Source organism: Ixodes scapularis, unplaced genomic scaffold, assembly GCF_016920785.2.
Source record: "Ixodes scapularis isolate PalLabHiFi unplaced genomic scaffold, ASM1692078v2 PGA_scaffold9__187_contigs__length_104089568, whole genome shotgun sequence".
Classification (NCBI taxonomy): domain Eukaryota; kingdom Metazoa; phylum Arthropoda; class Arachnida; order Ixodida; family Ixodidae; genus Ixodes; species Ixodes scapularis.
In genome coordinates this window covers 88,170,609-88,242,697 of record NW_024609884.1, presented here as the reverse complement: position 1 = coordinate 88,242,697, position 72,089 = coordinate 88,170,609, and the positions used below count along the sequence as shown (strand labels likewise).

Here is a 72,089-nt window from a genome sequence, read left to right as displayed (position 1 = left end):
CCAGGACCAAAGACGTCACATTTTGCGCGCTTTCGGTACCGCGGGTCGCCCTCGTCGGTGGAGGAGGTTTCCGAGTCGTCCGGTTAAAATATGACGCACTGATATTTAGTTACTCTCTCCGTGCCCGCTGGCGTGGAAACCGTGGAAACCGCAAAAAAAGGTAGACGCTTAAATATGATTGCAGGGCCCCTTTAAAGGGGTCATGAAACGCTTTTCCAACTTTTTCTTGTTTCGCTTTCCTCCTCAACTCATAAATCGCGCATTCCACCAAACAGTTCAAGAATACGAAAAGAAGGGAGGCCCCTCTCGCTCGGAACCTGGTTTGTGCACCCGGAGAGCCATTGTCCCCCTAGAAGATTAGCCCGTCGCTCAAAGTTCAGACAAAAGTTTATTTCCCTACACCGTTCACCCCTAAGCTGACAGTGCTGTGGAAGCTACGTGCTCCTTGGGCTAGCCATACTTTTGCCACGTGAGCGTGGCAAATGAGGCTGCAGTGAATGAGGTCAGGTGATGAAACGGAGGCGGCTGATTGGTCCGGCAAGCGCCACAATGTCAGCTTAGGGGTGAAGGGACTAAATGAGGTCCGGTTTTGTGTGACGTCAGTTTGGACCCGTTGACGCGCTTTTGGGACCGCGGATGTATCGCAGTGAAAAGGCAGAGAGGTTACGAAGGGGAGGAGGTACAAAATAGTCCGCTGTGTTTTCAAAATTTCGCACTGAAAGTCAGGCTTTTGACTTTCTACCTTTTTTCTTTTGGCCCACTGAACGATGTGCTATTAGTAAAATCCTAATCTAAACTGATTTATCCCAACTCAAAAATCGTTTCATGGGCCCTTTAAGCCGACGAAGTGCCGGTTTGCCTATGACGAACTGAAGTTTCTCGACAACGTCATTAGCAACGAAGGTATTCGCCCCGACCCCGAGCAGACAACAACCATAGCTTATTTCGCAATGCCGTCCAAAAAAAAGGCCATCAGAAGGTTTCTGGGTCTGTGCCTACTACAGGCGATTTGTCCAGAACTTTTCCCAGTTCGCAGGGCCGCTCACTCACATCACTAAAGATGCCGTCGCCTTCGAGTAGAGCGAAAAACAACAGCATGCGTTCGACTAACTAAAGCGACGTCTGCAGTCAACTCCAGTACTGGGCCACCTCACCCAGGGTTCCGAAACAGATATTCACAATGACGCAAGCAACACCGGGCTTGGGGCACTGCTTGTACAGGTGCAGGACGACGCCGAGAGAGTAATTGCGTGTGCAAGTCGGGCCCTCTCCAAAGCAGAAAGCGACTATTCGACAGTGGAAAAGGAATGCCTAATGTGGTCGTCTACGCACTCACCAAGTTCGGACCTTACCTGTATCGACGCCCGTTCCGAGTTATCAGCGACCACCACTCACTTTGTTGGCTTGCCAACCTCAAGGACCCCGTGGGATGACTTGTTCGGTGGAGCCTGCGGCTGCAAGAGTTCGACGTCACGATCACCTACAAGTCAGGCCGCAAGCATAACGACGCCGACTGCCTGTCACGGGTTCCTCTGGAGTCGGCCCTGGCAGACTTGGATGACGACGAGGACATTTTTGTCGCGGTACTGAACGCCACGAATATGGCAGCACGACAGCGACGTGACCCGGAACTTCAAGGAGGCGCGGTTCCCCGGATCTTCATACGCCTTTTACTTTCTTTTAGCCTTCGTCCCCCCCGTCCCCCCCCCCCCCCCCCCCCCCCCCCCACTCGGTGTTCTCTACAATAACTTTGGGACTGGCTAGTGCACGTGGCTGCTGGTTGTGCCGGAAGATCTACGCGAAGAAATCTTCGAGGCCTGCGCACAACGATGCCACAGCTGGACACCTCGGCTACAGTCGGACGCTCGCCCGCATTCGCGAGAAGTACTAGTGGCCGAGGCTCCTAAAGTTTGTCTGCCATTACACCCGGATCTGTCGAGAGTGCAAACGTCGATAGACACCGCCCATACATCCTGCGGGACTCCTCCAGCCGACTGCACCGCTGGTGGCTTCCTTCCATCAGATTGGTAAGGATTTTCTCGGTCCCTTCTCTACTTCAGCGTTGGGAAACCGGTGGATTATCGTGGCGATAGACTATCTGACACGATACGCCGAGACGAAGGCCCTTCTTTCGGGATTGCTGTTGAAGTTTCCAAGTTCTTCATCGAATCTATTGTCCTCGGCACGGCTCTCCAGAAGTCTTGATAACCGACCGTGGTTCCGCCTTTCTGGCTCAGCTAACTTAAGAGATCCTTCGTTTAAGCCAGACAAGCCATCGCAGGACGACAGAATACCCTCATCAGACAAATGTCTTGATTGAAAGACCCAGCAAGACGATCGCTGACATGATTTCTATGTACGTAGACTTGGAGCACAGAACCTGGGATGAAGTACTGCCGTATGTTACGTTTGCGTACAACACGGAGGTTCAAGAAACCACGGGAACGACGCCGTTCCCACTGGTACACCGACGCCATGCCACCTCACATGCCAACCGACGACGGCAACGACGACGCTCAGCTGGTTTCTAAGCGCGCAGAGGAGGCTCGTCAACTGGCGAGAATCAGGATCCAAGACCAATCGACGCACGCCGGTATAAGCTTCATCGTAGTAACGTCTACTTTCAGCCCGGTAACCGGGTATGGGTGTGGATACCGATACGGCACCGCGGTTTCGGCGAGAAACTTCTGAAACTCTACTTTGGACCCTACAAGGTTCTTCGCCGCCTTGGGGATTTAAACTACGAAGCGCTGCCCGACGGAACACGTCCTTCATTACGCTGCCCGCCACGACTTGAGGCCATTCACGTCGTTCGCCTCAAACCGTACCACAGCAGAAAGGACTCTAAACGCCGTCTTCATTGTTTAGGTGTTGTAATTCTTGTTTGTTTCTTGCTTTTGTGTGTGTGTGTGTGTGTTTTTCGTTTTTGCATCGAGACGATGCGTTTTTCTAATGCCGCGCGCGTCGCCGAGTCAGCGCGTCCGTGGCCGGATGGCTATTGTTCTTGGCTCCCACGCAAAGGGCAGGGGTTCGATGCCTGGGAGTGGATGCAGTTTTTTGTTATTTCTGTTAATGTCGCGTTCTGATAAATTTAATAACCCTGTTGCTTCTTCGTGGTCCAAATATCCTACGCGCCGAACCTTCTAGGCCGGTTGTTCCACAATCAAACGCGTGTGCTATCGGGTTCTAATAAAATGCGAACGGCGGAGCGGGTGGCGGTCGGTACATGCTGCGCCTCCTGTGGGCCCTTCGAAACTGATAAAACTGCGGGTTGGAGAGTAGGGCGCTGCAAGGGTGCACGTCCTACTCCGATGTGTTTGACCCTCGCCCAGCACAACCCAGGCTTCGACGCTGCGCCTATGGCGAGTTGAAAGTACCATCACTGCCACTTTCGTTGGCTCGGCATGAGCCACGCGAGCAAGCTCGACGCTCGCAGCAGGAATAGACTGCTTGCGCGCGCGTCCGTGGAGCATTATTGCAGCGTCATGCTTCCTTCTAACTCGTGCAGTTTTACAGCAAAGCTGTAGATGACTCACACGTCGGATTTTTGGAATTTGTTCGTGTCGCCGTCCTCACGGAAAAAAGAACATTTAGCGACTGAAGCGAAACGTGCATATCGCGCATACAATACACAGCATTCCTTTCAATAAAGTACGAGCACAAAACAAGCATCCAAACCCTATAATTGATGAAAAGGCGCTCCTGATAACAATGCGAAGCACGTAGCGCTCATCGCATACGTTTCCCGGCAAAGATTACTGTTGCGCAACGGCAGCTTGCGACGCGGAGTGTGGCGTCACTAACCTTTCATATAAAGAAAAAAGTTTTTGTGCAGTGCATTTAATTTGCTTTCGTGATTTGGTATAGACCCTTTTGCTGTTTACAAACAAAAAGTGCCACTTGCATTTTAAGCGACTTCCGGTCACACCGTCATTGCACGCCTGTTGGGCTTTCTTATGTCACCAGTGCTAGAAAGCATTTATGTTACACGAACTACAAAGTTGGAGATTTAACACGGGCCTTCGGCTGTACTATTTTACATCTTGGAGGAGGCAAGTCCAAAAATACTCGAAACACTTTAACAGAACTCGCACTCCTTCGATCTTTTGGCGTTCACCGGGAGAATTAATGGTTAAACATTTCATCGACATTTCAAGCAGCGGTTGCCTTTGTTCATTCTTATTATAAACCGGAAGTTCAATTGCACGTCAAAGACTAGAGCACTACCTCGTGGCGTTTGCCATAAAATGGGTCTATAGTGCAGTGGGCAAATCTTTGCAGGTGATACCACAGCTTCGCTGTTCAACCATCTTCGGAGAGTAAAATAAAGCCCTCACTTGTTCTTTTTCTTTTTTTTTTTTTCTAAATACGCGTTGTTATTTTCTTGTGAACAGTATAGCAGAAAGTGTGCGAAATTAGAGACAGAATATCAAAAGTGGACCCAGGACGGCTGCTCACGCTTAAGTGAAGTCCATTACCTGGCAAACTTTTATGTGCCATCTCCCAGCGCTCGCCCTGTGTCTCCTCTAGTTCTTGTGTCTCGGGTGTGGCGCTGGGATTGCAAAAATGCAAGTCCGCCAGCTCTCGCATTGACCAAACGTTCTACCGAAATGCAGTAACTTTATCATTGACAATTTCCAGGGTGCCAGCATCCCGTTCAGCGTGCCCATTAAATTATCACCCATGTGTCAGAACTGTTCGTGCACAAGAGACCTGCGAAGCTTGATTGACGTCAGTTATCAGAACCACGCAGACGTCCTCGTGAAGGACCTAGAGCGCATGACTCCTCTAAAATAGTCGAAGAGCGTGGATGGAAAATGAGATGTTTATTGCCAGGGAGCATTTGTGCAAACATAGATGATGAACAACAAGGGAACACGGATGCTCCAACCGGCAAAGGCTGACGCTTTTCGGTCCTCCGGCACATGTATTGTTCTCCGGCACATTTATTGAACGGCCACCGGTGTAAATACTTGAATAATTTTCAAAACTTCTGAGGCGTTTTATGTAGTTTCCCAGCAAAGGCGCGCTTCACCAAAAAGTGTGCCTTTGCTTGCGAGTGTAAAGTAGTCTTTCCCGTAGCAAACGTCTTGCTGTTGGAAATATGCCTTTACGGGGCTGAAGTTGCAAGGGTATTTAATTCTCTCGTTTGGAACCTGGAACAATTAATATACGTATATGTAAACTGCTTGAATATTTCGATTACATGAATTTTCCAGAATACATACCTTCGGGAGCTTACTGAAATACTGAGGGGTGGTTTTATAAACTCACTTAACGTGAAAAATAAAGCGAGATTTCCCTGCCAGTCTATAGGAGGAAGAAAGCACTTATTTCGTGGGAACCTGTGAAACAGCGTCAAAGTGCGGATATTTTTCCTGAAGTTATCAATCACAAATATCTAAAAAAAATCCAGGAAAACTTTGCGTGATAATATTTTGATCAGTACATTCAATTGTTTTTCAGCGATATCCCCCAAATGCCAAGAGAGGGCGCAAGTAGATCGTGTCCCGGAATCTTGGGGTTGATATCACATTTTGGGATGAGTGTCACCTATCACTGTCTATGTATCCAGAAAGACCAATAGTTCACTCGATGAGGGTGGTCTGTGTTGTGCTCCCATTGCAGTGGCGAACTTCATCGCTTAGAGCAGGGGTCGGCAACCCGCGGCCCGCTTTCCGGATGCGTGCGGCCCACGAGCCTATGTTATGCGACACCCGGCACGCTACCAGAAAAGACCCCAACTCCCCCCCCCCCCCCCCCCACCCCACCCTCCACACACACACAATGCAGGACAAATGGTGCCAAGGGTATAATTGGTTGCAAATGTGGTGTATTGCAACCTGTTAATTTTCAAATGGCACGCGCTTCGCGGTTAGTTCATTATTCACGTTCATTGTATTATCTATCGTTCGGTAATTGTTGTATATCAAAGGGATGCATTGGGAGCCAAAAATTAAGGTACGTCGTATTTAGCACAAATTGGAGTCCGGAGTCACTACTTGTACCATCGTTATTTTCAAATGCTTCGTCGCGCACAGTGGCTTACTGTGCGGATATCCAGTGCTATACAAAAACGGCAAGTGGTTTGTTGTTTTTCTAGCTTCGTAAAAATGTCCTTGCATAGTCTTCTTCGTCCTGATTTGCATTGCGACTTGGCATTGTTGGCTGATATTTCACATCACGCTAATGACCGGAACTTAAGATTACAAAAGAATGAGAAACTCATGGTAGTATGCCCCTAGATAATTTTTCCTTGTTAAGCCTTTTGTAGGAGGAACGAGCACACTGTTTTATAAAAAAGTATCTATATGATAATACTCGTTCTTAACAAGGTCGTGGTCGGAGTCTGATTTTACGAAATACTCAAACGACATCCGCATTTTTTAAAAGTAGCTCATGACAAACCTCGACCAAGTTCAGGAGGCTTACGGGATCAAATTTGCTGATTAGCTGATCACAAACAAATAATAATTGCTGGGATGTATTTCCAGTGAACATACTCTAAGTTTTGCTCCGGCATTCCCGAATCAAAGTTTTAAAATATCGAAAGCTCGCAACAGCTTTGATCGTAGGTTCCTTACACAATGTACTACATCAGCAAACATATTTTTTTAAGATGGACTCCGTAAATCTGATCGTAGGTTCCTTACACAATGTACTACATCAGCAAACATATTTTTTTAAGATGGACTCCGTAAATCCAAACATGTGTTTGCCAATGGACAACGAGCTAGCAACGTCCAAAACGTTTTACAGCTCTTAGTAGCTTCAATTTGAATGTTTGAATCCGGTCAAGCAATATTGAATACCAGAACTCCTACTGAGAGGGGTATCGAGCAATTTTATGTTATGTACCTCAATCAATAAAAAAAAAAAGTCCATACTAAAAGGGAGAAAAAACAGGGACAGAGTAAGGATTGCCAATAACACAAGGCGCACACGCAACTGAAAGTCAAATAGATAAACATTTACTTAAATACGATTTTGCAAAAAAGCAAACACGTCATTTTCAACGTGCCCACTCTTGTTCTAAAAATAAATTTATTTATCAATCAAGGCATAGGAAGGCTCGCTAGACACTAATTAGCACCCTTTGTTTTGATCACGTATCTTTCGCGAATTTCCCTGGTTGTTTTTTCGCTGTGTAGCAAAAGTGGAGTACTCACACACCCCAGGCAGCAGAGGCCATTGGCCAATATTGGGAATATCTTGGAAAAAGAGGGCCATCGTCGGCCCATTGTGTCGTCTCTGTAAGAAATATGCGAAATGTCTTGGAAAAATAGGGCCATGATTGGCCCCCTTTGTCCTCTTTATCACCAATATTGGAAATACATTAGAATCCCATTGGGTAAATTGGAAAGCATTTCTAATGTGGTGCAAACGAGCTTCCAATACCACCTAATATTATGGACGGTCATTAGCACCCCATCGAATAAATTTGATACCACTTAAATAAAGTTCCAATGCGATTCCAAATGTGTTTTATATTAGGCAGTCCCTGGCACCCCATAAGATAAATTGGATACAATTTCCAATGAAGTGCCAGAGGGCTTCCAATGTTTTCCAATACTGTGTAGTCATTGGCACCCCATCGTATAAATTGGGCACAGTTTCTAATAAAGTGCCAATGGGAATTCAATGTTGTCAAATATTGGGCAGTCATTGGCACCCTATTGGATAAATTGGATACCACTTCCAATGAAGCGCCAAGAGGCTTCTAATGTTTTCCAATATTGTGCTGTCATTGTCACTCCATTCGATAAAGAGGACACCGTTAAAAAAATTCGCAGGGACTCTTATGTTATCCCTAAGACTACTTGAAGGCGAAAGCCCAAGCGGCGATGTAAGCGTGATAGCGAGCCTCCGAAGACAGCGCGCTCTCTGGCGACGCACTTTTCGCGCCGTTTCATTGGTAGCTTTCGTTTTTGTACTTTTCGTGACCGACCTGTTTTCGTGCTTTTCGTGTGGCCGAGGTGTTTCCGCTCAAGGAGTTTGAAGGTCGTCTAAACAAAGACACATATAAGGCTTTCGCCTTAATGTTCGGGTGTTCAACGACCAACTAGTAAATCGAAGGGTGACTGTCTTCGTAAAAATTGGCGGTGCCCGTCATGTGTAACTGCAAAAAAGAGAAGTGCCAGCAAGGAAACTACCCTTGATATACCAAGCATGCTTGTCAGCATAAACGCCAAGCTAGAGAGCCTTCTAGGTCTTAAGGAAACGGTTGACAGCATCGACCAATCGATTCAAGTTATGTCGAAAGACTATCAAGAGCTACTGGGAGAAGTGCGAAACCAAGGTCAGGAAATTAATGATCTAAAAAAGCGCGTGGAATGCCTTGAGAATGCTGATAACACAACGGAAATGCAGGCACTGAAGTCGGGCCTACATGACCTTGAATGGCGCAGCAGGCGTTTAAATCTGGAAATTCACAATGTTACACCAGCTGAAAATGAAAACCTGATGACGAAAGTAAACGAGGTAGCACAGAAACTCGAGTTACCAACGCTCGAGGCAAGTGACGTAGTAGCTCTTCACAGAATGCCATCGAAGTCCGACAAAGTTCCCGGAATTATCATACGTTTTGCACAACAAGAAAAACGCGACGAGTGGCTTCGGAATAAAAAAAAAACTTGCACGCGGTCAGCGAAGTATTTATATTTTAGAAAACTTAACCAAACAAAACAAGGCACTTCTCTGGATCACAAAAGAATGGGCAAAGCAAAGGTCTTATCAGTTCGTATGGCACCGAAATGGAAAAATTCTTGTCAGGCGTGGGGTGGGCGAGCGCGCAGCTGTTGTCAGATGTGAGGATGACCTGCGAAAGCTGTAGTAATATTTTTTTTCCCTTCTTTGAAAGTTCACTTGGTCGTTTATCGTTTTAATGCTTGGTCATGATTGTTTACTTCCATGTGACCTTGAGGCATATCTTGGTACTGAACGCCATGCTTTCACGAAATATTTTCATATGAATGCCCAATCTGCTAAAAATAAGAATATAGATTTCGAAGTGTTTTTTAATCAGGTTCCTTTTTTGTTTGACGTAGTAATGTTATCAGAAACGTGGTATCGTAATGATAGTGATGTTTTGAAACTTCCTGGATACGTCAGCTTTTCGTTAAATCGAACATCTCGCCGAGGTGGCGGAGTATGTCTACTAATTAAAGACACAATTAACTGTGAAATATTGTCAGATTATTCATGTATTACACGGGACTTCGAAGTATTAACAGTGCGCGCGAAATGTGTAATCATAAGCGTGTTTTATCGGCCTCCAGATGGCAATAGTGAGAACTTTTTGGAATTTTTCAACACATACCTTCGTTATGTCAATGATAATGGTTATACCGTAATTTGCGGTGGGGATTTTAATATTGACATGCTGAAAGATACTGCATTGAAGAGAGAAATGAATATGATCACAGAAACCAATGGGTGTATGAACACAATAAATATTCCAACTAGAGTTACTGTAAGCTCTGAAACATTAATTGATCTTTTTATTAGTAACGCCGATAGTGAAAATATAAAATCCGGAGTTATAAGCTACCATTTAAGTGATCACCTTCCAATATTCATGTGTTTGAAAACTAGGAACCCTAAACAAAATAGAAATAATGTATCATACCCGTTTCAACATATAACCACCAGAAGGTTGAATGCCTTCAGACAAGAAATTGCAGATACTAATTGGTGTGATATGTTTGGTTCAGAAGATGTAGACGAAGTCTATGGACATTTCCTAAAACTATTTAAAAGCATTTATAGTCGTCATTTTCCGTACAAAATGTTTAAGGCAAGTAAAAAAATCAGGAAACCGTGGATAACACCTGATTTACTTGAAAAAATTAAAACAAAGAACGCGATGTACCAATCATTCGTTAAATCTAGAGACCCGCAAAGTCTACGGTCCTTTAAAATATATCGCAACCAACTAACAAAATTATTGCGTACAGCTAAAGCTGAGTATCACGATAAGGTGTTTAGGGGTACAAATGGTCGTACGGACTTGGTTTGGAAAAAATTAAATTCAGTGTTGAACCTTGGTTCAGGCCATCAGCCAGTTGATAATATTAACCGGAACGGTGTGGACCTAAGTGGCCTTTCCTTAGCGAATGCTTTCAGCGAATATTTTGCGAATTTATCTACAACAAACGTTAATACTGATCCTTGCAGATACATAGAAGTCAGAAATAGCCATTCCATGTTTCTTGAACCTGTCACAGATGCTGAGGTATTTTTTACATTTATGCAATTAAAAAACAGCTCTAGCTGCGACTGCGATGATCTTCAAATACGCCCACTAAAGTTCGTTATTGATATATTAGTGCCGTACGTAACCCATATTTTTAATCTTTGTTTTTCGTCTGGAGTATTTCCTACGGCGATGCAACTGGCGAAGGTATCTGTCCTTCACAAGAAAGGAGATAAAAATAATTTCAGCAATTATCGACCCATTTCAATTCTTCCCTTATTTTCTAAAGGCCTAGAAAAAGTAATACAGTCCCGTCTCGTACAATTTGCGAATAAGCACGATTTACTCTCATCTTCGCAGTTTGGTTTTAGAAAAAATCGTTCCACGGAATCAGCCCTCTTATCCCAAAAAGAATATATATTACAAAATTTTGAAGAAAAAAGAACGGTTGTTGGCGTGTTCGTAGATTTTACAAAAGCCTTTGACTTCGTGGATCATAACATTCTGCTTTGCAAACTAAATTACTATGGTATTCGAGGGTTGCCGTTAGCACTTCTCAAATCATACTTGAGTCACCGCTTCCAATATATTAACATTAGTGGTCATTCCTCTGATAGAAAGCGTATTATTTCAGGGGTCCCACAGGGAAGTATTTTAGGGCCCCTTCTTTTTAACCTGTATATAAACGATATTGTGAATATAGACCCTGTTGCTAAATTTGTAATTTATGCAGACGACACTAGTATATTTATTTCCTCTTTAAATAGTGATGAAATTGCGGATGATGTTAATTTTACTTTGTCAAGGTTGGCGGCGTGGGCAAAGGAAAATGGATTAAGTATTAACACTGCAAAGACAAAGGCTATTTTCTTTCGTCCAAAAAATAAACAAATTTTTATGCCAAGGCCTATAGTATTTAGCTCAAGTCCAATAGAGATCGTGGAAATTTTAAAACACTAGGTGTCTTCTTTTCTGAAAATATGTCATGGGATAGCCATGTAAATTATTTGATTTCCAAATTGTCACGTGTTGTTGGTTTAACGTATCGCCACAGCCAATTTCTACCAGTTCGCGTGAAATTAATTATGTACAATGCTTTGTTTTACTCACTCCTCAGTTATTGTAACCTTGTCTGGGGCACAACAACGGCATCCAACCTGAACAAAATTTATCTGCTTCAAAAAAAATGTTAAGAGCCATCTTCAACGCGCCTTATGACTCTCACACTGAGAATATGTTTAGAAATCTGCAAATATTAAAAATTCATAAGCTATCTGATTATAGACTTTTACTCACCATTAAGAATGAAATTAAAAAGGAAAGTGTTCTTTTAAACCAGATAGTTAGATTAGAAAAAAATAATACGGTTTACTTGACCCGCCATAATGAATATTGGAAGGTTCCCACATGCAGGTCAAATTATGGGCAGCAAATGCTTCGGTGTTTAATTCCAAAACTTCTAAACAACTTTGAAAAGGAAAATGGAAATATAGAAACCATATCTACTAAAGAGTTGCGTAATATATTTTTACATATTTAAGTGTTCTGTGTCTTGTTTCTGTTATCTCATTTGATAATGTATAATTTTCTGTATAATTTTTTTTTTTGCACGAAAACTGTTTGTTCACTGGCTGCCGATGGGGCTGAGGGCCAGTCAAGCTTCTTGTTGAAGCTTTTTCCCTTTCGCTCCACCATTTCTTTAAATGGAAATAAAGATTATTATTATTATTATTAAAGTGCCAATGGGCATCCAATATTGTCAAATATTGGTCAGTCATTGGCACCCCATAAAATAAATTGAATACAACTTCAAATGAAGTGCCAACTTGGGCTTCCAACGTGGTCTAATATTGGGCAGTCAATCGCATCCCATTGAATAAACTGGATATACTTTCAAAGAAAGCACCAATTGGCTTCCAATGTTGTCTAATATTGGTTAGTTATTGGCACCACATTGGATAAACTGGATGCCATTTCAAGCTAAGTGCCAATGGGCTTCCAATGTTCTCCAATATTCAGCAGTCATTGGCACCCACTGGATAAATTGGAAACCGCTTCTAATGAAGTGCAAACAAGCTTTCAAGGTTGTAAATATTTGTCATTAAAACCTTATTGGATTAAATGGATACTACTTCCAATGAAGTGCCAACGGACTCCCAATATTGTCGAATATTGGGTAGTCATTCGCAACCCGTCGAATAACTTTGATATTTCTTCCAATTAAGTGTTAATGTGCTTTCAATTTTGTCTAATAATGAACAGTTATTGGTACCCCACAGGATAAATCGGATACCAAGTTCTAATAGCTTTCCAATGTTGGACTATTGGTGAGGCATTCGCATTCTTTTTAATAATATTGGATAGCATTTTCAATAAAGTTTGTATTGGTTTCTAAGCTCGCTCGCTATTGGCGAGTCATTTGCATTTAATTTGATAAACTAGGTACCATATTCAATAAGCTATTGAAGAATTTTTATAATTCCACAAGATTGGCAATTCACCGTATTGACTGAATCACCGTTTTCTAATTCCCTTAAAATGTTGAACTATACTAGAATTTCGTTGGGTAACTTCGATGACTTATTTGAATATATTTCTAAGGCTGTACAATAATACAGATTAACAGGATAATCGGGATCTCGGTGTCCTACTTGCCTTTTAATATTTACGACATCAGAAATTGTTTTAAAAACTTCAGTTTAATACCGTGTCAATATGGACCCATTTAATATGCTGCATTGAAGTTTCCAGGAAACATGCTCGGATCTCTAGCTCAAACGTCAACCTCTTTGCTCTAATTCTTATAACAAAATTAGGTAATTCATTTGTGCCCCATATTTTCTCGGAGACTTGTGGCCTAAACGCAAAAGTAGCTGCGCTGTAAGCTCTTCAGCGCAGCGCTTACGCAAATGTGTCTCGCGAGTTGCTATGAATCTTTCAAAATTCACTCCAGTAGCGTAATACTCGTCATTTTCACATACATATGGGCACGATCTAGTTTATGTTTCTTTCTCAATTTTAGCTGCGACTGCGCACTTTCTCGACGGTAGCAGGATTGACGATTTTTCAAATGCTGCGACTGTGCGCCTTCTGCCGCGCTTTGGGTGCACTCTAAAAAAGCCCGTGCGTCTACTTTCCCGCACGACACTCGGAGAGCCAATCACCACAACTTACGAAGGCAACTCAGCGAATGACGATGTCGAGACATATGTTTAGACCAAAAAACGCAGTCTGAGTTGTGACATTAAGCAATGCAAAACGTCACGCTTGCATTGCTTAATGTCACAACTCAGACTGCGTTTTTTCGTCTAAACATATGTTTCGAAATTACAGAGAAGATGCAAGCGAGCTGGTGAACTTTCAACATTGTAAAACCCGAGACGTAGGACAAAAAGAGAAGAAAAAAGGGGACAACACAGACACAGGTCTCAAACTCAGCTGAACATTTATTTCCCCTGCCTCGCTTATAAGGACACCAAACCACCATCCCTCGGCGCATGACGTCACACTGTCAAACACTCTACTCTGTCACCCACCCTTGAGACCTGTGTCTGTGTTGTCCCCTTTTTTCTTCTCCTTTAGTCCTACGTCTCGGGTTTTACAATGTTTATGTTTCAACATCGTCACTCGCTGAGCTGCCTCCGTAAGTTGCGGTGATGGGCTCTCCGAGTATCCTGCGGGAAAGTAGACGCACGGGCTTTTTTTAGAGTGTGCATGTGCGACAAAGAGTGATCAAAAGCAGAAAGATCGCGCTCGAGTAGGAGCCTATTTTCTGCTTCATAACCTTCGGTTTCATATAAGAAGTGAAGACTGCGCGTGCATAACTTTGATGGGCCCTCCAGATGTGCAATCGCACGTGCGCCCAAAGCTTTGACTCATAGCCACGGAAACTTGTCCACAAGTAGATCAAGTGCGTTACGCTGTAGCGTAGCCTCACGGTGCTGAAACTCCAAGAGCAAGTGGCGTTTTCTTTTGTCTCATCCGGAAGCTACTTCACTCTTGAAAAACGTAGCACGTACAGACATTTGATATACAGCGTCAGCCAGTGTCGCCATACGAGGGCAAGCCGACCTCACACTGTGTAGACACTCGCGCCTACTCTGTTTTTTGCTCTCAGCCTGCCGTTTGCTTCGTGTGCACACTGCGCGCCGTTTTTAGCACGAACAAAATATACCCCCGATTTTGTATCCTACTTTGAAAGTGCGTTGACAGCTGTTAATTTTTACCCCTCAGGTCAGACACCCAATATAGCACTTTTCGCCGCACTAATATGTTTTATTGCAATCATTCAATTGAAAAAATGGCAATCGCTTGTTCGCGCTAAGAGAGACGAGCTATGTACTCTGGTCGGGCCACACCTACGAGCCTTTCTCCGAGCAAACTCGCAAAATCGCAAGAAGGTCTCAAACCTTGGAACGCATACTAATGTGGTATTTCACCGAAAACAGGGAAACGGCACACTAAAATCAAAGCTGGAGAAATTAATGCCATCAGCGCCAGTGCGAGTGCTTGTTAAATTGATCGTTATTAATGAATTTGGTTAAAGTGACAAATCCTTATGGCGGGGTAAATCGAATGACTATAGTAACTTATTTGTTGGATAAAAAATTGGATAAAGAGTGTGAACGAAATGTTTGTTCCAGAAGTCGCACAGTCTCTTTCTTGGTGGTCAGTTCATCTACAAATCATGAGGTCTATATGTAATGCACTAAGAAGAAGGCACTAAAGATCATATAACACAGAAATTAGATCACTGCAAAAAACGAATTTATTACGACTACCGAACTACACGCGGAGAAGCCGTCCTTCATGCTAAAATTTCACTTTGGTAAGAATCATGTTCCGCTACCATAAAAAGTATCTATTCAGAATCCCGTTCAAACGTGCATTTAATAAGATAAAATCACTACTAATTCTTCCACCAATATTGAAAGGAGATAATACTTTAACTTCAACACTTAATGAATCAGATCAATATATTTTGACACGGTGTTCCCAACCGACGACATCAGAAAAAACTCATGATATATAACTAACTTACGACAATATTTAAGCGCTCCCTCATCCTCTTCTCCTCATGTTCAACTAACATTTCAAGAATTATCAAACATAATAACAAAGTGTGGCTTAAAACCGCCCCCGGATTCGACAAAATTAATGTTACTTTTCTTAAATTTTTCTGGCATAACCATCACGACTTTTTATAGCATTATTTAACTGTTGTCTAACATCTGGATATTTTTCAAAAGAATGGAAAAAAGGAAAAATAATAGTACTAAATAGGGAAGATAAAGATAAAGCAACACCCAACGCCTATCGCCCACTTTTCTTAAATTCCATACTTGGAAAAGTTTTAGAACATACAGTCTATATTCGATTATATGTCTTTCTTAACTCAAAAACTTCTACACCCACTACAGTTTGAGTTCACACAGCTTAAATCATATACACAAGCTCTGTTCTCACTTACTACACATCTACAGAAACTAAAAAATAAATCAACAGCTGTAACAATGGTATTCCTAAACTTCACAGGAGCATTTAACACACTATGTTATCCGGTAGTTTTGGCCTGTTTAAAACACCATTCTTGCCCAAGTAATCTATACAATCTTCTATCCTCATTCTTTCTCGATAGAACCATCACATATATCACACCAGAAAAACAAGGAATACATAAATCAATTATTATGGGATGCCCCCAGGGCTCTCTACTAAGCCCTTTACTATGGAATATTTTACCATCAGGATAACTAGAAAACACTTTTCCAAATCACATATATCTACAAGCATTTGCACATTACATCGTGGTTGTTATAAAAGGAAACTCAAGAAGAGAATTCGATGAAAGGGCATTGAAATACTGCAAGACATAGGTCAGTGGACATCCGAACGTAAATTATATTTTAGTACTCGAAATGTAACTGTCTAATAATAACTACAGGTGAACTATATAAAAAGACCCTCAATAGTAAAATTTCGCGATCATAAGCTAGAAATAGTGAAACAACTTAACATTTTAGGAGTAATTTATGAGTCACATTTAACCTTCCTACCCCACCTTCAATATATTAAACAGAAAGTTCAAATCCATACAGCCAATATATCAAAAATATACTCAACAAATTGGGGTATTACATCAAGCCCATTACGAGAAATATACTTTCGCAGCATAGAAAGATATGTAGTGTACGTATCACCCGTGTGGCGGAGACCATCAGGCAGTTCACTTATGTTAAGACAATTACAATCCATACAAAGACTACTATTACTCAAAATAGCAAGAGCGTTCCGCACAGTTTCTAACATAAGTCTACCTATACCATATAATATAATGCAAATCAACATTACTATTGGTGTAGAATCATGTTTAATGTCTTCCAAATTAGAAAACCCGCCCAATTTGATAGCCTTAGTATTTCTCCTACAGAAGTATCATATCATATAGATCTTTGAACAACTCGTCCAACAAAGAGATTCAATATATCATTTCAAAGAATTAATTTAGTTACTCTATCTGAAATAACTAACATCATATCAGGTTATACAGATGGTTCGGTGTACTGAGATCAGGTGGGAACAGCATTCATTATTTTGAAAAACAATGGAGGAATAAAAAAAAAAGAGGAATATGTCCCTTGTCAAAGCACAATAAAATATTCTATACAGAGGCTATTGCCATATTAAAAGGCCTTGGATATATTTTTGCAACAAAAGATGGACACCATTGTAACACATACACGGACAGCCTATCAGTCCTGCAAGCATTGGCATATCCAAATAATGAAATTTTGTTAATTAACGAAATTAAGCATAGACTCCAATCACTGAATACATTTAATACAAGATCACTATTTCACGTCAAAAGCCACTTTATTATATTAGGAAATGATCTAGCCGACGAATTTTCAAACTCGGCACGTTATCAGGGCCAAAAATTGCACCTACCGAGATCAAAACAAAATATAAAACATACAATAATGGGATTAGCACGTAGGAGCTGGGATCACTCTTGGCAAAACGATGGCAAAACACAAAACACAGAATTATTTAAATGAATACCATCAACAAATCAGATACCCATTAGCTTTCCTCCTAGAAACATCACCCAAATGATTACTGCACACGGCAGGTTTCTTTTGTAGTTTTATAGATTAAATATACGCAACCGCACTATTTGCCCCTGTGAACAAACACGTACTAGTATGGATCATTACTTTACTACATGTCATCTAGCAAGGCAATATATTCAAAAACTTTCAATTTCAAACATAAACTTGAATATTCGTCAAGCACTACTCAACTCTAAAGCTCGGATAAAAACTCTGGAGGCATATAAACATCTTTCAGGCAACATACCATAAAGAATTAAGATTAAAATAAAATAAAATATAAAACAAACTTGAGAATGGAAGATATCAATCTCAAGAAAAACAGCTACCGGAAAGAAAGTTGTTTTACAAAATAACTTTTACCCCAAGCAAGAACGGAAACCAAGAAAAAGACAACCAGCAGTCACTTTTACACACCAAACTGCAAAAATGCGCACTGTCGATGGCCTTGGAAGTCCCAAAAGCGGTGGATAGGGGGATTTGGATCGACTCCATTCTCCGGGCTTCCTTAGCTTCTTAGATCAAAAATTGCAAAAACGTCATTTTATGAGAAGACTCCATCTTTGGTTAGGAGAGCCGTGGACTAGTTCTTGGCTCAGAGATTCTCCTAGCTTACCATCCTGAACCAACACCACAAACTATGGCATTCGGAAAAGCTACAAAAAGACCAGGGGGCGTGATCATGTCGTATTACACCTGAGACTACGGTGGAAGAAATCGGAAGAACTTTCGGTAGAAGGAACAGACACAGAGAACGTCTCAAACTCAGCTCTGTCTGGAGCTGAGTTTGAGACGTTCTCTGTGTCTGTTCCTTCTACTGAAAGTTCTTCCGATTTCTTCCACCGCAGTCTCAGGTGTAATACGACATGATTAGCTACCACCAGCTCGCCTGCACTCTCACCGTCTTTTCACTAAAGGGGGCGTGAGTCAGTTTCATTCCCCGGGCTTCATTTAACCAACTACGACAAACAACCACGAACAGAGAAGACCCCCAAACTACAGCTCAGGAGGACCTAAGACTAGTTCCAGGTTCTGGGCTTCTCACCAAGCATAATGAGAGTATCGACAACAAAACTGGAACAAAAAATCATCTACTCTAAAATCAACAGCGTTTGTGTGGAAAAGTGGGACGAGGGGAGACACGCGTCGGTGTCTGTCAGAAGAAACATAAGACCAGGTATGTGGAGTGTAGCGAGGGCCTGGTTTACAAGATTCCTTTATCATGTGGCAAAGTATACATAGGTCAATCGGGACGTTTTATAAATGATAGGCTCAGGGAGCATGCACTGTCAGTTCGATCGTCACCTTCGGGAAATCTGGCTGTGCACTGTGACAGATCTGGGTGTGTCCCAAATTTTGAAAACACCAATATCTTGGCCCGAAACCGAAACAAAATGACAAGGGAGATATCCGAAGCGTTTTTCATAACTGAGTGCGTTAAAGTAATGCGTCAGCGCTCCATCGATAGTTCTGTTTGGCTCTGAGGTGGCGTTTTTTTAATCTTTCGTAAAGTAGATAGCGGACAGACAAGCACTGATTGGGTGATGTCGGATTCCCGTAGTACATGTCGTGATTTCACGGTGTATACTTGGTGTATATATGTGTGCGTTTTCCCAGAATAAACTTCAGTTGCAAGTAGCGCTCTGTGTTGTTCGTTTCTTTTACTTCTCCGTTGTTTTAAGCGCTTTTACCCTCAAAAAAAAAAAAATCAACAGCGTTCAGGAATGGACAACAAAAACAGACAGTGGAAAAAAAAAAAGGAGAATTGAAGTCGATCTCTTTTTACAGCACCTCAAGACCAATCACCAACACCCTACAACATATGAAAAGAAAAGTAATGCTGATGTAAACGACTAAATATTTAGTTTCGGCTTCAAGACACAACTTCATACCAACCCCCCCCCCCCCCACACACACACACACACGCACACACACAATATTATAGAAACACCTGCACAACAGTACAAAATAAATACGAAAACAGGAAGCTTAATAAGTGTGATCCTTCTCTTTCGGGGGAAAATTTAAATACTATGTAAATATGGAAATACCAAAATATTTATAGTAAAAAAAAACTACTGTAAAGAAAATAATCATAAAAAATTAAAAATAACGAATAAACAGAAATTATCCCTGCTCCCCCCCCCCCCCCCCAAAAAAAAAACAACATAAAAATATGGGGAAAGACAATTAATAAATAAAATGAAAACATACATGAGAGTACAAAGATACGCATGCATGCATACATAATTAGTTTAAAAAAAAACATTAAAAGAACAAGATTTCTAAATTGTTTCCAATTCCATTTCTTATATGTTCCAGTACTAAAATTCTAAACAAGAACAAGACAACGTCCTCGTCGTTAAGGAAACCAAAGACAAGAGGCAAGATCAAACGGAAAACCAATTAATATCTTAATACGAAAGAAAAAGACAAAAAAAAACAGAAATAATCATAAATGCCTGCAAGATTTCTTCCAAGAACGTTCCAATGCCAAGGTTCAGCTGCCTCCCTGTTTCTCTTTTTAATTGGTTTTAAGAATAAAGAAACTTTTGGCCAATTACGGCCCTCAATTTTTATTTTAAATTGGATCAAACCTGTTATACCGTCAGGTGGTACAGATAGGGAGAAACAGTTGTCGAAGAAAGTTTACTGCATTTCAATATTCCCGAATAATATCGAATTTCACGGCTGGGCTTGTGGTGAACATGTGGCGTGCTTGTGGGCGGTTTATTTTTCGGGATGTTTGTCGCATAAATATTATTTTACTCGACAAGGTGGGGAAAAGAAGGGACACTTTTTCCACGCTGCGTATTTCCGGGAAGGCGCTCCAACGTGACGCTAACCCCCTGCCCTTGGGTGAGGCCGTTTGTGGTGATTGGAAAGGTTTGCGCCGGCAGTATGAAGGTTTTCACCTTCATACTGCCGGTGGGTGTACCTGCTCCAAGAGTGGTACATTTAGTGCGCTACTACTCTTCTCACGCGCTCAAGGTCTTTCCGAAAATGTCTGATTTAGTGGTTTTCGATAACGCTCAGCAACTTTCTAATTGGAACCATATGTCTATTCCCACTAATTAAAAAGTTAATTAACAAATTTTAATTAATTCTTTGGCTAATTAGTATGCTTTTGGCAATCTCTGACGTCCGCCGTGGCTGGTAGTTTGTTCCCGAAGACAGTTTCTTTTTTTCATTTTTTTCAAACACCTTAATTTTTAGGATTTTGAAAGTCTTCGCAAAAACACCCGGAATAGTCGATAACGACATGTACACCCGCTCTTCTCAGTGATATTGAAATGAAAATAAAAATCGTCTCATACACATAAAGTGCGAAGTGTACATAAAGTGCCCACACCGACGCTCAGAACAGTGACTGTTTCAGCCTCATGCCAAGTGTCAATTTGGGCAAGGCTAGTGGTTTGCTTTTTACGCGCTATTTTCAAATCGGGCAAAAAGGGCAAAAAACGTGAAGCTTTATTCGTTATTATCTCAAACACTAAGAAACTTGTGCACATTCTTCTAATCGGTCTGGCATCGATAGCATTTGCCGTCGATTCTTCAATTGCAACATGACCCGTAAAACCAATAAGTAAGAAGTTAATTAACATATTCTAGTTCATTAGCCAACTTACCATAACGATTATACTCTCAGCTAAGTGTCTGCCGAGTTCGAGAAACACCTAGGGAAGACGGCATTCAGCTAGAAGTTTCCACTCTTTAAAAAAAAATGTTTTCATTGAAACACATCACCCCGGGCCTGTAATATTTTGGGTAGTTACTGACTAAATGTTTATTTATATATATATATCCCCATTGTCAAGAACTGACGTGAGCTCAATGGGCTCTGTTTCCTCATCGTCATCGTGGGAACCGAACATATATATATATATATATATATAATGGGATTGAGTGAAGATTGACAAGTGCAGCCGTAGTAATATTGAGAACGAAGAGGGGAGAAGGTGATTATTGAATTTATTGCATTAAAGTTAGGGAAAGGGAAAGGGAAAGAGAGCTGGCGAAAAATTGGGCCAGGAGCGGGGATTGAACCCGCAACCTTCGCCTGACCGGGTCGACGCCTTAACCGATTAGACCATCCTGGCCACTGGTTTCGGCGGACTCAATTTCTGACCAGCTCTCTGTGTACTGTTTAGTTTCGAATTCGCTTAACTGGGTAGACGACAACCGTTGCTGATTTAAGGCCCGCGCTATTTCCGACATGCGGCAGTGACGTGGCACGTCATCTCAGCTTGCAAATGTCGGAAAGGGCCCGTCTTCCAGGATATCTAGGGAACCACTCCTCCCCATAGGGACAGGCTGCACCGTATATATAATGGGATTGAGTGAAGATTGACAAGTGCAGCCGTAGTAATATTGAGAACGAAGAGGGGAGAAGGTGATTATTGAATTTATTGCATTAAAGTTCCCTTTCCCTTTCCCTAACTTTAATGCAATAAATTCAATAATCACCTTCTCCCCTCTTCGTTCTCAATATTACTACGGCTGCACTTGTCAATCTTCACTCAATCCCATTATATATACGGTGCAGCCTGTCCCTATGGGGAGGAGTGGTTCCCTAGATATCCTGGAAGACGGGCCCTTTCCGACATTTGCAAGCTGAGATGACGTGCCACGTCACTGCCGCATGTCGGAAATAGCGCGGGCCTTAAATCAGCAACGGTTGTCGTCTACCCAGTTAAGCGAATTCGAAACTAAACAGTACACAGAGAGCTGGTCAGAAATTGAGTCCGCCGAAACCAGTGGCCAGGATGGTCTAATCGGTTAAGGCGTCGCCCCGGTCAGGCGAAGGTTGCGGGTTCAATCCCCGCTCCTGGCCCAATTTTTCGCCAGCTCTCTTTCCCTTTCCCTTTCCCTAACTTTAATGCAATAAATTCAATAATCACCTTCTCCCCTCTTCGTTCTCAATATATATATATATATATATATATATATTGGAAAAAAATTGTTTTGTAAGTTTAGTACATACTGACACGCGACGGCACTTTAACGCCTTGGGGAAAAAATACTCTAAAAAAATCTCACCGTTTTTCGACACCTGCGATCCTGTAGTTTTCAGCGGCTCGCAGTACTCCAGTCCTCGGAGTGATGCCAGCTTGGTGCTGCAATTTTGGGGAGCAGGTATCTTAGGCACATGCTTTTCTCGCCTTGTAAAAGGTCCAGAGCGTCCACCAGAGGTTTCATGACCTAGAATAGGCCATTAACGATATGTGTATTTGGATATAGACGCACACTTGAATTTCCATCCCCCTGGCGGTACACTCCGTCAAAGTCTACCTCAACGAGGCGTCGTAGAACTGGTAGGTTTGGCCGCGTACAGAATTTTTCCCGGCGCTCCGGATGGTCGTTTAAAAGATCTCTGACGCATTTTATGGCGTTGTAGCGCTAATTCTAACGCGTTACATTAGATACAAGAAGGTACCTCTAAAAACACAAAAAGAAGCCATGATATCATTGAAATCAGTAACGTCAAAAAAACTCGAACGTGCGAATAACGTAAAACAAAAAGCGATGTACTTACGTTTTAGTGTAGAAGTTCGAACCCTATTTACAAGTCGATTCAAGTAAATATAAACACCTAAATAAAAATGCATCGACGTACCACGGTTTAAAAAATTAAATGAGTGCCGAGCTTCGTTGGAGCTACAACGATTATAGGTATGTAATCGACAGCGAGATAGATCATCCGACTCATCCCCATTCATTTCGCACTTCCACACCAGTTCAGAGCAATGCAATGGCTATACGGCATTACGCCATCTCAATGGAATCTAGCAACTCAATTGCAGAAAACAGTAATGAAACCGGTGAGAGACAACACAATTTTAGTATTACGTAAGACTTGAGAACTTACCGTCCACAGAGATCGTGGAGTTCATCGGTGGAGCTTTGACTGGTTTTGTTTTGCCCATAAGCTCTGGCACTTAGCGAAGACCACCTTGGAGATGGCACAGTGGGAAGGGTCATTTTGTGCTTGCGGGGAATCGGCACCAGCAACCAAGTTCAATGTGTGCGGCTCCCCATTGTCAAGAACTGACGTGAGCTCAATGGGCTGTTTCCTCATCGTCATCGTGGGAACCGAGAACTCTAAAAGAAACAACGTCGTGGTTAGCAGTTTTAAACATAAAACAAGGAACGCAACGCGGACATCTCGGAGAAAAGTTCACACGTGAAATGCATACTGTCATGCCAGCAAATTACACAGGAATAATTGACATTCGTTCCTTTCTGTGGCGCTTGTATTAACATATACTTATAGTATTAAAGAGTTGGAAATTCTACGAACCTGAAGGCCTTGAGAAAATTGAACCCGTTCGGTGACAACCCTGGCAACTTTTTTTAATACAATACTCTAGGAAGATGTTTGTTTTCCAGTTCTTCGGCGATCTCCGCGAAGGTCACGCGCTCCCCTTCACGCAGTGACAGCAGAGCGCCGCAGACTTCCGCTCAAGTGATTCGGCATCCAGCCACGAACACCTTACACCAAAGAAGCCTTTATATGGAATAAATCGCGGTAATAAAGAAGAAGACACTGGCTTTCTGAACGAACTTACCTGCTGAATGCCTTCCCACAGTCATCACACATGGCGACGTATTTGGCCCCCTCCAACTCATTGATCAGTCGCTCTTTCATTTTGGAGAAGCGACGGTCGATGCGGGCAACAAGCATTTTTCTGGTCAGATGAGTGTTAGGCGCAAGGTTTCTAATTAGACAAACAAAATATTCATTTTCCACGATTGAAAATGATTGCGTTGATCCTATGACAAAGTTCTGCTCCAGCTCTTCGTACTTGTTCTGGGGCAGTCGTTGGTTGGTTGGTTGATTGGGGATTCATGGCGCAAGGGCTGCTAAGGCCAAAATGCGCCAAGAGAATAAGCTATTGTGGAAGCAAGAGTTTGGACGACAATTTTCGTGCAAGAGCTCCCTGGAAATGGCTGTTGCCAATCTTATGTAAAACGTTCGACGTTACAAGTAACTCTGTATAGCACCTAGCATTCGACGAGCTCGGACACCAATGCTGAATAAATCCTTCAAAATTCCGAAACGCCAGGCTGTGCGATGTGCCTTCGCTAAATAAAAAAACAAATACGAAAAAACAGTTTTGCCTATTTACATATGCCTCCCGCACAGTGGTCTCGAATCGAACCAGGTGATCGAGCGGAGATCGAGCCGAGCGGAAGCCACACTAATAGTTGTCCAGAAGGTTGTTTTTTCTGGGTAATATATAAGCCTTTTGTTTATCATCCTCTCCAGTGTTTTTGAGAGATAACTCGTTAGCGGTATTGTTCTGTAACTAGAGGCACATAATGCATTTTTGCCTTGCTTGAGCAAAGGGACGACAGCGGCTACCTTCCAAGACGACCCTCCGACCGAACGCGGTTGAATAAGTTCAAAATCAGTTCGAACGTTGAGGGATGTTGTGGATACCATCAAAGATAGCATAGTGTTGTGGATACCATCAGGGCCAGGGGCAGTATGTTTGGGACTATGCAGTAAAGCCTCAAATTTATGTAGTGCAAATGGTGCATTATAAGCTTCTTGATTGCCACTTAGGTGCTTACAGAATTTTCTCGGCATGGAGTTTATGCCGAAAGAAGGCTGGCGTATAATGATCAGAGCTTGAGACAGACTCGAAATGCTCTTCTAGTAGGTTATCCTGCTCCTCAATACTTTCAGGGCAGATTCCATGTCTAGTCAATAGAGTGATAGCATATGCACGGTAGCAGCCATTGACCTTATGCACTTGGTCCTATACCTCCTGGCACGAATCACTACTGTTTATGGATTATGTGTATCCCTTGAAGCTATCTCGTCTATACTTCCTGCGAATAGACCGTGCGCGAGATTTCATCATCTTAAAAGTGATCAGATTAGTTTGTGTAGGATATCGGCGGAAATTTCCCCACGCTTTGCTGTTTCTTTTCTGCTGTGCGGCAGTCGTTATTCCCTCATGCTTTCGGTTTCTTGGGAAGATGTGTTGATGTCATGGGTATGTCAATGATTGATGCTTCTAAAATATGCTTGGTAATATGCTCAGTTATGCAATCAATAGGGAGCTCATGAAGACATGTACATGCTCAAGGAGATGCTTGTTTAAAAACTGACCAGTTTGCTTCCTCGAACTCCAAGCGGGAATTTTTGGTGACGTAATAAGACAGGCAAGCTGGTTAAGGTTAAACATTTTTAAAACCCAAGAGGGAGGCTACAAGGAGGGGACAAATACAAGACGAGTTCTTGTTGGAAGTGTAATAGGTTGGCCAATGCGATTTAAAATTATTATAAAATGGTAACTTCCATATATGTTAGGATTGACCCCCATGAGAAGAAAGGGAACAATGTCGGGTCACTAAGCGAGAGGTCAGTGGGGGTCAAAGAGCGGATTGGAGCACTGAAATACGTAGCTTCTGAGTTGTTGAGCAAGCATAATACTGTAGAAGAAATAAATCTTTCAATCATTAAGCACTGAGCATCATCAAGCGATCAGACAAAACACGAACTGCCACAGCCAAAAATGTAGGTTTAGGGGTACCTCGACACATGGAGTAGATTGCTGCGCAACTATAGCTATCCCACCTGACGTGTGGAAAGAATGAGGACGGTCAATTCGGAAAACATGAAAGTGCCTTAAAGAGCCAGAGCGGTTGTCATTCAAATGAGTGTCTTGAAGTCAAACGACTAATGGGTGATGATTATCTAACAAATAGCACATATCATCATAGTTATGTAACAATCCTCGGCAGTTCCATTGGAGAAAGACTTCTTCCGTCATAGGTAGTGTGGTATTTTTTAGAAACTGCATAACTAAGCGTTAAAGTCAATTTTAATTCAAGGCGCATTTTTCTCCTTAGGTCTAAAATTCGGGAAAAATGTAGTATCGCAGGTGGCCGAGGGCAAGGACTCTGAACTAGAGTGGGGCCTATCCTCCTTGGGCTTAGGCTCACTCTCGTCCATCAGTTCATCTGGAGTCGCTGCTATTGCTCTGGCCCAGACGGCTAGTCAGGTATGCGCGGTCCACCAGAGGTACATGAGACTACGGCCTTTGAGGGGTTGGGCTGCAGATGGTGCGAAAGGCACAGTTCCCCCCCCCCCCCCTTCACCCGCCCGCCCCCCCCCCCCCCCCCCCCCCCTGCGCCTGGTTTTTAGTGGATCCCGACGGACCGGCATCTTTCCGAGGGCGGAGCCGCTAGCACTGCTCCTGTTGAGGTTGAGGGGGACAAAGAAGGGTGACAGAAATCGTCCAAGGACGTCCGTGTTCCCGTTGTAGCTGTTAGCCGTGCAGGTCCCCGACGTACGGCCTCAGCATAGGAGCCCAATGATTGAAACGAGTAGCGTTTCTAGGCGACTGGGTAGCTTATGCTTCCCTTTGTTTTGATGGTCAGGATCTCTTCTGCTTCCACAGAGTGCATGCACGTGAGTATGCAGGGTGGGGTCCTTTACAGTTTCCTCAACACAGTGCGCTTTCGCACACATCGAATACATGCTTCATGGTCCCACATTTTGCGCATGTATCTCTCCCGCGGCAGCTCCGTGAGCCGTGCCCAAACCGCTGGCACCTAAAGCACCTTTGGGGGTTTGGGATGTACGGCCGAACGCGACAGTTTCTGCAGCCAGCTTTTGCTGATGCAGGGAGAGAATGAGGCTCAAATGTGACTCTCAGATGCTTAGTGGGAATTTCAGACCCATCTTTCCTGAACACGATCCTCTTTATGGCAACTACTGCAGAAAACGGAAGCCCTCAAGGTACTCCACTTTGCTGGTGTACAGGAGGTCGTCCTCAAAGACGACTCCACAAACGGTGTTTAGCGTGTGGTGAGGAGACACTGTGAATTTTACATCTGCAATGATGTTCAAGGTGAGCAAAGCTTAAGCTTTGTTTCGTCGAGTTTACTTCCACGAGCAGGTCTCCAGAGTATAGTTTTTTTAGCATGATTATTGTCTCCAGGGTACGAGTGAAGGATTTTTGCAACAGCAAAGCTGAAACCTTAGGCATTGTACGCTGCTGATTTTCTGGATGAAGTACAAAGAACTTAGTAAAAATGTCCGACTTCGACTTTTTAGCTATGACAAAGGGTTGGGGGCGCAGGCGCTTGCCTAATCGCCACGAATCGGGTTTCGGTTCAGGGGGGGGGGGGGGGGGGGGGGGGAGGGGGGAGGCAGCCATGAAAAGGCAAAAAAACTTCGGCACCTGTAGCGCCCCGCCCACCACCGAGCCCAACAAGGGGACAGGCAGCACCTCATAACAATACAGGCTCGTCTGAGTATGCTGCTCTGCCAGTGCTACCAAGACGCTATAACCAAGTGTGGTTTAAACGAGAGTATCTGTAGCTGGGCTTAAACCCGTGACAAGGTATTTATTGCCACCCAAGGTTAGCCTTTGCCACCAAAGGGGGGTGAAAAAGAAGTAAGAAAAATTAGAGAGAAGTAAAAAAAAAAAACAGGAAAGGTAAAAGTGAAAGATTAGAGGAGACAGTAGGGAAGAAAAGGCGACGAGACTGAATCATTCTAGTTCGGCCAAGCCAGGACACCCGTCTGCGAGTAGCGGGGGCCGAAGTGGTGTATTGCGTCACCCTAGGGTCCCCAAAGGTCCAAACCTACCCTGGGCTCGGCTCAACCAGACTTGTACACGTTACTGAAAAATAGTAGCGAATTACATTTACAATTACTCAAGGCTAAATTGTAATTAATTACAATTACAATTACCCTCCCATGAAAGTAACTGACCGTTACCCCAAAAAGTAATCCGTTACTTTCGGGGCGTTACTTTTAACATTATTGTCCTCAAGTAAGAAACAAAGGGAAGAGGGTTATTCAAGCTCTTATTCTTGCCACCTGTTCCAATTAATGACCTTGAGTATTTTGAGCAACAGCTGGCCCTCAAAAGTCTCGTCAGACATTTTGCGTTATTTCTTACTCGGTATGTCGACCGCTACGCTGAACATCATTTGAGCTGAGGCACTGGATGGGAGTGCCATATTGTTCCTCACGAATGCTTCATGCTCTGCTTTGAGCTTTTTCAGCGAAGCAAGGGAAGTACTATTTACCTCGAATGTAGAGCAAAGCTTCGTCGTTGCAGCCGTTGCCTGCTATTCGAGAGATTTAGTAGATCCTTCTGATACCTCCGATGCCCGCGATAACGATATGATTCATACGCAAAGACGGCGGCGAAGTATCGGATATTGTGATCGGAGTCATCGGACCGATCTACTAAAATTCTGCATTGTCTAAATCGCGAAGCTGTGGTAGTCATCAATAGCAAAACATAGTTGTAACAGTAAGGTGATAATTAACTATTAAATAATGTTTGGCTCGATATTCTTCTTCCTTTGGTTCTGAAGAGTTCGAGCCTCACTTGAGACGTTGGTGAATAAAAGAAAGTTTCCCGTATATAAATATAAGTAATAAAAAAAAAAAAGAATGACACTCATAACAACAATCAATTAGAACGTCGGTTAAAACCAGGAAATGTAAACGCACGTTTGCCATGTGTACCTTTCTTGGTGCCGTTCAAAAACACACGGAGCACGGACCGACTGCAGTTTACTCCGGTGTTCTCCAGATAGACGTCCGCTGATGCCACGGGCAGCAAAGGGTAGGGTACTAAGTAAGCTGCGCTATGGCCCCACTCACGAGATTCACGCTTTCCTCAAGCCCAGAATATCAAGTCTACGTCAGCCATTATTATGTTTTATTTGTAAAAATATCTGCTTGAGATAAGATGGGCCCTGCTGGGGCAAAACAGGAAGCAGAAGAAGGGAAGACTATTAGCATTTTCTAAGTGCTCGCAAAAAGCTGACTCACAAAAAGGGTAGGGAAGACAGAGCGTTGTCTCGTGTTGTGACATTATGAAAATGATCGTAGAAGGACATGTTAATTATTTTCAGTGCATTTACCGCCTCGCGCTTCTCCAAGAGGCGCACAATCACTTGGTGTCCTCCCCTTCGCGTCCTCGATCGCAAAGAAAACACAGAGGGACAAAAAAAAACCAAAAATAACTTTCCCCCTCCGCCCTCCCCCCCCCCCCCCCCTTTTTTTTTGTAGAAATGGTTGTTTGGATTTTTTTGACATTGTTGTTAGGGTCTAAAAAAAAATAGATTCAGGGGTTTGGTGTTGCAAAAGAAAAAAAAAAAAGGCTTTGTGGAACTGAGGTGCCAAGCCCCCCTTTGCGCTGGTCAATTCGCGTGATAGTGTCACTGCGCTCGACTTTACGAAAATGAAAAAAAAAAAAAAAACTTTATTTAGAAGGGGATTGGGGGGGGGGGGGGGTTGGTTCTGACAAAAAAAATGTAACGGATTACAAGGAATCCGTTACGTCAAAAATGTAAGGGAATTACTTTAAAATTACTCTAGAAAATATGTAATTATTCCGTTACTAAATTACCGATAAATGTAAGGGATTACAAGTAATTTCGTTACTTGTAACGCATTACGTACAAGTCTGGGCTCAACCACACGATGCCCTTTTCCCCGTACACGCGAACGCCACGCACAGCCAGACGTGGGCAGGCGAACCCGCATGACTCGGGGTCCGTGGTGACGCCACTCACCAAACACCTACTAATGCAGGTGCCCCCTGCGAGGTGGGGCAGTCGCGCTTTCTCATTTGAGCACACGTGAAGTCGTTACGGTTTTAACGAGCTGACTGTATTGGGGTCGATTGGTCTCGAGCGTTTCTTTCTATGTGTCGCACTGTCCAGTACAGACATATGAGTGGGGCGCACGGTCTCCAACATCAACGTCATATAAAAATTCGGGACATACCTCTAAATGCCTTAATTGGAGTTCGTTAAGGCTCGCTTTCCCGCCCAGGTTTATGACAGCTTCAAATGTTGCTCTGTTAGGAGCTTCGTGTCTGTCCGTTCCTTTTTCCCGCTCGCTCCAGGGTTAATTACCATGTCTAAATTAACCCCTTTTCGGTTTTTAGTTCGAAGCTGCCGCATAATTTCGGTTTACCCTGACAAACGGCAGTACAATCGCCATATGCAATACTGAACTCATTGGGTGCTCTATCTTTATTGCAACTAGAGCGAAATGAAGACACAGACGATTACTCTCGAATAACAATGCTTCGAGATAACATTAAACAATTATACATGTAGAGTTGAAAGAAAGAATACAAATTCAAACTTACCTTCAGGTGCTTCTGGATATTCGAATTTGAAGTTTTGCTAACGGAGAGCATCTTCGTCCCGGGGCAAGTGAAATGCATAGCTTGCATTTCACTTGCAGATTGCTGTCTTTCTCGGACATGCATTCAAAATGTGTGTCCAAACGTGGAAAACCGCCTTCGTTGACCGCTAGGAACTTGATCGCTACGAAGACAAAACACCTGTTTTCGTTGCTAAAAGAAGCCGGTCATTTGCAAAGCGGCGTAGATAAAAAAAAAAAATCGCCGCGGCGTTTTTCGCGGCCTCTTAGATGTAGGAGCGAGCCGACGTTCGAGAAGATACGTTTGAACTACGAGAGTGTCAACAAGAGCCACGAAAATACTTGTTCGCACTCGGAGCGGACGCGCACGTTTGGTTAAAATGCTGGATTCCCGCTGTTGGACCGCGTCTCCGTAAGCGCTTTGGGACCGATCTTTTACGGTGATGCTGACGGGACACTCGGCAAAGAAAGGTTGGACTGGCATCGCGTAGCTCCCACGAACTGTTCTAGCTCGACAGTGTTGACGAACCGTCGTGTCCTAATAAAAATGGCATACTAATATCAAAGTGTGCATATCATGTTTCGAAGGTAATCTATACGCCGTTTATTTGAGCCCTTTATCCCACAAAACAAGGAGATAGAATCGATGAGAGTTCCTTTTCGACGACAGTGTTCGTCACCGCTGCCTCAGAAAGCGAAGAGAAGAGATTGACCTCTTAATCTAAAATTGAGGTCAGCGACCAAACTAATATTATGGGAAGGGTCCACAAGGGTCGGTCGGGCATATTCCATTCAGCAAGCCAGTCGGTCGTTGGCGGTCTTGGCCAAGGACCGCCGGAGCAACGCTGTGTCGGAGCAGGCGGTCTTGGCCAGGGACCGTCGGAGCAACGCTCATGCGGCGTAGGTGTTTTAATTTTTCGTACTTGTTTCCTTAGAAGCGCCTTTTCTTTTTGTGATCCTGACGGCCGCGTCCTTGTATACTCCTTTTTTGTGGGTCATGCTAAGTTTCGGGTAGTGAGTGTTTATGCGCCTGCGAGTGCTTCGGCGTCTAACAGTTTTTTTAGTAGTCTTTTTCAATATGTTCCCGACGACGGTTCCTTTTTGCTTTGCGGGGACTTCAATTGTGTAGAAGATTCTGTTCGAGATGTTCGCGGCCCTGGACGCGGACGTCCCACTTCGAATGCCCGTGAGCTTGTACGAATGCTTACGCTCTACAATTTGCGAGATGGCTGGCTGGAGTTGAATGGAACGGCGTACATGTCCACGATGGTCGCGAGGCTCCTCGTCGAGCCGTCTAGATCGGGGATATGTTCCTTCCTGCCTAGCTACTCATATTGATTGAAACCTGCACAGTGCTTTCTTTTCCGACAGCCGCTGGCTACATTTCGGACCATTGCCAAGTGTCCATTGTTTTCGACGTCTCCAGCTTTTTGCAACCACGAGGCGACGCATGGCGAATGGACGTCTCTCTTCTGCGAGATGACCTAGCCCTTTCGAGCCTGCGACGATATATAGGGGTGTGACTAACGGTCGTTCCCCTGTCTCACACCCGGTGGGATGGGATCAAGGTTGACTGCCGTTTCCTTGCAACAGCAGCGGGGAAGATGCTTCGACGCAGGACGACCGACGCCCTCAACGAGGTTGTCAACCGCATCCGCGCAGTGCAGCGTGGAGGCGCGCGCACACACCTGATGTCGGAAAACCTGGCGGTCCTCCGCGATCGTCACCAGCGCCTTTTACGCTTGTCCTCCCGAACGGTTGTCCAGCAGCGACTGCAGGACCAGCCTGTGGATAACCCAGAGGCTCTTCGGTGCCTCCGCGCCGTGCGAACTGGTGGAGGCGGCCCGCCTTTCATTCATAATGTCCAACTCGCGGACGGGAGCTTTTGCGACGATCCACACGACATAGACGCGGTTTTCAGAGATTTCTTTTCACTACTTTTTTGTTCGGATCACCTTGCATCCGAAAATTTTGCTGAGAAAGTTCGCCAGTTTTGTGGCGACGTTCCTGCTTGCCCCGAGTTCTTGGCCTCGTCTCTCGTGCGTCCCACCGACCGCGATGAACTTTTCGAGATCCTTCGTGCTATCAAGACTGGGTCTGCCCCAGGGCCGGACGGCTTGCCAGTTGAATTTTACGTTTCTTTTTGGGAAATATTCGGGGCCCCTCTTATCCAGCTGGTCAACGGGATTCTGGAAACCGGCGCCGTTCCGCCGTCATTCAAACGTGGTCGCGTGGTGCTCGTCCCTAAGGAAGGTGGCTTGCCGTCAGACCCTTCGGCGTGGCGGCCCATAACACTTTTGAACACAGACTACAAGTTGGTGACGTCGCTGCTTGTTTCCCGTCTCCGCCACATTTTGCCCCATGTTGTAAGCCCAACACAGACGTTTTCCGTACCCGGCAGGAACATCTTTTCGTCCCTGTCTCTCACGCGGGATCTTTTTTTGTACGCCAATTTTACACACCTGTCAGGGTGCTTCGTCTCTCTCGATCAGGCCAAGGCCTTCGATCGAGTCGAGCACTGTTTTTTGTTTGAAGTTTTGAAAGTTTTTTTAATTTCCGGACACCTTTATAGCCTTGCTGTGATCTCCGTACAGTGGGCTGACAAGCCATCTCCAAGTAAGTGGGCGGATCCTTGCTCCCTTTTCCGTGACAAGGGGAGTACGGCAGGGTTGCCCCCTGTCTCCCCTGCTTGACGTCCTAAGCCTGGATCCTCTCCTCCGACGCCTTGCGTCTTGCTCCCGCATACGCGGCTTTCCATTACCTGGCCGCGGTGATGTCGCAGTTAGCGCGTACGCCGACGATGTCAGTTCGTTTTTGCGTGACTCGCAGAGCTTTGAGTCCGCTGCACAGCTTTTCTCAGAGTACGGTTTCCTTTCGGGAGCGCGTTTAAACACGTCCCAAAGCCAAGCTCTTCGTTTCGGAAGCTCCCCTCCTTCCTTACATGCAGACATCCAAACTGTAGCCGCGGTTTGTGTCCTAGGAGTGTTTTTTGACTGTTGTGGAGTGTCGCCACGCCACGTGGGAGACTATAAACTCCGCGCTCGAGCGCCAGGTTGTCGTGGCGGAAACGTTTGCGTTGTCGCTTCGTGACAGAGCGTATCTTGTGAGAGCAGTTTTTTGCGGCGAACTTTTCTATGCGGCCCATGTCGGCCTCCCTCCACCTCGGTTTTGCCGGCGAGTAACGACCTGCCTTTTTAGGTTTTACTGGAGCCAGGGCACGGAGCTCGTGACCAGAGCTGTCCTCCGCCTCTCGACGTCACTCGGAGGAAGGGGAATGCCTTGTATCGATACCATGTCGCGAGTGCTCGCGCTTCACACCCTCTTGGGGGTGCTTGACGACACAGAACACCCGGCGCGCTGTTTGGCCTTGTATTTCTTGGGTCCTTCGCGTCGAAGGCTCGTACCTCGGGCCCTGGGTAACCTCTACCCGAGCGCTGAGATTACACCCCCTTTCTACCAAATGGTGGTGAGTTTCCAAGAAGATTTATGCAGAATGGTGCCAGACCTTATGGTGCGAGACGAGCCACCGGCTCGTATAGTCGAGGAGGTCTGCTTGACGCCGATCACAGCTGATTTGTAAGTACGGGCAAACGCTTTTCCGTGGGACTCCTTGGTTTCCCGCCGTCTTCCTGGACCCTTGGAGGACCTCGAGTGGCGTCGAGGATGGGAGGTTCTTCCGACCAGAGATCGTCTCCAACGTTGGGGCATGGTGCCCAATTTCCGGTGCCCGAACTGCGGAGAAATGGAGACGAACTCCCGCGTTTTTGCGACTTGCAGCGTTGCACGATCATTTTGACGTCTCGTGCACCATGGTTTTCGCACTCTGGGCATCGTGCACTATGTTTCGGGCCGCCGCTATCCTCAAGGGGGCTTCGCCCTCCTCCTTTTAGCAGTCGGCCTGCATGTGCTTTGGCAAAATCGTTGTGCTGCAGTGGGCCAGTAGCGTCGTACGCGAGCCATCTGGCCTCTCCTGTCCCGTCTTCGTGGTTTTTTGTACCGTTATCTAGACCGCGAACTCTTTTGGCTGGGAGAGCAGGAGTTCCTGAGACGATGGTCCTGCCTCTACGTCCGGTTGGCCAACGGCCGAATCCTTCTTTCTTTCACGCCACTTCCCTTGGTGTGATAGGACCTCTACTGAAATGGCATCCGAGTGAGACGTTTTAATCTCTCCTCGCGTATTTTTCTCTTTTTCCTGAATCTGTGTTTTTGGTACACTATTTTTGCGCGGGAGATAAGATACGGTGTTCAGTTCTTGCGTAAAGTGTACCGCTTGAAGACCAGTGTGTGTATGATGTACGTGTCCAGTTCCATTGAATTGACGTCAATAAACTTTTTCTAAACAGTGTCGGAGCAGGTCGGAGTGCCTTGCTAGGCCCATATTCTGCCGAGCTCGCTGGGTTAGATCCTGGCGGTCGTTTGGTAGGTGGGATCATTGCCGTTGGAGCCTTTCCCGGGTGCATCCAGCGTTCATGTCCGTCGCGGTCGGCTTCATGTAGTTCTTTATTTTTTCTTGCTTCTTGAAGTCGGGACGTGCCAGAAGAGCACGTAGAAAAATAAATGTACGTTGGTCGTCGCGACCAAGTAACTGAGCGACGCTGTCGGCCATGTTGATTTGATCGTAAAAAAGTGAGTAAGACAGTAGAAGCGTATGTATTTGGGCTAGTTGGTGACTCATGTTTGTGAGGGTAAAAGCGCTAAAAACAACGGACAAGTAAAAGAAACGTACAACACAGAGCGCTACTTGCCACTGAAGTTTATTCTCAGGAAACACACATATATATACACCGTGAAATCGCGACATGTACTTCAGAAATGCGACATCACTCAATCAGTGTTCGTCTGTTCGCTATCTACTTTAAGAAAGATTTCAAAAACGCCACCTCAGCGCCAAACAGGGCTATAGATGGAGCGCTGACATACGTTCCTTCAACGCACTCAGATATAAAAAAAGCTTCGGATATCTCCCTTGTAATTTTGTTTCGGTTTCGGGCCAAGATAATGGTGTTGTCAAACTTCAGGACACACCCACATCTGTCACAACGCACAGCCAGACTTCCCGAGGGTGACGATCGAACTGACAGTGCATGCTCCCTGAGCCTATCGTTTATACAACGTCCCGATTGGCCTATGTATACTTTGCCATATGATAAATGAATCTTGTACACCACGCCCTCGCTACACTCCACATACCTGTTCTTATGCTTCTTTTGACAGACACCGACGCGTGTCTCCCCTCGTCCCACTTTTCCACACAATCTGCCCAGTTTTTGAGGAGCTGAGAGTAATACGGGAACCCCATGTTTTTGCCCCACCTTCTTTATACTGTGGCTCACCTTATGAACATAAAATATTACAACTGGCCTACACCTCGGCTTCTCTCCTACAACACCACATCCTCCCCGTAGTTTCTTTATCAGGCCCTCTGCCACCCGCACAAGAAGCGTAGAGGGAAAGCCTCTTTCCTCTAGCTTCAATATCTGCAAACTAAAGCTGTCTTCTAACTTATGTGGGCAAGACTTCGTAAAGGCAGCTCTCAGGCATGTAGTCGCAATGCCCCTCTTAATTACTCTTGAGTGATTAGAATCAAATGGTAACACCCTCTTCTTAGCCCTATGGCAATAAAACAAACAGGCATGTGAATTCCTAAATAAAATTTTAAGATCTAAAAATTGGAGCTGAGGTGGCGTTTTTGAAATCTTTCTTAAAGTAGATAGCGAACAGACGAACACTGATTGGGTGATGACACATTTCTGAAGTACATGTCGCTATTTCAAAGTGTATATATATGTGTGTTTCCTGAGAATTAACTTCAGTTGCAAGTAGCGCTCTGTGTTGTTCGTTTCTTTTACTTGTCCGTTGTTTTTAGCGCTTTTACCCTCACAAACATGCGCAGGACAGCTCCGGAGCCGTCCTAGGATTCCATCGTAACCTGCATAAAACTAACAATAATTTCGTTTCGTGATTATGAATTTGTTACGTTTTGTCGTAAGCACATTTTTGGCGTAAGATCGTTTCGTGAATCTGGCCTCTTTTGGTAAGTGTATTTTGTTTTTTCTATCACGCAAAACGTGCGTAGTACGAAATCTAAAAACAAATTTGAATACGTGAAGCGAAGGGATCGGAAGTTGTGTGTAAGTTACGGTGGAACACTACGATACATGGCTTGCACTGACGTCACATCGCGCACTTTTGGCCACCATGAAAGAGAGAAAGAAGATGGTTTTGTAGGAATTTGGAGTGACGGGTTAATCTTCCATAGACTTCTTGGATTACAATAGTGACATCTGGACAAATCTGGCAGACACAAAAAAGGGTCTTAGTAAGAGGGGAGCTCCTTCTTTCTCTTTTCTCTGGTAGCCATCGGAGAGGTTTTTGAATGACGTCATGTGCATGCCAAGTATAGCTCCATGGCCGCCAAACCCGCCCGGATACCTCAGCATGCAGACCAACGAGCATACTTGTACGTGCCCTCCGCACGCTTCCCGACTTCAAGCAGCTAACGAAAGGAAACGCTCGATTCGCGGGGTCCGGAAGCAACGACAACAATCCCAGCGACTTCAGCGGCAGATCATCGGTGGGAAGGCCAAGCAAGGTGGGCCGGAAGGCCTAGCAAGGTGGTCGTCACTCGCTGCCTATGACCAGCGGCCTCATTAAATGCTTTTAAAAGGTATATATATATATTTCCGATATATATTTTCGAAATCGATATATGTATATTTCCAAGGTCAGTTAAATTATTACTATATAAATCTCTATTTTTTGTTCATTTCAATTACTGCCACCTGGTTTGGGGTGCTACCACGTCAACACATCCTTAAGATGCTACTTATTCCAAAAACGAATATTACGTACAATTGCTAATCTGCCGTTCTGCTCGCATACAAAAAACCTCTTCAGAATTTATAATATCTTAAATATCTACAACATGTGTAATTATAAGTTTTCTACAAGGTATAAACATGAATTGTTCAGTAACCGTACTTACATAATTCAACTGTCTGGCCTAAACCAACGCGTTCCCAATTATCAATTTCGCAACCTTGAATACTGGTATGTACCTACTTGCCGATTAATTCAAGGAAAAGAAACGTTATCCTACAGGTTACCTAAACTGCTTAATTGTTTTATTCTCAGTGATGTTTACTTAGATACCATCAACATGAAAGTGTTTCGTGCGTTGATGTGCCATTTTGTTATAGCCGACTAATGCTTTTGGTGTGCGTGTGTGTTTCTTAGTTCTCTCTTGCCCTGTCACTGCTGGAGAATGCAATGCGGGGGCCGAGAGCTCGTCAAGCCGTTTCGTGCAGCTTTCTTTCTCGGCCTCCACCATCGCAATTGGGAAATAAAGATGTTATATATATAAAAGCACCGAAGACAACAAGGACGAAGACGAGGTAAGACATAAATAAGGCGCACTCGCAACTGCAGGTTATTCGGAAACCACGCGTACATATATAGGCCCCAACGGTCAGTCTATAGTCATATTCACGTCGGCACAAATCATTTTCGATAAAATCAAACTCTTCGCTTGGAAGGGCGATGGACGCCTCACTTACACAATCTTTACCTATATAGCGTATTTCGAATGCCTCGTGCAGTTCTCTGCTTGTTTTGTCTTTATATCTAGCAAGGATCTTAAACGTGATGCAACACCGGTAAACAGGAGCACTTCCTATTTACACGAGCGCAGGAGCGACAGTAAACGGCGAGATGGCCAGACGGGCTAGCGCGCGTGGCAACCACGTGCTCACGCGCACGCTCATTGATACATCTGCCCGCCTGGACAATATATCCCCCCCCCCCCCCTCTTAAGCTCCTATGTCGTGGGAAAAGTGGCACCATTGATTTACCCCACCCCCTCCCCCGCACGACAATGGAATCTGATACACAACGCCTGAGGCACACTCAGCAAATTTACTCTTGTGTTTTATCGTGCAAGGATCAGACAGTTGCTCAGTGCTATTGATTCTGTGGAAGAGCCGAGCCATCTTGTTAGGCGCCGAGAACACAACAGGAACGCTGTAGCGCTAGCCTACTTTCTTTAAATTGTGTGACACTGAGTGTAAGTATGGGATCACTGCTGGTATCACACTGGGCCTCTCACGTGCCTTTGCCTCCGAAATTTTTTAACAGGCTTTCAGCAACCTGAGTTAGACACATCCGTGGGTAGCCTGCCTCTTTTAGTCCTGCTATCAGTAGCGCAAAGCTATCCTGTACAGAATGACAGCAAGATTTCTTGAGGGAGGCCTCCAAACACAAATTCACCATGACTCTTTTAACCAGCTTTGGATGAGCCCATCCAACAAGCAGAAGATTTTTTTAGATCTCGGCTCGTGCGCTCAACAGATACGGTCAGCCAATTATCTAAGTTCAATATCGAAACACAGTAACCTCCGTTCGGTAGGTGTTTCATAAGTAAAAGTTAAACCGCTCGCGCTGGCGCCGAAAACACGCAGCATCTCTGATCCAACATCATCTAGATTCATCAGCTGCCTTACAAAAACAAGAAGATCATCAACGTATCTAAAAATCTTAGTTTTGCTCTCGCCTCGCAGTTTTTCTAAGATAACGTTGCCACAGCTACTCAAAAAAAAAAAAAAATGTCGTGAAGAACTGTCACAGCACAGGATCCTATACAAATAACCTGCAGTCGCGCTAACGTCAATAACTCCGTCGTAAACCATTCATAAAATAAAGTGTTTAATCAAATTTGCGTCCTCATATTCCCAGTGAGCTGCATCGTGAGCAACCTTATTAGATTAGCTCAGTTACGGAACTGTTCCTAGACGCTGCACGCACGAGCGGTACCCCCTCCCCCCCTCACTCACCACGACTCGCCTCCCGCCGTTCGAGCGCTGAACGTCTGCTTTGATAACTGCAGTGTATTCTATGAGATTCGCACGTTTCGAAGCGCTGCGTCTAGATGGCGTTCCACCGTACTCTATGAAAATTTTCAGTTTGTAAACGAAAATCTAGATGGCGCTTCGAACGACGGGAGGCGGACTGAGACTAGTGAGGGGGGCTACCCCCCTACGCGGGAGTTCCACAATTGAGGTAATCTAGTAACGTTGGTCGTGAGTCTCATAACGAATTCTATAGCAATTCATAGACCACGAACAATAGACCCCTTTCGAAATACCGCCCTCTGTTGCAGCTGTGGAATCCCTGCACAATGGCCGACTAAAGCCGCAACGTCAAAGCACACTTTATGCGTTAGCTTGAAGCAGAAGAAAAAACAGACCCCCAGAAAAATGCGATGACCGCAAATACGTTGCACTTTTGTCGTTGTTTGACTGGCCCGTCGACTCCTAGCATTGACTGCGCTCTGACGTTCGCTATCTTATGGAATGACTTGCACGTGTCACGATGTGTGTTGTTCCGCCATTGTGCAGGGGTTCCGACCTTCTAATAATCGGCACGGGAATTTCGGAAGGGGTCTATAGTGGTTTCTGCAGCCACATTTTAGTGCCGACTGTACCAGAAGGATCGGTTTTGGTGTTAATCACCCCATCGAAGCTATATTATTCGCTGACGATTGTATTATCTATCCTGCTGTTAAGACTGCAAATGATCAAATTATGATAATCGAATATTTGTCTAAAAACAACAAATTGGGGTGCTAACGACTAAACCTGGATAAGACTACGTATGCCACCACTTATACATTGCATCCGTTTGATTTTATGCAAACGTCGCAGGAAGGTGCAATAAGTCGAGATGATTGAAACGTACAGCGCACAAAGACAGCACAGAAGAAAAAGGACACATAATCACAGAATTTACAAAACGAAGTTTAATTGTCAAGGCGCAACCTTATTTTCGACGATCAACCAAGAAAAACAAAACAAAACAAAAAAAGTCGGGGCTCCAGTCTACGCTGTGAAGGTGGTTGGCCAGCGAAGCTGTGCTATCCCCTGCAACGATTGCACACTGCACTATACCAAATGCCGCCACTGGTCGCAGCACGCAGCCGCTGGTTGTATCGCCGTTTCCTCTCTCTTTGCCGCTCCTAGTATTCACGCTGCTCCTTGGGAGTCCTAACTGTGCGTGGCCTACCCATAGCGGTGCTGCAGCAACAATGAAATCAGTGGCTATACTCCGTTTCACGTTACGTCCAAACGCAGCGGATGCTACGAGCTATCGGAACCAATCCAAGGCCTTGTGAGTGTCACGTGACCTTAGAGAGGGGACACAGCGACGCGCAGAAGGCGTATCACGGGCTACATCCACAGAAACGGGATTGGCTATAAGGTAGCTCGTAGCGTCCGCTGCGTCCGGACGTTAGGTGAAACGGAGTATAGGCGGGTTCTTCTCTTGTATATGAGAGGCTAGTGACGTCACTCCCCACGTCGCAAGCTCCCGTCGCAGCGGCAGCTTGCGCAGCAGTAATCTTTACCGAGAAACGTATGCGGTGAGCGCTACGCGCTTCGCATATATCAGGAGCGCCTTATCGTCAATTATCTGGTTGAACTGCTTGTTTAGTGCTTGTTCTGTATTGAAAGGAATGTTGTGCTGTATGTTGTATGCGTTATGTATGCACTTATAACTTCAATTACTGAAGGTTTGTTTTCCGGGAGAACGCCGACACGGCAAAATCTGACCAACAAGTCATATACCTCGCTGTAGAAAGCAGAAAGCGCGAAGAGAACAACCGTACTTCGAGTAACACAGGTGTTCAAGCCGTTCATCCGGGTATTTCGCTCGTCCATAACCACTCAGTAATGAGGAAAGCGCCGGCAGCCCTTTCCCTTTTTTTCTTGCCCCCTTTCAGTAAGACGGTGTATAATTTCCACGCCTCTCTTGGTCCGGGCACTATTTCAAATAAATAAATGTGTCCCACTGGGAGCGCACCCCCTCCCCCTTTTATTCTTCAATTTCATCTAGTCTAGCGTCTGTCCAGCCTTTTTTTTTTTTTCTCCGGAGCAAGAGTGGGCGAAAGGATTGCCACGGTTTCGTGGGGAGAAAGACCAAGACTGGGAAGGCAACGCCGTCCGCCCAATGGTCGGAGGGGCAGGGTCTTAGGACGGCAGCGAGCCCAGAGCAAATTGGCCGCGGACGGCAGTCGTGCACGGATCCGCGAGGCGCACGTGCTCTCTGTTTTGCCGGGCCTGCCGGGCATTCCAGAGGCAGCGCCGACGACGTCACGCCGCGTTACGCTGCGTTTGAGCACTCACGAAATCCCGATTTGAGCGCGTTTCCTCGTCCGGGTAATGGGTCCGGCGACACCGCGAGACATTGGTCGGAGCCCGGCGTCCCTCGCGGGCGACGGCTCAACCCTGCCATCGGGCAACTGGGCAGCAACGTCGTGCCCTCCCTCCCGTAGGACGGCTAATCCCGCTGACGGGGCTGCGGACACCAACTGGAGTACTGCGGGTCCGACGCACGTACGTCGGCCGGAGATCGGGTTCCATGCCGCCCAGGCAGGGCGGGGACCGGCCGGACGACGTCCGGCGTTGTGGCGCCGCGTCCAGGCGACCCTTCTTGGCGGCTGTGTTCCAATCGCCTGCCGAAGGCTTTTTCGCGGTCGCTTCCCCGACGCTTTTTCACGGGCCTGTTGACAGGCGTGACGGCGCGCTTCTGTCGAGTCACGGCGGGAATGCGGCGTGAGTTGCTGCGGCCAAGAGCGACCTCCAGCCCGATTCACGGCGGCGCTCGAGATTCGAGACGGAGACAAAACGCGACGAAGGCAGGCCACCGTCGTCGTCGCTCTCCCTCTCGGCAGCGCTGAAGCCGGGCTCTGGTTTCGAGCCGAGGCTCGGAACCCCGAGCTTTGTGCCCGGCGCAGCGGCGACGTCCAAAAGGAAGACCGACAAGTGGCGAAGCCCCGCCCGGAGGAAGCCCCTAGGCTGCCTCCTACGCCCCGGGAGCAATCGCGCGGCCACGAGCGCAGCGCGTGCAGCCGCCTAAGGATTCGGGAGCCCGAGGTTCTGGTTCCAGAATCCTTAGAGGGTTCTGGAAGCCCTCCTCATGGAGTTTTGGGACGACGACGAGGCATGGAAGTGCTCCCAGTCGGACTTGGCCGACCTGGTCAACGCCGAGCCGGACCCCCTGGCCGGCCTGCTCTCGCCCAGGTAAGTGCACGCTGCGGCTGCGCGGCACACTGGATGCGCCAGCAGTGCCTCGGAGACTCCCCGCGGCCCTCGGTGTACTCTCGCTTCACGGGGCTGCTCACCTGGGCTCTGTCGCATTTCCTTTCACCCCTGTGTTGGAACCAAGGGTGCGGTCTGCTAACTCAGCATCCCGCTCTTGTAGCTCAAACACATGCCAAAGCGCTCGCACCCTTCGCTTCACTGTGGGGAAATATCTGGGTTGGCTGTTCGCTTGCGAAGAAAATGTTACACGATCGATACGGATCGATAGCATAATTTTTAAATCACGATGCCTACTTTTACTGCGATGTGTATCCTCAACGTTCTGGGAGTATGTTTCGTTGGTGTATCGCGAGCTAACTATCGTGCTTCGATCTACAAAACACGATAAAGATGCGTGGCTTCTTGTTGTGAAAGGTGTATTTGAATCGGGTGTTTTATAACCGGTGCGCTTGCTGTTATGTGCTAAAAAGAGCTGGGAAAACACAAGAACAAAACTTTCGAAACTGAAATAAGGCTCTTCAAAATTAACATATGCTGGAATTTAAAGGCCTGTTCACAGATGAGCGTTTGTTTAAGTTTTCTTACCGTACGTTAACAGTTACCAGGACATCCTTGCTTCTCGTGTCGCATGCCAAGCTACTCTTTGAAAGGACTGCTTCATACGAAGCTCGAATGTCGCGGTGCCTCGCGGCGTAAGCAGACGCAAGCTCCGGCAACACAACGCAACGTAAGCAAACGGTGCTGTGTGGACGGGCCTTAGGATATATTCTTTTAGGACATCTGAGTATACCTAAAATCCGTTTGAGCGACTTGTCGTCAGTTCCATCACATTATTATGGAGATCATAGAACGTGTTTCTATACCTGTCCTGGGATTTGTAACTTCATCATGTCACCAGGCGCGAACCTCCATGCAAAGCATCACACATTCTCATTCATCTGCTAAAGTCGTCGACAGAGCGCGAACGGCAGGGCGTCTCCTTCTCATGTCCTGTCGGCGCTTATTGAACGGAGGACGCTCGCGTTGGAGGAGGCAGAACTGTAGCAGCTCCCTGCCGTTCCTGTCCTGTCAATAACTACAATCTTTTTTGTCACAATTTTTTTCTTTTTTTACGCAACCACTAGAGATTTAGTAGACCACACGCTAGATCTTCGCTTCACTATAGCAGGAGCTCGTGCCTTCACTTTGAAGCATAGACTGAGCACGCGCCCGCTGGGCCGGCTCTCTGCAGCGTAGGGCATATTAAAACTCACTAATATTATGCATCGAGCAAAATGTGACTGCCTAGCTATATGCGTGCTTATACTAGTTAATAGGTAGTCACAGCCAGTCGTTTTCTCAGATTCCATGCCGGGCGCGTTTCAAACCGTGCTTCGATTGGCAGGATGCCGATATCATTCCCATTCTTCCCCGGTTTGGTGCTTGTGCCAACCAACTGCTCTGCGTATCCATAGGTTCTCGGAAGTTCAGTTATTTTAAACGAAGATATTGCGAGTATGTCAAAGCTAGTTTTATACAATTCCAGTTTGCAACCAGATTTTTTTCTTTTTTTTTTTTTTATCTCGCAACATTTGTATTGTACTTATTGTTGATTTCTACCGCAACAAATTCGTTCCTTGTGTATTCAAGACAGTTCTTTTTTTTTTTTTTTTCGTAGTCACAATGAGGGTTTTATGTCACCCGTTTCTTCGTTCACGGCCGCCACGAGGCCGTGTATGCAATTTTTTTGTTGGTTACAGGGTTGCTAAATAAGTAAAGTAGATTTATACAGCAAAACTCTAAACATTTCCTAGGAAGTGTTTAGTACACTGTCGGGTTAATGACACGCCTACAGAGGATTTAGGCATGACACGCTATACGTGTATGTTTAAGGCTTTACATATTTGTTTGAAAAAAGCCGCTAAAGCTACACTGCTGCGGTCTGTGCTGGAAAGTGAAACCGCCAGGGGGACACAATATAGGAGTACAACCGTCAAGATGAGTCGGTTAATTAGCCCAGATATATTAATTAGATTTTTTTAATTATTGAAGATAAAGACATGCACACTTAAACGCTGAAAGAAATGCTTGTGCTTCAAGTACGAGTCTTCCTTTCAGCGTTTCCTTACCTTACGCAAGGAAAGGAAACGGTCTCAATAAAGGAAAGGCGCCACTAAGCAGCAAGAACCCGCCTCACCCTTTCTTAAGGAAAGGAGCGGACGAAAGACTCTTTCGTTGCGTCAGGAAATTATAAAAGATTCTGGGGTCAAGATTATGGCGCATTTGGGTCTGAGAACTATGCAACAAATACCTGATACAACACATTTAGCAATTATTCTGACCTTTGAAGCGTTCCAGGAGACCACACCGCTAAAACTGGAAATGCCGAATAAATAATGCGCGTGCTTTGACCTTCTACTGCGTGCATCGCGTCCTCGTCTTGACGACGACGGCCACAACTTATGAACGTGCCAGCCGATGCTACAGTCATGTATGTTGTTTTAGACGACGCTTTCCTTTCATGAGCGCGCGCGCATAGAAGGCCCGCTCGAAGCGTTGCGCTCGGTCCTCTAGCTTGTCTTCTGCTCACACTCAAAGTAAAACAGAGTATAAATCAGAGGTAACAGCGGCTTTTCGTGATATTTCCGAGTCAAAAAATTGAACGCGTCAAGTGGTCTAAAATAATAATGGTCAATAGGTTCAACGAATTGCAATTGAAAGGTGTTACATTCAAGCGTAACTTTGGAATCTCCTCTCTCCCAAGAGCACATAACTTCTCAGTATAGTTCCCACCGGCGGCGATGCATTTCTGCTACCGGTGCACTACTTTCCGCTTGCCGTCGTAGACGACTGAGGGCGGCTGTTGACGTGAGCAATACCGCGCTGGAGGAGCTGTAGTTCCAAGATATTTTGCTTCGTTTACCCTACAGCCCGGACACAGCGCCATCAGACTTTCGGCTGTTTTCCAAGGTAAAAGAACATCCAAAGGGTACACGGTTTGCGTCCTACTACGAGGTTACCTATGCAGTACGCCGTTGGTGCCGTCAACAGCCGCCCTCAAGCATCTACGAGGGCATGCGAAGTCGCCCCCACTGTACAGTGGCGTAGCCAGGGTTTTTTTTTTGGGGAGGGGTTCAACGGCATCCCCCCCCCCCCCAATGACGCAGGGTGGGCTCGGCGGTACGGACGCTTAGGGGGGCGCTGTTAAAGGGCCCCTGAAAAAAAAACGTGTTTTTTTGTTTTGTTTTGTTTTTTTTGGTTGGGACAGGCGTGGTCAAAAAATAAAACTTACGCGAGAAAAAAAATTTTGCCGAGCAATATTGACGGCGAGAGATTTACTTGAAATTCTGGGCGCAAAGTCAATGACGTCACGGAATGGTCATTCGCTCTTTCAACCTCAACGAGATGGTCTTTCACTCTTTCCACCTCAAGGTGAAGCCGACTCACTTCTCCTCCACGCGTCCGAAACGCTGAGAGAAAACAAATAGAAAGGAGGTGACTACCGACTAAGTCGCGTCTCGCGTCGTCAATATTGCTCTAAAAAAAAATAATAATAACATAAATATAATTTTCAGAGATGCGTGTCCCAACCAGACTGTATTAAAAAAAAACATTTTTTTTTTCCTTTTTAGGGGTTCTTTATGATCAAACGGGTAAAGCTGCATTGTCATTTTTCAAAACTGAGCAGGCTTCATTTACAGAAATACGCGCATGTTTGTTCACTGTTCTACTGTCGTCGTAGTTGCGGCCCACTAGCTTTAAAAGCTTCCTCACAGCACACTACTCCCCCCGCTTTTTGAGGTAGCACTGCATTATTAGAGCGTGAAGCCCAGACAAAACAAAAATATAGCTAGGTATACTATCACAAAAAATAAAGCAGCAAAAAAGAAATATGTATATTTCGACGCTGAAAAATCAAAGCAAAAATCAAAATCTAATATATATTAAAGGTTTAACAAATTCGTGCTACAGAACCAGATGCCGAAGGAAAGAAAGTCTTATCTTTGCTAGGCCGCTTTATCTTGCAGCGTGGTCCAAAGACAGCAGCAGCATATCCTCGGGGTCATGAGAAGTCATCAGTCCGAACTCGTCGTTCCGTCATTCGGAGAAATGACATGACACACAACACACAAACACGCAAAACACACGCCGAACGTGGAAATGAACTTGACTACCCATGTGCCTACGCGTATAGTGAGAATATGAGGGCTCTTCGGACTCTCTGATGTTCCGTGCAACGAAGAGGTTACTCTAATAAGGAATTGCATCGGATGCCACCTCGACATGTAAAGCTGAAAGCAAGGCGGACCGTCGTCGCATCCGTGAGTGACTCGATGGAGGGAAAGTTTCACAAAGTGAGGGAGACTTGGCCAAAAATAGGGAAATTTTAGGCGTCCAATGCCCGCCAGGTCTGTGTACAGGCGGTCGCCCTCTGTCCGGAGGCCCTATTTCAGAGCGTCCATCGTCTCCTCAAGATCCTAGCGATTCTGCCCGTAACAACGGCGGAAGCTGAGCGCTCGTTCTCTTCACTACGACGGTTGAAAACATACTTGAGAGCGTCCACTTCGAATGAGCGACTGCTCGGTTCAGCGCTTTTGAATGTTCACCGCGACATTGAAGTTCAAGCGGAGAATCTCCTGGATATTTTTTGCCGTGAACGCAGGCGGCTGCATCTTAATGTGTAGGCGCTACGCATCAATGAGATGACCGAGAGACCCTGGAAATTGCTTTCTGAAATAACTAGTCAGTTATTTTTTTTTATACGTGGTAATTTCTAGTCGAAAGCGCGTAATTCTGATCAGCACCCGTTCCTTACAGTGCAATTGTTTTTACAATTCATTTAATATTCCTTACATCACTGTCATTGTTTTATATTATTACCATGTGTTCGATTTATTGTGTTCACTTTGGTTTGATTGAACTGTGAATTTTAGTGAGGATAGTTTGTTATACTTGGCCTTGAAATTGCCGTCCTTCACCCCACAAATGTTTCAAAGTATCTGTTTTCTATATATTGTGATCAAGTTCCGCACCCCATCGAATAAACATGATTGAATCAATATTGCATATTTGATTAATTTGAGCATTTTCCACTCTACAATCATTTTGCCCGAAATAGTCCGCGCTTCCGACTGCGTGAGCAGGGGAGCAAGCGGGCCTCAGTGGGGGAGGGGGGGTTAGTTTTGGCATTTCCGGGGGGGGGGGGGGGGGGGTTCGACCCCCCAAACCCCCCCCCCCCCCCCTTCTGCCTACGCCACTGCCCCCACAGGTTCTAAACCAGTGGAGGCATGGCCCCCCTCTCTCTCTTCTCCGCTCCCACCACCCGTGAGGTTGTTGCACATTAATTGAAGCTGCACTACGAGGCGCCACAGGCAAATCCGACGCAAAAGACAAACCATGTGTGAAAAGTGCCAACAGGTTGTGTACATATATATATATATAGAGAGAGAGAGAGAGGAAGAGAGGTGAACTACACGATGCGAACTGAGCCCCCAGATGTCGCCCCCACACTTCAGATATACTTCCGGAGCCCCTACAGGGGAGCAAAGTTCATCCCCCGTCTGCATCTTTTTATGGCCACCCCGAATCTGCGAGTCGAGCTCAAAAAGGCTTAACAAAGACGCTACGTCTGTTGTTGGTATTTACACAGAACGCTGCCGCAATTCAACCGCTAAGATAGTTGGCATAGTTTCCGGACAGGCAAATACCTCGGACATGTTGGCCTCCCAGGGCCTGCAAGCATCTATGACCAAACAAAAAAAAACAAAAAAAAACAGTCAGCTCCTAAGCACCCATCAAACAAGTCAGTACTTTCGGGGGGAGGGGAGCAACAAATTAGAACATAACACTAGTCATTCGCGGACTGTATTTATTGCTAGAGCCAGCTTCCCGCGCAGATCAAGAAACCTGCGTTTCGACCGAAGTTACTAAGTCTTCTTGTTGTCAACATTGCGGTGTTAAACAGAGATAGCCGAGGCTCGATAGCTTCGCGCACTTCACGTCTTACCTTTGCTATTTCTCAAGACATAAATCCTTCGCCGGCAACGCAAGTTACGGGGGAGTGGTAAACCATTCCCAAAACTAAAAGCCACTCTCAAAATAGCTAATTCAAAGCAGCCTGCTTTGCATAATTGGCTTGCACGGTAACCAGAAAATATTGTGAAACGTGAAAGAAGGTTAAATCGCGCGCCACCAAATGGCAGGGTCAAGCAGAGTGATTTCCCGAAGCCTGGGGAAGGCTAATCTGCCGGTTACGCGACGACAATCGAGTGACTGGATCCTTCAGTTGCCTGAAATCAAGCCAGATTATAGTTGAAAAGGGATTACAACAGGGATGCCCTTTGTCACCGACGCTATACATGTTGTACGCCTCTAGCATGGGAAAAGCAATCGAAGAAGCGGGCGTCGGTTTTTCCCTGGTACACCACCAACACGGCATTGTGGTGACGTGGCGCCTGCCCGGACTCACCTATTCAGACGACCTCGTACTGATGGCTGACAGTGTGTAGGACATAAGGCGGTTGCTTGCCGCGTGCGAAATCGCAGCAGATCAACTCCCACTACGCTTTAATCACGACAAGTCCGCGACAGTGCTTTTCTCCGGCGGGGAGGGCAGCCTTGGATCTCTACCCTACAAGGTGCAGCGATCCCTGATCTCTCCAAGTACAAATGCCTTGGAGTAACGCTGTCGACTACGAATGACTGCTTGGTCGAGCACCACCAGGGCCTCAGGACGTCCTCAGTACGGTAGTGTAACATACTGCGAAGGTAGAGCCTCTGGAGCTGCGACCGATACGTCGTCACTCGAGAACTATGGAAGGCTGTTATTGTGCCCGGGCTGACATTTATAAAACGCTGTCTACGAACCCAGAGAACTTCGGGAATACGTTGAGTGCCGCCAAAATGAGTTAGGACGTCAAGCACTGGGATTCCACGGACGGGTAGCAAATTAACTTTTAAACGGTGACATCGGCTGGTCTTCTATAGCTAGTCTATACTACATGCGACTCCGGTACATGGATGGAGGCCGCTGGACTATGCGTCTTTTTGTATGGATTCATCGCAATAATGTAAACTTGTCGTGGAGAAAGCGTGTCACTCGGCTCGGCAAAACGTTTCGGGTATTCTTCATGAATGTCGAGCCCCAAACTGAAAGAGAATGAATGATCAGAGTGCAAGAACGGGTACAAGCTGTCGAGACTGAACGCTGGTAACAGGCATGAGGCAACATCCTATCATGCACCTGTACGCGTCATTGAAGACTGAGATCACCTCCCTGACTTTCTGGGGAAACACGCTAGGGAGCCGGCTACTTATTGAGACCCGTGGCGGATCCCTGAGCACCCGACATTACCGAAGCAAGTATGACCGCAACGTGACGAATACGAGATGCAGTGCGTGTAAAGAAGAAGAGACTATTCCCAACTTGCTGCTGTTCTGCATGGTGCTGCTACCAGCCCCACTTGTGAACTTTCGCATCGAGCAAGCACTTGGTTTCACCAATGAGCAGAGCCATGTAGCCTGCTCTAGGCGGAGTCTTGAAGCTTGCTGGGAAGTTTCGCCGATGAGAACACTGTGCGAGACAAAGAAGGTAGACCCTGTTTGGCCAGTGGTTCAAAACGATTCAGTGGAGCCCATGAAATCCGTCGGTTCTTCAGCTTCGCTGAGTTGGTGGTTCACGCTTACACTTCACAGCGTACAGGAACAGACACCCACACAGCGCTCTCAACTCTGGCTTGTATTAGGCGTCTTAATCCCGTTTTACTCTTATATATAACTCGCATTTCGCCTTATATCGCTGGGTAACTTTTAATACATAATCTAATTTTTTTTTTCTGATAAAACTGCCGGAGATGTGCTAACAGATAAGTTATCTACCGTGAAAATGTTCGCGGTTTCATAATTTCTCTGGTCAATTTTTTTTTTTTTTTTTTTTTTTTTTTTTGCCCAGTACGGTGCAGTTTTTTAGGAGTGGAGAATACCCGCAATCTCGGCAATTGGTTCCTAAATGACCCGAGTCAGCCTTGATGAGGCTGTAGTAATGTTCCTGAAGTCTATCGTTGACACACCGTCTTATTTGTCCGCTGTGGCGCTTTCCACAGGAAAGGGTAAAAGAATAAATTACTCCCTCTCCGCAAGGAACAAACTTAGTTTTGTGGTCCTTGGCGCAGCACGCTGGTCAAATAGAAGGCCCATGTACATTTTTACATAAGCTGTAAAATTTACGCGGGGCGGAAAAGACGACGTCTACATTGACTTGATTGGTTGTTTTCTTCAGCTTGTGGGAAAAGTTGTGAATATAGACCAACACGCGGCTCTGACATCACGTCTCTGCGGTGGCGCTGTTGTCACAACGGCGCATGCGCAGAAGCTTCGCCTCACGCGAATTTGGTTTCTGCGCTCGCGCAGTGCCCACACCTGGTGTGGGCAAACGCGGGCTTGTCTGGAAACAGTATGTCGGTCTATAGGGCATAATAACAGGCCTTGAGGTGCGCTCTCCTGGACTGTGTGTCATAACTCCTTCATGCTTGACTTTCCTGAGTAGGCATTCGGCCATTGCTGTTAGTAAAAACGAAAGATACCCCGCGGAGACCAACCGAGAGATTTGCCCTTCGAAGCTCGTATATACTGTGGGCTTGCATGATTTCCTAAGGGAAGTTTTTAAGACAAAGTTTTGCCATTGCCCTCTTAACAAGCTTTCTGTGTGCTAAGCTATAGTTCAGGAGTGGAGTTTTGCCTTAGGTTTGCAGGACCAACAAATGTGATGGTTTGTCATGAACAGTCGAAAGGCTAGAAATCTTATGGATCGTTCAATCGGGACTTCATGAGTAAGTTTTAACGAATCCAGGCAGTTTTTGAAAGTTTTACTTTCAAACCAGTAAACCACAACCAGTAAGGGGGGGGGGGGGGGGGGGGGGGGGGGGGGGGGGGTAGGTGATGCCAGAGGTGGCACCCCACCCCCCCACGTGACAGGGACGCCTAGTACCTGGGGCCCAAATCCCCCCCCCCCCCCCCCCCACCCCCCGCTGCTACTTCAGACTTAGCAAGGAAGGCTGGAACGTTTTGTGAAGGTGGCCTATAAATCCCTAATAACAGTACAGAAAACCCACCAGTATGAAATATTAAGCACGAGGGATTCAGCTTGAGCGGAAGGTACACTCATTTATCGTCGACAGCCAATTGTTTTGAACATATATCGCAATACCTCCCCCTCTGCTGCTATCATGTGTATATAAAAGTTATTTATAACCATTCAAAACAGGCTGACTGCACGACAGCGACGATATGCTAACTTCAGTAACCACAAATACGATGACTGGGGGATTTATATGACTTACTATAACCCGAAACTGGTCCCAATATTTACGAATGAATGATGGTCAGGGGCTCTTCATCCAGAAAAGTTCCTTGTTGACACTGCGGAGTACTCTTGAAAACACTGCGGCCCCGGGGACTGCTCTCGTGGGCGTCCTCGCATACTTGGGTAGTAATTCAATTACAGTAATTAAATTACCATAATTTAATTACTTTTCTTGCTGATTTGCATTTGTAACTAATTACTTCCGGCTAAAAGGAGTTCTAATTGTAATTTAATTACATTCTAGCGTCAGTAATTCCAAAATTTCAGGCACAATCACAATTACTTTGCAAAACTTGGCGGCTCCGACGGAACCGCTCTGAAAGCCTCAGCGCCCGCACAAGCGGCCTAGCTCTCGCTGGAACACTCGCGCACAGACACACACACATACGCACAACACAAATAGCGTCGCATTGTTTGTTGTTTTGTTACTTACACTGCGGTCTGAGAGACAACCATCTTTGGAGCCTCCCTCAACGGCGACGTGCAGCGCCGTCTGCGGTACGAGCAGAACAGAGTAGCGTAAACACGCCAAAACATTGAAAGAAGAAAACTTGAGCTTCAGCTTTCAGCCGAGGTTGGAAATTTTAATTGTCTATGACATTATTGTTTTTGCCACTTTTTTACGTCCCTCTTCCAGTACTCTCCCATATTTGGATCTTCGTATTATTTTCAAGTTTATTTCCTGTTGGTTCCACTTCGAATATTATTTGCATAAGCATTTTGAAGACTGACCTCGCACTTGTGAATATTGTCAACAATGATTCGGGAGCCCCGATTCGGTTTTTACATATATCGGAGTCATTATAATTTCAACTCACTGTAAATGATTTACAATACCATGATGTTTGTATGTGAATGCGCTCGTATTAAAGGCCTGCAAATTTTAATTTTATATGAACACATGTAAGATATTCATATATGACTAATTGTCCCCTTTTTATTTGCCTGGATAGCAATACGTCTCTCAACCCAATTTTTTCTTTAGCGATCTGGCGTCTTCCAGATAATGAACTAATTTATTATTATTCATTAAAAATATAAGAACATAGCACTTCAATGCCCCAAACTATCAATCTATATCGTGAATTTAACAAAATTCATAAAAGGAAAGTGTAATACGTGGCATTTATTCAGTGATGATTAAGCCTCCTCAAACATTGGGGCAAGGAATGAACAAATAAATACGTTGCATTCTATACAACTCGTTGAAAGTTATATGGCTCAAGTCGGGCCGCTCTCAGAAACAGGTAATTGAGAAAGTAATTGCATTACTTTTTAAAAACTATTTGTAATTGTAATTAATTACTTTTCACGTAGTTGTAATTGTAATTGTTGTTAAACCACTAGCGAAATAATTCTAATACTAATTAAATTACATTTTGGAAGTAATTTACCCATGTATGGCGTCCTGCATGGTGTTCCTGAGCGCTCCTTCGCTAGCTTGAGCTCTCGGACGCCACGGTGCGGTGAAGGCAGGTCAAAGACTGACAGAGCGACAATGTCGATTGCACTGAGACTCAGTTCAAACGGGTCTCTTGCGGCTGCCGATGATTGCAATGCGGCTCTCTTGAAAGCCCACATGCGCCCTGACAGGTGGCGATAGAACTGCCAGAGCCACATTGGGCTTGGCTGGCAGCGCCTTGCAATCAGGTAAAAAAGTCGTATGCAAAAGAAGACATCTAAAATAACAATCCACAAAAAGAAATTAAAAAAAAACCTGGTGTGCACTTGACAAACTAACATTTCTCAGGGCTTTCTTGAGTTTGTATTTTGCTCTTATATTAAGAATACTGGAGCTGAGTTTGTTCAGAAATGCCGGTACATAATAATTACGAGCTCTTCTTCCAAATCTAGTAGGACATTGAGGTATTCGGTAACGCTCTTTACATATAAGAATGCCGCAAGGTAGGTACATATAGAACTTTGAATTCACTATTAATGTAGGCAGTGAGCACACCTTCCCCTTCAACCACCCTGCTTTTGTATACTGATCGGATTGGATTCTTCGGCTTCCCCTTTGTATCGGGTGATCACAAAACTTTAGATAATGCCTGCCGAACTGCCGGTTGCCAGTTATTGGTGCGCCGCCTCCCCAAACAAGACAGAAAACGTGAACGACGTAAACGATGTGATTAAGCCTATCTCGTGCGTTCGCGAATTCTTAAGCGATGCTGTTTTGGGCCGTTTACGTGGCAGCTGGGGGGGTAGCACTCGTGTAATTAGTTAGTTTTACTCTTTCGCGGTTTAGACAAAACTAGGTGCCAGGGCTGTCATTTCCCGGGACCTCATGCAACACCTGGGACCATAAAAAGTGACTGAAAAACTATGAGAAGTGACCATGAAAAGTGACTGAGAAGGAGAAAGCCGTATTGTACGTCCATTCTTGTGTCCGCTTGAGGGCACGTCAGTAGATGGGTGGAAGACGCGCCATTGCTACCTTTTCTCTTGTTGTTGTTGTTTTTTTTTGTTTTTGTTTTTTAATGATGTTTTGATAAGAAACGTGCGAAGTGTCATTAAAAACGAGTGTTGGGAAATACGTTAAGTACACTGTGCTTAAAGTACTATTTAAAATAGGTTTAGAAAACTTGTACTTTACTTGAAGTACATTCTCCGAGTATGTGCTTGTACTTCACTTAAATTTTTTGTCTGCTACTTTCCGAAGTAAGTACAACTCCCGACTTCAAAGTGTGGTGCTTAACGAAACGAAATGGACCAGCGGAGCGCGTGACCTCACGTACCTGCTGCGACATCTGTCGGGAAAAGTCGTGCAATCTGGTGTCGCGAGTCGCACTTGCGCGTAGTTGAGCCAAGCAGTCAGTGGCTGTTTGCGCTCGGGGGCGCAACCCACAAATCATGAATCTCAAGCTTAACCGCTTTTGTATTGTCGCATGACACTCGCAATTTCTATCTGTGCTTTAAGATTTAAAGTTGCATCGCCCCAAATATATATATATATATATATATATATATATATATATATAAACAGAAAAGAAGGAAGACACTATATTTAATATGTTTACAAAAGGACACATGTACCATGACACCAGATATTTATTTAGTACGAACAGTAAGATTAGGCACTTTTTTCAGCTTTAACCTTTGAAGACAGATACGTCTGTTAGCTACTGAAAAAAAAAAAACGACAACAAAAAGAAACGCTGTCATTTTGCAAACTCATGGCTAGCGTTCATCACTCTAAAAAATGTCTGTGCGTCTACTTTCACGCACAACACTTGGAGAGCCAATCACCGCAGCTTACGGAGGCAGCTCAACGAATGACAATGCCGAAACATATGTTTAGACCGAAAAACGCAGTCTGAGTTGTGACATTAAGCAATGCAAAACGTCACGCTTGCATTGCTTAATGTCACAACTCAGTCTGCGTTTTTCGGTCTAAACATATGTTTCGGCATTGTCATTCGCTGAGCTGCCTCCGTAAGTTGCGGTGATTGGCTTTCCGAGTGTTGTGCGGGGAAAGCAGACTTACGGGCTTTTTTTAGAGTGATCGTCTATCTGGGGTTGTGCACCGAGCAGGAACAGCCGCTGAGTGGTTGTCTCAGCTGTGCGCATGTGCAACTCGCGACGCCAGATAGACCGCTTCTCCTGGCAGATGGCGCCACAGGTACTCGAGGCCACGCGCTCCGCTGGTCCATTTCGTTTCGTTGAGCACTGGACATTCCCCAAAGTTTGCCTCGTCAAATTTGTACCACATGCTGATGCTTTATCAACTCCGAAGGAATACTGGCAGGGATACTCTAATCTGATCAAAAACGTGAGCAGGTGACGCATCGCTCCCTTTGTTATGTGGCGGCTTTCCCGTAGATTTATGGACTCTCGATAATTCTCGCACCGTCGGGGCAAGCGAAGAGGTTAAAAATATTAGGAGAGGACAATTAATCATTATGTAACAACTGAGACTGTGGTGCGTAAAAATTAAGAAACCTTCAAGTAGGGATGCCGCGAACTTTTTTCGAATCGAAGTTTCGATGATCGAATCAAGTGGTTCGAAAGGTTCGAAAGATTTCGATTTTTCGAATTGTCTATATCGTAAAATTCGACGGAGGTCGAATTTTCGAACTTGTTAAGCTAAGAAGTTCGACGCTTTTCGAACCTTCGAACTTATTACGCAAAAAAATTCGATCTTTTTCGAACTTTCGAACTTATTGCGCTGCAAGGTTCGATGCTTGTCGAACTTTCGAACTTGACTGACCAAAAAATTCGATGAATATCAAATTTTCGAACTTACTTATCAAGAGAATTCGAAAAGTTTCGAACTTTCGAATTCTGAAAAGTCAGAAGTTCGACGAACTTCGAACTTTTAGGGTAAAAGTTCGACGTTCGTCGAACTTCGAAAGACCGGCGGACGGTTTCATTTGATTTCAAGTAGTGGGGTACATTCGTAATTTTTTTTTCTCGAATTTTTACACGCGGTGCTGCGTTCCTTACGAAAGACAATGTCGTTTATTTCAATGTTCTGGCATGCTTAGGTTTAAAGAAATAAATCCCCGAAGGGGCGAGGAAGGACGGCGGGTTTTTGACGATTATCGTTTGTGCCAGATTTGAAGCACGCTGCAGCCGGAGCTATTTATGGTAGATATGTTATACTTTTTAAGAATGATCTATGTATAGCCTAGGTAAGTGCCGTCTTAAGATGTGATTATTGTTATTCAACGTGAGTTTCGAAGAAATGTCCAGACATGTATCTGCATGCAATTATGACCTAAACTTGATATTTATTTTCGTCTAAGTTGTTTGAGGTATCGCATTTAAATTAACACCACAGACAGTACATATCATTGCCATCTGCAGAATACAAAATAATATATTGATTGTTTTTTCACGTTAAGGAATAAATTCACTCATGGGAAAAGATTTCTAATAGTGTTCAAGTTGAGCACGTCATTAAAGGAAAAAAATGTTTTTTCGCTTCACGTTCCTGGGACGTGTTTCTTTTAGCCTGTACACATTTTGGTAAAAGAAACTTGTTGCGAAGTTCTGAACCTCTGAATATGCAAGAATAGAACACTTCCGACGAATTCTTGATAGTTTTTTTTTCTCCTGCTTTTTATTCTCGCATTTATACTTTTTTTTTTTTTTTTTTTTTTTTTTACTATCGGCACAGGTGTTTAGGTCGAAAAGACAGCTTTGAACTTCCGAACCACTAAGCATGTGACGAGCAGTGCCTTCTGACAACGAGTTTCTAACAATGACCATCTACGCAACCTTTTATGCAGTGAAGAGCGACAGTAGCAATACATATGCATAAATAATTTCAGATTAAAATAACCTCGACCACGCCCTCTTTCCGCGTATTGTTTTTTTTAACAGTCCGAAATACCTGCAAGGGGGAGAAGGAGGCTGAAGCCCCCCCGCTACCCTCTTTCCCCCCGTTTTTCCTCTTCCGACGCCACTTGTATGGTAGAACGCTCCTCGACCTCGAGTTGTGCCGGCTTTTGTGCTTTTTGCGAGGCGATTCCTCCGTCCCAGAAAATAAACCTCCAGGACAAGTATAAACTTCACCGGATCGGATTACTACCAGCGTGCAAGGGGTGGCGAGCTAGTTTGCCAGGTGGCTTCAAGGTTTTTCTGAACCTCAACCTCCTGCTCGCCCCTGGCCGTTTCGAACTGGATGAGTCTCGTAAAACAGTGTGTTTCGTGCAATCACTACTGCGTGATGCAGGTTAAAGACCCCCCCCCCCCCCCGGCCCCCGCCCCCCCTTCCCCCCCCCCCCCCCCCCCCCCCGGGGCTGGCGGTCACAATTCTGCACTGGCAAATATTCTAGCACGTCCGGGACACTCGTCGTCTCATTTAATTGCCCGTCCAACTTCGCAGAATCTAGATATCACACCCTAACTTTTCTAAACTTGATTTTGTGAAAACCAGTGAGTCGTGAAAACGTTATTTGAAACTGAAACTGTGGAAAAAACTTGAAAATCGGACTTCGAACTTTGAAAACTTGGATTCGAAAAAAATTCAAAATCATCGAAGTTTTTTTTTTTTTTTTTTTTTTTTAATTTAGCGTTAAAAAGAATCGAAACCTTCGAACTTTTCGAACTTTACGCAGAAAGAAATTCGAAATCTTCGAATTGTTCGAACTTCATTTCTATAAAAATTCGAAGCATTCGAAGTTTTCGAATTTTTTTTTCCAAAGAATTTCGAAATCTTCGAATTTATCGAACCTGAAGTAAAAAAATATTCGAAATATTCGAATTCGAAATTTTAGAAACCGTGAAAGCTTCGAAATTTTCGAATTCGAAACTCCGCTGTGGTCAAAAGTTGCGAATTTTTCGAAATCGAACCTCGGTCGGTACGAAAATATCGAAATTTTTCGAAATCGAACCTCAGTTTGCTTCGCAAATATCGAAACCTTCCGAAATCGAACCTAGGGTGGTTCGCGACATCCCTACCTTCAAGTCGCAGAAAAGTCAACAGAAGAGAACGTCTCAATGATTTGAAAAGTTCTCTGTTGTATTTTCCATCGACTTGAAAGTTCCTAATTTTTTCGCAACACAGTCCTCGGGTGTCACATCATGATTAACTATCACCAGCTCGCCTGCACACTTACTGTGTTTTCGTTAAGGAGAGGACACTCCTCTACGAGATGATTGCTTGCGGAAGCTACGGGGCTGACGTTACGCTCTTTCCTATAGTTGGTGACAGATTAAAAATTCAAGGGAAGCTCCTCCCAACTCTTTACGCTTTAGCAGAGCGGACGCTGGAGAGGATGCGATCTTTTCGTCAGCGTTTGCTTTAACTCCCTTGGGTCAACAAGCAAGTGTAAGCGGCACCAAATTTAGAAGTTGGAGGGACTTCTGAATTTGGCACCATTTCCGAAAATAACTACTCTGTGGCGAATTGACTTTGTTCAAAATTCGCAGCCATTTCCGAAAACAAGTCATGCACCCCTGATTACCCCCTGGGACAATGCATACCAGCTAGAAAATCAATCTATATGGGAATGAAAGGGCATCATGGAAGATTATGTTAAAAAGAGCATTTACTTTACTTTCAAAGTACATTCTATTTGTAGCACTTTACTTCAAGTTCATTGCACGCAGCGTACTTACTACTTTACTTGAAGTACATCATCTCTCATGTACTTTGTACTTTAAGTACTTTTAAGATGTACTTCACCCAACACTGTTGAAAACCACTAAATAAGTGAATTTTAGAAAGATTTGGGGCGCGTGGGAAGAGCAGGGGTGAGCTCAAGTTACCACTCGAGCAACAAGCGCAGGGCTAGTGGTGCGAAAAGGCGCGATTTTTCCGCCTCTTATCATCCGCGTCTAGAGAGCCACCACGCTTCCCAAGCGCCACAAATCTTTCTGAAGTATTCAGTGGTTTTCGATGACGCCCAGCAAGTTTTTAACTGGAACAATATATTTCCCTTCACCAACTAATCGTTAACATGGAGTGACTCAAACGCTAAAAAAACGTTTCTAGCCACGCCTTCTCATATTGTTATTACAGTTTTTTTTTTTTTAAGCTTTATAGATTTGTTTAAAAAAAGCCGTAAAAGCTACTCATGCGGTTTGTGCAGGTGAGTTGTACGGCCAGGGAGGGGCACATGTAACGATCAGTCGGTTAATTAATTAAAATATTAATTAACTTTTTATTTAAGGAAAATACATATGATTTCAATTCGAAGCTTGCTGAGCGTCATCCGAAACCCCTAAATCAAACATTTTTTTAGAAATTCTTCGAGCGCGTGAGAAGCGTAGTGGTACTACAGTGTTCTAGAGAGTTGCAGTGGCAAGAGCGGCGGCCGCCACGTGAAGATTTTGCGCGTAGACGACACTGTAGCGCTGCTGTTCCGAGCCATAGGAACGTGCCCCCCGTCAGCCTCGTCGTCGGCGCTACTCGGCGTGTACTACTGTTGTTCGACTGGAGCTTTTCGAGACGCAGAACAATTGCTAATGTCAAAAATTGTAGGGTTTCCTTTAGACTAATGTTTCTGGAGTGCGCGTTATCCTCTACTTTCATTATTCGGGAGTTTTTGATGGAGATCATTTGATTAATATCAACTCCCCCCCCCCCCCCCTTTCCCAGTACTGACAGGCCGTTTAGCAACGCTATCACTTGGGGTACACGCTTAATAGCTGCGAAAGAAACAACGATACTGATATAACAAGGAAAAATAGAGAGATAATTCTCAATAAATCTCTCAATTTTTTATTGGTAAGAGGAACAATAAACTGGTGTATTATTTTTTTTTCCTCATGTTGCTGATGTGGGGACCAGCGTTGTGTAAGGTGCAAGGCCGAGCGCGCTTGGGAACGACCAAGGTGCCACTGCAGCTGGCGAACATAATCAAATTATCTTTTGTAGAAGGCAGTCTATGTAGAAAAAATACCTCGATTGGGAGTACATGAAGCATTAAAATACAATAGGAACACAAACTTCAGCAACCCCTAATATGAAAAAAAAAATTATTCTCAACTCACTGCTTTATGCCTTCTCAAAAGTGGTAATACTTTTCATCGACATACACAGCAAGCACATGACAGATGTCCAGCAACGTACTACGCAAAAAGACTACAAAATAGGCATAATATATTGCGGCATAGAATCCTAACCTCTTCGCCATTGACAGTGTGCACATAGTCCCGAAGGATAAGGCGCAGTTCAAAATGTCTGTCGCAGACCTCTGATGTCTCGGCGAGGCGTTTATCTTTTCGGTTAAGATTTTTTTTTCCCATTGTAGTCTGAGCGACTCCTCCTTTGGCGCACAAAAGAGCGACGGCTTACGATCGCTGGTGGCTGCCCTTGTTGACCGGGTAGCCCGACTTGCATCCCGGCGCAGTGTGTGTGCGTCCGTTTTTTTTTTCCTTGCATTTATGACTGAGACGGCAACAGAACGGGGAAGAGTCCCCACCACTACACCACAAAGAAAAGTGCTACGGTGCTACGTTCGGGAGAAGAGTACCACCTCAGCTTCGTCTTCTTCGCTCATCGCACATTTTCCGTCTGCCACAAATTCTTTTAGGGCTCGGAACTCCAGCGCCACTCGCGGCCATCTACGTTGACCGTCTTCACGCGGCCCATTGTAAGCGGGCGCCGCTCTTGCCAATACATCCTCTAGAACACTGTAGTAGTACGCTAAAGGTAGCGCACGTGCAACAGGTACAAGGCTGGGGCTATGATAAGATACAATGCTTAAAAAAAACAAGCTGGTGGTGATTTGTGGTAATCAACCCCGAGACTCAGAAACACAGAAGGGAGCGAACACAACACATTGTGTCAAGAGACGGAAAAATCGCGCGGGCGCCTTATGTAGAGTTTTGCTCCTGCTGTACGAGTAGGAAATTTAGCGCACTGCTGCGCTTCTCGTGCGCCCAAAGTCTTTGTGAAAATGCTGATTTAGTGGTTTTCGATGTCGCTCATCAAGTTTCTAATTGGAACCGTGTCTAGTTTCACTAATTAAACCGTTAATTAACAAAGTTTACTTAATTAACCGACTGATGGTTACGATTATCCCCCTATAGTATGCCACCCTGATCGTATAACTCGCCTGCACAAACCACGTAAGAGTAGATTTCGCGGCTTTCCAAAAACAAATCTGTAAAATAAAAAAATAAAAACCTGTATACTGCACGTGGGATGTCATCCAGGGTTTGTGTGTAAAAACTCACCAGGCAAAGGCTCATCGCAAAACCGCCGGATACGGAGAAAAGCCTCCAAGCAATTTGACAGGTGAGAAGAAAAGCTCACCTAAAAATCTGTGAACAGGTCTAGGTTAATTCATCAAAATACCATTCGACGACGGACAACTGGTAAAAGAACAAATTGGCAGGGTTATCCCCGGTTACCAAATCTATGGGGTTCGCTATCTTCAGCGTGTATACTGACGCTTCGAATACGTTTTTAACGGTCCGCAAAGTTTGCTTTCTCCTGATACCGCTTTGTGATTTATTACAGAGGTGGGGCTAGGCGGTGAAAGTTCGGAGTGCAAATATCGACGGGCAAGCTTGCCTCGTTCAAAAAAAAAAAAAAAAAAAACTGTTTCGGACAATCTACGGCGGCACTCGCAGATGGTGCCATACGCTGCTCGGCGACTTGGACGGTGGCGCAACGTGAAGAACGAAAGAAGCCTCCTTTGTTTCTCTGTACAATGAATGGGGGGACCTAAATACTTATTTTCGGACTTAGTTTATTAAAATATTATCGCACTTTGAAAGTCGTATGTTTCAGAGGCACACGTCACGCTCCCGACATCTGCCAAGCATTGAGCCGCCGTAGACTGCCCACATGGATGCCGCCGTAGATTGCCTAAAGTGGTTAATTTTGTCTTAGTTCTTTTTTTGTTTGTTTGTTTTTTAACAGCGAAGGCAGTTATGTGCTAGCATCTTGAAAAAATGCCGTCCATGGATGTTAACAAAAACCTCGTTTAAACGGCGCTCCTTTGTTTCGATTGGTCGTGGCAAGTATAAATAAAAAGAGTGGGCAACCGCGTGAGTCAGCCTACCTCGGCATTACTAGATAGTGAGATCCTGATCCCTTGTTATCATCTACGGTCACCGGCTTATCTCAGCTAAGAGTGTGGTGTGACGAGACTGAGGGCAGAACACGCCGATCTAACCTTCTTTCCTTTCGCTTCCGCGATCCTGGTAAACAGACTTGGGCCCAATCGGAAAAAAAACTGTCCTCGAGGTATGCCTAAAAAAATGAAAGCCGTTTACAAGTCCCTGTAACGCCGAATTGGAGCGCAGCTCTTGAGGAGGACGAGGGAAGGGTACTGAGGGGAGGGTATACCCCTCCTCCCTCCTCTTTCCTCGTGATCCTGCCTGCTACTCCTCCTCCCCTCATCCTCCTCTTCCTCCTCCTCCACCCCCTACTTCTCATTCACCTCCTCCTCATCCTTCAACCTCCTCCCCTCACCTCCTCCTCCTCTCTCCTCCCCCTCCCCCTCCCCTCCCAAGTCACGTGACCCCCCCAGGTCAAGTGACCCCTCCAAGTCACGTGACCGGGGGGTCACGTGTCCTCGGGGGTTCATGTGACCTGGGGGGGTCACGTGACCTTACGGTTACGCCGACGGCGATGCCGACGCCGACGCCGCTCAAGCCGGAAACGGGCGCTAAGACTTGCGCTGTAATAATTGGGTTTAGAACTTGCCCATAAATTACCATAAGGCAATGAACACTTTAGTAACCAGGAATTAAATAAAGACAATTAAACAACGAAGTCGTGTACGTGTCTTCATTACAATCATATTTAAATCGTATAGACATCGTATAGTTGTAAAGTTGTCGTAAAGATAACAGCCTCGCTGGTCCTCCATCTTCACGTGAAGTAAATGAACTCTACTTCCTTTTTTTTTTTTTTTAATTAGGTAAGTCCATTTGTTGATATTTTTACTCCAAGCTTCCCCTACCCAGATGCACCTATTTGGTAAATCGCAGCGCGATACGTTGACAAACCGACTTTTGCGGACCGTCTAACATGGAATCAAAGCGTTTCTCTAGGTGACGTTGAGCCCAATCATATTTGGACCTTTTTTGATTAAGAGCGGAAAACGTTCGAAAAATTAACAGTGTGCTACTTTAGCCCGAGCTTCCAGGAAAAACAAGCTAACCGCCAAATGACCAAAAACAAAAACAAAAAAAAAAACGCACTTTTCGTGTATGGCTTGTAAAAGCATAAGGCGCTGGAGAAAATCAGCTATCTGCGTTAAGTTTTATTTTGAGCTCATTTTGTTCAAGTTCCGCTCATTGAAAAGCACAGCACCTTGTCTGCTATGGTCACACAATATCAATACGCGCACACGCGAACGCAGCGTCGGAAGCCAGGTACAGCTGCGCCATTTTCTGAATGCTGTCTGCCACCAACTCGGTAGTGCTAGATTGGGCTCCAAGCCAAGCTTTCAAACAGACCGGGCTACGTGCGAACACCACTCGCTTCGCTCGGGGAAACTTGGCTATAATCTCAAACCCGCGTGTGCCCTAAACCTCGTCCGAACCTCCAAGGTTTTGACTGGCAACCACTTCCCGCACTCAGCGTCGATCTCAACAACGGCGCGTCCGACTTTTGCTAGCGTTTTCGCGTTTATTTTAGCAGGCTGCATTCGGGAACTGGCGTCTGCCGTTGCTGGCTTCAAACGCTCCATTCGCCCGTTCGTCTATAAAGACCACGCTTTGTTGCCATGGTGACGCTGACCATAGCAGGCAGACTTTATTGTGCGAAAAGAGACGTTGGTATGGCGAGACCAGGTGCCTTCTTGGGCTCTAGACATGCTTTTTAATGCGCGAAACGCGAAAAAAAAGAGTTCAAAAAAGGACCTGCCGCGGATGGCTGATTTTGTCCAGCGCCTAATATTTTGACGCGCCTTACACGAAAAATGGTTTTAGCTCGCACTTTGGACGAAGTTTATTGTTACTACCGATGCGCTTCTTGATTGTTTTATATATTATATTTATATCAAATTCCGCGTCTACTACCTCTATTTTGATCGACTACCAGTACTACTAAAGTAACAGCGCATTGTAGCATTCGCTGTTGTTGGCGAGTGCTCCTTCAAATTCACAGTCGTTTTCACCACACAGTGTGTCATAAGACGGTGAAGCCACTCTAAAGGACACATCCCGACAGTGCCCCCACAAGAACAGTTTACAACGCACTGCTTTCCTTCATCCGATCTGCCGACAGAGGAGCACTCTTCTAAACTTCCCCTCTCTCTCTCTCTCTCTTTTTTTTTTTTTTTTTTTTTTTTTTTTTTTTTTTTTTTTACAGCGGAGTTGTTAAGGATAGTTTCCCCAGTTTCGTGTCTGCTACCAAACAAATGTCGACACAAAACTACACAAAACTGTGGACAGCTACCGCTTTCTATGAGCGACGACGGAAACCAGACAACCAGTCTGGTTGCCGCCGTCGCTCATAGATGGTGGTAGCTGTCCAGCCTTGCAGTCAAGGTGCGCGATGGTCTCCGGTGGTCTCCGTCGTGTACGTCCCCCCCCCCCCCCTTCCCCCGCGACGCCCAAGAGAAATAGAAGTTTTCAAATAACGCACGCAATTTTAGCGCACGCTAGTAATAAATCTAGTGCTTGCGTTAGCGCACACTACGCAAGAAAGTTTTAGAATTGCGTTTCTCCGCCGCGACGCAAAAGCCCAAGCATCTCGCGTCTTGCAACGCCACCAAGATACAGTCACAATTTTTATTTCACATACGAAATGCTGCAACTTGAGAAGAAGCAAGTTTCGTGGTCCAGAGTAACAGTTTAGATTTGTTTAAACATCAGAATGCAACGTGAGTGGTCGAGCTGTCGAGCGGTCGACCGATCGTGTCCGCTTGCCTCGCATCCGCAAGAGAGGTCTCGTGTAGTGATGGGACGAATCACTGGAGATTCGGATGTGGACAGATTCGGAAATTTCCGAACTTCCCGCGACGAATATTAAACAGATTCGGGGATTCGTCAGATTCGTCGCTAGTCGCAGATGGCAGCGTACAACTTGTCGCAAACCTCGCGAATGCGGTCAGCTGTGTCTTTTTTTTTTTTTTTTTTAGGTACTGTTACTGCATGCATATAACCAGATGTCGTCATGTTCATTTCGACGTATGGTATGTACTGTACTGTCATTCTAAACCCTGGCCTGTTTTTTAAACAGGGCCTGCTTAAAACAGGTGTGGTTGACGTAAGCCTAACCAATGCCCGGTCTCGGCTTCTGTGCGGTTTCGCGGTGATCGGTAAAGTGTAGCGAAACGCTGTGTATTATACATAATGTGGCGCAACGCACAATAAATATATATTCAGGCAAGGAAATGATTCGTCTCTTTCTCTGGAGCTGGGTATGTCTGCACCTGTAAGGCGCGAGAGGGAGATGAATGTTCGTCCCAACTTCGACCGCGTACCGGCACCGGTGGGGAAGAAAAACGTCGCTAATTAGCAGTGTTGTTTCTCCATTCTCGGCAGCAGGTCGCCAATGAAACGTTACTGTAACTAAATCGAATATCATTAACCAGAAAGGTACAAATGCGGTACAAGAGGCTGTATTAGTATGACGCAAGGAGTTTCAGACTGTTTCCCATGTTCCGATATCAATGCGGAGGGCAAGTTCGTCTGCTTCTTGCGCAGGGGTTGCGGTGACGTCACTACGCCGAGCTCTGATTGGCTCGAGCTGAAAGATAGGAGGTCGCCGCGACCCCCTATCTGAGCGTCGTCTGCTCCTTTGCAACGTCGTCTGCTATTCAACAGCTGTCTTACCTTTACGAGCGAGCTCCACTTCGCCTTTCAGAGAGGACAAAAAACGAAATAACTCGAGCGGTACGATGCGTTTTTGTCTAAAAATTCTAGCAGACACGTATCAAGGAGCGAAGCCAAAGGACTCACGGGCAAGGTGGCCGACGCGCCTAGGTTTCTTTGCTAACAGCCGAGAACGAAGGTGGTTAGCGTCCGCAAGTTCCCTCCTTTCGTGTGCGACGTCGAGCGTATCGCGGAAGTTATGTTGTAGACTGGTTAACACTAATAAGAAATTTTTGTTTTTATTTTTGGCGAAATTTTATGGAAACTTATTTTTCTATGCCCGGTTATTTAAACAAACGAACACCTGCTCGGAAGTAATCCGATGGACTTCAATTAGCCCTCTGTATTTCTCAAGCCACCATTTTCTATGCTTACTGTCTTAACAGACAGGGATAAAAACACGCTGCTTCCTTCAGTGTAGCGCGCGTGCGGCCCCGGACATCTAAGGGCATCACATACCTGTTATTGCTCTGTTTCGTGCGGCTAGGAGCCGCTTGTCCCTCAAAGAGGGGTGCAAGTGGCAGAGAACCACGCACCTATTTAATAGGCTAGAGTCTCGTTCGTTATCGGAATTAACCAGACAAATCGCTCCACCAACTGAGAACGGACATGCACCACCATCCACCGAATCAAGAAAGAGCTCTATCCTGTCAAGCCTCCTAGAAATTTAAAATGCGACACTCCGTCGTGAATGCGCCCACCACATCCAAAGACGCAGCACGTTTTCATTTCCCCTGGTAACACTGCCCCTTGGACAGCGCCTGATCGGAGCCGAGCTCGAAATCACACAAAGCAGAAGCGGAACGTTTTCTTTTTTTTTTTTTTTTTTTTTTAGGCTTAGCAACTACGCGAAGGACTCACGGCTACAGCCACATCTACTATAGCACGTCCGCCATTGCCGACGCCGAAATGTTTATATCCGCGACCCCCCCAACCCCCCGGCTTGAGGAAGCGGAGCTTAGTATAATCTCCTCTCCCACCTTCACACCTCCTTTCCCATGCGCAGAAGACCGAAACGCGCCCACTTGCAAGGCGCATACCTCAGTGGACACTTGTGTGGTGTGTGCCACTATGACCGTAATTTTGGGCACGAAATGTGCCTGTACCGAACAGCAAGTACGGCATCGATCTCTTGCGGCGATGAAATCATGCGCTTCTATTTCCACGTGCACCAATCATGCCTATTTTGATTGTCATCCGGAACTGAAACAAATTTTCCCGCGATGTCTGGCTACCGTTCTCGACAAACATTTAAAATAACATAAACAAAGTGGAACTTTTTATTTATTACTTTGATATTATATTACAACATTATTTTGTGCACTTTGTAGAATTTAGTGGATTTAATATTACAAAAAGTTGAAACACTCATCAACGTGATCTGGCAACCATGGCAACGCTCCGAATCTTTCCGAACTTTTTCGAATCGCTTGAGATTCGGCTACTCTTCGGAATCTTTTAGCATCTCGAGTTGGATCAGTTGGATTAAGATTCGTCCCGTCAATAGTCTCGTGCACTGACCTTCGCACACCGTACCTTTGCCGAAAAATGTTCGCGCGTCGCAAGCATCAAGTTGCCGGTGATCGTTGCCAAACCGAGTGCAATGTCATCCCGTATGGAAAATCGCAGTCGCGAGGATGCTGCCGACGTCGCGCTCACGACGCCGCCAAAGCGGCCGCAGACATGGTCCTGGGAGCCACCATTTTTTAACTGTGCTCGTCTTGGCTTTAGCCAACTTCTCATCACGAATCCTCTTTGCAGGAGCGCAAAGAATCTTTGCTAGGCGCGCATTTCCGAAAAATAGCGTACGCTCATATATCGCACGCAAAGCGCAAAACGTTGTTAGCGTTCGGTACATGCGCAGTGGCGGCGACGCTATTCTTCGCGTACTCAAAGCTTTAGCGTGCGCTATTCCAAAACTACTTATTAAAGCATTCATGATGGACGTCCTCGGCTGGGTCATGCTGGGCGACGACACGTCTGTCGTAGTGACGGGTGACTTTAACGTTGACATTGCACGCCGGGAGGGAAAGTGGTTCACTTTGTTTATGCTCGATCGCTTCGGGCTTGCTTGTGTGAACGAACCTACGGTGCCGACCAGGCATCGGACGTGTATAGACCTGGTGTTCAAGAAGAACGTGCCTGCCGTCTGGGGATCACAAGGCCATGGTCACTGTGGTTACGAAATAAATAACAACCCCTGATCGTTAATATATATATATATATATATATATATATATATATATATATATATATATATATATATATATATATATATATATATATATATATATATATATATATATAAACAGTTGAAATAACCAATTACCCAATCATGCACACCTTAATCCTTACATTTATAAATACTTCCTTCCCACCGTAGTACAGCTTCGCTGGCCTTCCTTTTCTCTCTCTCTTTCTCTCTCTCTCTCTCTTTCTTTCTTTCCGCCGCCCCCCCCCCCCCCCCCCCCCCCGGCCCGACAGGACAACCATAGGGCCGAAGTCTCAATATTAAAAAAAAAAAAAAAACATTGTCACCACTACCACTCTGAAGGATTACGACTAGTAACTTATGTTTTTCAAGAGAAAACACGTAAAAGATCGTTCTAGTGGGACCCTTAGATAGTTATTCAAAGTCAATCACTCGTCATTTGGCTAGAAACATTGAAACCATCGTTGTACGAAGAGGACAGGCAGCGTTGAACCGGGGCGAGCGTGTGAATGTGTCCCGCGGTGTTGCCGAGCGCTGCCTAAATATGGCCTCGTGCGCAGGGGGGACACCATCGCGGACGTGCTGCTGTCCCTCAAGCACGCAGTGGTGCATCCAAGCTCTCCACCGGCCGGCGGCAGCCCCTACGGGGCTGCCCCGGCCGAAGCTCCGCCGACGCACGTCTTTCCCACGTCCATGAGCGTGAACTTGTCCATGAACATGACCATGGGCGTGACCGGCTGGGAGCCCAGCTATGCACAGTGGACCACTTCGGCACCACCTTACCATCACCCGCCGGCCCCGCTGCCCCCGCCGCAGGAGGACGTCTTCGTGGGCATGGTGCCAAACTACGGCGAGCCGCCGGCGCAGCCCAACCCGACGCAGGGCAGTCTCCTGGGTGCGGCGGACTCGTCGGGGCGCGTCAACCTGTGCGGCATCTGCGGCAAGGCGTACGCGCGACCCAGCACGCTCAAGACGCACCTGCGCACGCACTCGGGCGAGAGGCCGTACCGCTGCCTCCAGTGCAGCAAGTGCTTCTCGCAGGCGGCCAACCTGACGGCGCACCTCCGCACTCACTCGGGCGAAAAGCCGTTCCACTGTCCCGTGTGCGAGCGCCGCTTCTCGCAGAGCTCGTCCGTCACCACCCACATGCGCACGCACTCGGGCGAGCGGCCGTACCGCTGCTGCCTCTGCAAGAAGGCCTTCTCGGACAGCTCCACGCTCACCAAGCACCTGCGCACCCATTCTGGGGAAAAGCCTTACCAGTGCCGGCTCTGCCTACTCCGCTTTTCGCAGTCGGGCAACCTGAACCGGCACATGCGCGTGCATGCCAGTACCTCCTAGCCGAGGCTCCGCCGCTGCTTTTAGGCCGCTGTAACGAGCACGTCCTGCTGCTCGTGTTTCCTGGGCCACGGGTCGGGATACGGACTCAAGGACGTCCCGAGACAGAGTCTTTCGGACGTCCTGAAGCATTCCAGGCCTGGCCAGTTTCAAGTGTCGTGCCAGCACAGACGCCCTCGGAAACGGTCGTGCGTAGACTTTACACGCGGAACGCCAGTGATTGCTGTCCACGCTTTCTTGCGCCATCTTACAGCCTCAAAGCAGCTGCGGTGTTCGCCTTCTTTTCTTGGCTTGACCGTTGACTAAGTTCGATCCTTTATCCCTAACTTGCAGTGACGTCCCAACAGCCGCGATAACTGCGATTCCTTCACAGGAACCACACATTTTGTTGTAGTAAGTAGGTTGCCATTCCTAGAAAGTAACGATGGACTTTATGAAGAATACATCACGACGTCCCGCGCAAGCATAAATTTTAGCTACTTGTCATGGCTTCTTTTAGTAGGAAAGTACACATGCTGCCATGGGAAGTATTGGAAATAATGTGGTTTCCAAGGTTTTCCACGTCTTAGACAAGACAAAGATAGGGAAATATTTTATTTTTTCTATAGCTCTCCCTCGCACTCTCTGTGTCGAGCGGCCAAGTTATTGCCTAACGACTTAGTGCGTGGAGGGACCTCAGGTACCTTAGAAGTGCAGAATCACTTGATAATCTAGAGGACCACATTCACTTAAATTTTACATTTCATGACAGAAATTGAGCAGTTTTTGTCATAAATCGTCCAACTGCTCTTCGCGCCCTCAGTGATGACAAAAGCTGTGTCCGCTTGCTCGAAGCAACGGTCTCAGTGAAACATTTCATCGCTCGGTCTGTTCGTCTTTCTTACTTGGCAGTTAGTTATCTCACTGCAAGAGCTAAGATGCACGAGCAAGAAACGCGTGGTAGGGTTCTCTCGGACTCACCCGTGCTTTCATTCAGACAGTCTGATAGTGAGAGATTGGCTCTTTTCATTTGGTGTTTCCCTTTTGACAAGACGTCTGAGGACAGTGCTGTGCACAACCACCATGACGTTTTTATGCGGTTTGTGATTTAGATGGCTTTATCAACAAAACATACGAGAAATGGGTCGTTCGCTTTCATTTCATGCTTAAAAGACCCATTGCGAACCATTCCAAATTTCAAGGTTCGTCGTTTCAAAGCGCAAAAGGTGTATACTCCGTTCACCCCTGAGACTGCAGCCAAAACTACAAGCGCGAGCTGATCCGTGCTCCTAGCTTTGAGAAGTGCATTTGCTCCGCGAGTGCTCAGTTTCTGGAATAACTTTTCAGGAGGAGCGACCTCGTGCTCTCGTGCTCGTGGCATTGGCTGCAGTCTCAGCATTAGAACAAATGTCCGTACACGTAGGTGTAGTTCAGAAAGCTGTTCTCATGCATGACGACAAAAATAGTTATATGCCTGTCCCGCCGGACCAGACAGCATCCGCAGAGGACAAATATAGATTCGTACGAAATCTTGCATTCCGAGGTATCGTCCAGCGAAACAGCGCAAAGACCGGAGGAGCGAATAAAAGTTACGAATCAACAGAGATTGACTTTCCTGTTTCTATTCTAATGATGAGAACAATCACGATGCAGGCTTCATGCCGCGGGCTCACACTTGACAGCGTGCTTTGAGCCGATTCTGTTTCCGTTTCTGGTTTTGTTCTAAGCGCCGCGTTCGGAGATGTAGAGAACTGACTCGGTTCCCTTCTTCTGCTGGGCAGCCGAGCGTCTGGACAGGCCGGAGCAGAGCGTGCGAAAATTGTCGGAGGCCACGGTCAGGTTTTGCAACCAGCAAATCTGCACGCGTCACGTGGAAGACGATGATAGGGCATTGTAGATAAATGTGCCCAAATCGCTGCTGCCACCACGCTAATTCTCGAAGAAATGTGTTAGCATTTCGCGCAGCGGTTATATACCTTGCCGGTGGCACCGGCGACCAAAAACGCGTGAGCGCAGCGCCATGTGACCCTCTCGACCCGAACACAAAGCGCCGGCAACTGGCGGTTTCGTTTGCCTGCAGCCTGGGTCGTGCGCGAGCTTCGATAACTTTTTTTTCTTGATTATTATATGGTACAATGATCACGCTGCATGCGTCAACGAGATAAATTCCGACTCCTTGAGATATGTGTAAAGAAGTGGCTTCACAATATTCTTCAAAATATTCACATTGAGAACTTATATTATAAAATTAATGGGAGGGCAAATTAATAAATCGGTGTGGTGCTGTTCGCACACGCGTCGAATTTCAAAATATTTTGCTTGAATTTCCGAAGAACTGTTGCCATTTTACAAGGATCCCAAGGACGCATGCCAACGTCGCTTTTCATACCCTTTTTTATTAATATTCCCTTTTTGCGGAATCCT

The 72,089-nt window shown here is 45.5% G+C and overlaps 1 protein-coding gene and 1 non-coding gene across 2 annotated transcripts; both read left to right on the top strand.

Annotated features, from left to right (window-relative positions):
• The first annotated feature begins 22,067 nt into the window (after nt 1-22,067).
• Nucleotides 22,068-22,141, top strand: Trnat-ggu. Its single transcript has one exon. It is a non-coding gene; the product is annotated as a tRNA-Thr (tRNA).
• A 20,295-nt stretch (nt 22,142-42,436) lies between these two features.
• Nucleotides 42,437-69,689, top strand: LOC8042208 (protein glass-like). Its single transcript, XM_029989126.2, has 2 exons — nt 42,437-42,540; nt 68,909-69,689. Exons 1-2 carry the CDS (start codon nt 42,437-42,439, stop codon nt 69,687-69,689), a joined length of 885 nt encoding a protein of 294 aa, XP_029844986.2.
• The last annotated feature ends 2,400 nt before the right edge of the window (nt 69,690-72,089 follow it).

Coding starts and splice junctions, on each gene's coding strand:
- LOC8042208 (XM_029989126.2), top strand. CDS start 42,437: ATGGAGTTTTGGGACGACGACGAGGCATGGAAGTGCTCCCAGTCGGAC. Junction 42,541..68,908: donor GCCGGCCTGCTCTCGCCCAG/GTAAGTGCACGC, acceptor CCTCGTGCGCAG/GGGGGACACCATCGCGGACG.